The sequence below is a fragment of the Blennius ocellaris genome, assembly GCF_963422515.1.
Source record: "Blennius ocellaris genome assembly, chromosome: 14".
NCBI classification, from domain to species: domain Eukaryota; kingdom Metazoa; phylum Chordata; class Actinopteri; order Blenniiformes; family Blenniidae; genus Blennius; species Blennius ocellaris.
This window is the reverse complement of record NC_137663.1, coordinates 17,415,961-17,487,267: the sequence shown is the minus strand read 5'-3', so window position 1 is coordinate 17,487,267 and position 71,307 is coordinate 17,415,961. Positions and strand designations below refer to the sequence as shown.

The window sequence follows — 71,307 nt, the reverse complement described above, 5'->3', positions numbered from 1 at the left end:
TTTACTTTGTCCTCCATTCCCCTGCTGGGGAGATTTATCCCTGCCAGCTGCACTCACGAACATAAAGTCAGTACGGTGGCCCCATAAGTTACCAAAACATACGCAAATAGACAAAACGCAAAGAGAAAAACAAAACATGTTGCAAAGTATATATATATGTATAAACGGCACAATATGGACCATGTGATTTGTTTGTGGTGATTCAAGTACTCACCGACTGATCCAAGATACATTTCAGTGTTTCTCTATTTCAAAACATTTTTCTTTTAAAGTCAAATACATGGATTTGTTTGTCATTGTGTCTCCAGTTGCAGACAAGGCCCTCCAGGAGGCTGAGAGGAAAGGAAGCTTCTCTATTTCCCTGAAGACTTTTGTTTTCTCTCTTCAGTTGTAGAAAGGAAAACACCAAAACTCCAGTTTAAAAAAAGAAAAACCAAAAAACAGCTATATTTTTAAGAGTGGATTAATGGGTTGAATAAGACTTTTAATTGGACCTGATGTGTGGTAATGAGCAGATAATGATCTTATTGTGGCTGTCCTCTCTCATGTTTGGGTCGGCCAGCGGAGCTCCAGATGTTACACCAAGAGGCTGTGAACCACTGCAAAGTGGAAGAGTAGCGGGGGGTGCTACAGGAAGTATCCCACGGTATCCACGGTAACCTTGACATTCCATCTTGACCGAGTTCCCTGACATCTCCCACAATTCACTCTGCTCCGCTTGTTTAGCCACTGAAAGTGACGCAGTCGTCGAACATCAACGCTGCACACGGTCCAGGAACACACACATCACATGAATATGTGTCTTTGTGTGTTTGAGTATCTTTTAGGAGCCCAACACGCACGCACACACACCTTTCAGGCAAATATATAAAGGAGTTTAAACTGAGATGTCAGAGTGTGCACTGTGCACTGTATACACACACACACACACAAACCCACATGCACATATAACACACTCTCACACTTGTATTTGTTGAACTCCAAACCTATTGCATGTGGTGTCTCATATGCTACTAAATGTTGTTTTATGTTTCATTTTAATTCTCTTTGTTGCCTTTTTGGTAGTTCTCCTCCATGAGACATAACATAAAAAGAGGAAAAGGAGAACATCAGTTTCCCCAACAAGCGAAGAATGAGGCCTGGCTGAAGGTTAGACCTGAGGACGGAGTGGAAATAATAGCAGCTATATACACAACAAAAAAATACTTTGGGGGGTTAGAAGTAATAAATAATATAGTTTCTGAGGGATTTTCCCCAAAATTCGTAACCTACAGGTATAAACTGACAGCTGAAAAACAAATATTTTGATATGATTTGATTTGATTTGATTTGATTTGATTTGATTTGATTTGATTTGATTTGACAAAGAAGAAAACTGCCTCATGAATGTTGGACCCAAGGGAAGAACAAAAACAGGTGTTACACCACCTGAAACACTTGTTTTGTCCTGTGGTTTTTTGATGGAAGAAAAAACAACAACAACAACAACAACAGCAACTCTTTTGCATTCCTGGCCTCCTTGGCTGTCAAAACTGTACTACATCATTGCTTTAAGGTTAAAACATTCAACGTACCGCCAAGAATCAGCAACAGAAGAAAAAAAAAAAATGTCTGGGTGACAAGGCAGAAACACACAGGCATCTCCTTAATTTACACTGAACTCTGTGTTTATATGATTATATAGATTGATGACAGTCAATTTTGATGTTTTCCTTATAAAAAGAGGTGCCTAATGTTTTTTGGAAGTCATCTACAGGGAATCAAACTACAAAATGCTCGGAGAGTTCCTAACAAATCATCATGAATGGACAGTTTTTTTACAGTTAGTGAGGTTGGGTCTCATTTCACGCTGCTAATATTCACATAAAATCTGTTTTGTCATAATGTGGAGACAATATTCCAAAGTTCCCTCGCTGAATCACTCAACACAGCTGTGCTGAAAGGACCAACAGCTCTCAGAGGGTTAAAACAACTGCCAGGAAGAAATCAGATTAAAATGAGGTTGGATCTCATTTCAGCTTTTCTCTGTCACTTTTTTCTTTGCTCATGACCCATTTTTCTGTGCTGCTGCTGCAGGAGAGACAGAAAGACGGGTGGGGTGGGTGTTAAGGGAGGGATAACTTCAGTCCTCTACTTTCACCGACAGAAAGGAGGAAAGAGACACACAGAGGAGCAGGAAAGCGAAAGACAGCTCCTGTTAGTAAACAGATTTGTATTGAGCATTACGAAGAGAAAACACCTATCTGAGTGCTGCTTATTCACTCGCGTCTGAAGGTGCGTGCGTTTGTGAATTCGCCATGAGTGTCGGTGTCCCCTCTGTCATCGATGAGCGCATAAGAACGAAAGATGGGTGGACTATTATTTCAGGACATTTTCGCCGTCATTGATATGACCTGATGTTTTACAAGCCATTGACTCAATCCAAGCAGCAGCAGCAGCAGCAGCAGCAGCTATTTCAGGAGTGACAGCAGATCATCTAAACACACAAACATACCGTCCCACGCCGCCATTCAAATAAGTCAGCACACTTCCTCATCCAGTGTGTGTGTGTGTGTGTGTGTGTGTGTGTGTGTGTGTGTGTGTGTGTGTGTGTGTGTGTGTGTGTGTGTGTGTGTGTGTGTGTGTGTGTGTGTGTGTGTGTGTGTGTGTGAGAGAGAGAGAGAGAGAGAGAGCAAGAGAGAGGTGCAAAGTGAGAGACAGTACCTGTCGATGATAACAGGGTCTGAGGGCGTCTCATTACGGTTCCCGCAGCTCTTCTTGTCACAGCACCGACTAAGAGAAGAGGAGAACGTCAAAGAAAAAGACAGAGGGCAAAGTGAGAGAAGATTCCGACACGGAGAACATACGCTGCATGAAGCTCCAATTTAGACGTTTAAATGAGAGTGTTACCGCACATTATTGGCCGTGTCTGTACTTTAGCGGGGAACTTATAACCAAATGCACAGCTTTTGATCAAATCTGCCTCAAACAGGCCAGCAGGAGTTTTACTGAAAGTCTGTCGAGCAGATCTACGCTGAAAGCATGGATAAAAATAGACTTATATGACACGAAAAGTGAGTGCAGAGCAGGATCTGAAAGGAATACAGTATGTTTTAAGGGAACCAGCAAGCTACCGCATGATTTCTATTGAAAGCCTTTTCTATACTTGTGCAGTAGGCTGGTCGTAGGTCCAGTAACGACTGAACGGCGCTTGATTAGGTCCTCGATTGTTTGTTGCTTGAATTAGTGGCCTTACCTTGCATTACCCCGAGTGTGGCAAAAGCAGGAAGAGTCCCATAAATGTTGACACTTCCTGTTGCGCACATTTAAAATTTAAAGAACATAAAAAACCTCTTTTGTTTTGTTGACACTATAAATTCATAAGGCTACGGCAGACCTTAGCAGTTTCATAAGGTCATTGCATGATACCTTGTTGATCGTTGTGAATCACTGATTCAGTGGTGATAACTCTTACATTCTACTTCAGTATGGAAGGATAACAAAGGTATTCTATAGTTAATCTGCATACGCTAATGGTGCCTCGTGGAAATATTGTTGTTCTAGTACATGGCGAATAGTAGTAGATGGTGAATGTGGCTGCAGCCCAACATTTTACCTCCTTGGTAATTTCCCATCTATTGTTTAGATACAATGCCTCGTGTCGTCGTTTTCTACTGCATTTCTATCGGTTGGCAGAAGCTGCAGCAGTTCTGCTTGGTGTAATGAGACGGCTGCTGTGAAACTTCTGACACTGTCAGGAGACGCAAGGCTGTAACGTCAGCCGTCTGCGAAACCTTCACACTGTGTGACAGAAGACCACAGACTTCAAACCACGTTTGAATGTGTTTCGACGAATACAGCCAAAAGTTGCCCAGTGTAGAGCTGCACTCAGATTTTAACCTGTTTTCTTTCAAACAGCTGATTCATTTTAGGCAAAAGCGTAATTAACATCATCCATAACAGTTATTAAACATTCTATCATATGGTTCAGCGATGGACTACTTTAATCATTGGGCATATGATGGATAATGAGCACTTTTATCACAGGGATACATAGGAATTATGGCTAATAATTCTATAAAACTTCATTTTCATTTCATTTCATACCATTACAGATCATTTACAATTGAAATAATGTTCAAATAGTCTTCTCATAACCCCAAATTGGCTTGCTCCACCTAATGTAGCCAGTGTCTGATATAGATGATCAAATTAAGACGACGACTTAGACTCACAAATATAACCATTTTCACAGCCGTTGAAAGCAATTTATAGTCATGTTCAGTTATTGAACCGTCATTTAATCAATCCAGGTACAACTCTTGATAACAAATCTTATCATGAGCAAGTTTATTAAAAAAGAAAAGAAAAGGAAAATGCAATTCAACCACACAATGTCCTGAGAAATGTGTGCATTTGTTTTTGGATCTCCACCCGCCTCTAAAGTTTCGATTAAGTTATTCTTATTTTCAAAGACAAGGGGCAAATTTAATTTTGCGAGAAAAGTATCAAAGCACTGCACAACGACTGTGACTCCTTCCTAATTATACTGATGAGCAAGTGATATGGAGGACGAGGACAAAAGAGGCCCGAGGCTCATATGAGGAGTACGTGGGATACATACACGCTCACGCACGAGAAAGAGAGAAGAAAAAACAAAAAGCTGGCGTCCTTACCAAAATTCACACATATGTATTACAGGAGTGTCAAAGGAGCTTTCAAGCTTGCATCAATTATGAATAAAGGTGTAAGCAGCTGGGAGGAGGATGAAGTCAAGAGGGGAGCAGTGGTAAAGAGTGAGAGGGTGAGCGTGGGTGGGAAAGCTAAAACAAGGGGGGGGGGGGGGGTAGGAGAGGGAGGGAAGAGGCGGGGCTCTGGGTGGGAAGAAGAGGAAGGGGAGACGTCTCAGGTTTCCCACTGTCACAGATGGCAGAGGTGGAAAGAAAGAGACGGATCTGTTACACCTCGCTCATTGTCTCCGCTATCGGCTGCCGTGTCGCGCTGCTCTACTGTGTCTGTCAGTCGCTTTCTGCCGCTCGATGAACTGGGTCACTGCGCGGTAACTTTGGAGAGCGGCGCAGCTCCAGTGAGAGGTTAGCGAGGAAGACAAGGGGAGATAAGGGGATGCAAAGGAGGGACGAGAGGGGACGAGAGGAAAGCTAACCCCAGGATGGGATGGGAGGGGAAGGATGGGTCACAGCAGTTGGGGGAGGAGGAGGAGGAGGAGGAGGAGGAGGAGGAGGAGGCGGTGATGGGGGAGATGTTACAGAGAGATTAAGGGGGGCCAGAAGAGGAAGAGGAGACAGGAGCAGAGTGGAAGATGTTATAAAGGGAAGGGAAACGAGGGGTGGGATGGGGGTAATGCAGCACTTATTGCTCTGGATCGCAGTGATCTAATCATCCACCCCCCCCCCCCCCACATCATCCCATCACTCACCCACACACAATACTCTGACATTAAAAGCATGAATCAGAGCTACCACAATCCCTCAATATTCTGTTGGAAACACAACTTCATTTTAGTTTTTAACATCAGCTTTGAATACAGAAAAATATATTCAAGTACAGGAAGCGTCTTTACTGCCATTCATTTTCTTAAACAGGAGTTTTTGCGGATTTGTGCTGTTTTATATAATTTAAATAGCTATTCTGTCAAAAGAAGCAGTATTAAAATCTTAATAGAAGCTCTGTATTGTGTTATGACAGTTAAGAGTTCATAATTATGAATGTAATGCCAACATTTGCTGACAATGACAGAATCAATTTCTAAATATAAAAATGTTTTGTTTTTGAAATGGTATTAAAGTAGAACAACAAACCTGATCGGTCATGTTAATGAATCTATTCATATTAAATCAAAAAACACCAACGTAGGCTGTATAAGCCGTATAGGCTGTGAGTGTATTTTCTCTTGGTTTCCTCTCACAGAGTAAAAAAAAATAAATAAATGCATTTGCGCTTTATTTTGTGACCCTGAATTGCCTGAAGGTATGAATTTTAGTGTGTGTGATTCTCTGCATCTCCTTGATGGATTAGCACTTGATCCAGGGTCTTAACTGTCCATAGTCATCTATGGCACGTTCAATAAAAGATGTCCATATGTGAAGATCTTTTAATATTAGACTATATAATATAATCCCTAAGGAATATGAAGCATTTAAAGGTGAGAATAGACTTCAGCACTCAGCATTTTAGTTCGAATACAGTAGAAAAAAGTTTCAGCCTGCTTTTGAACTAAACAAACATCGAGTCGCCATTGTTGAATCTGGATCCCGGCGCTCAACACACATGTTTGTGCCAGTGCTCCAACCAGGTTTTTTTTTGCTGCAGGTTTGCTTGGTGGCAGATTGGCTGGGAGCATATGGCTAATAGCACCACCATGACAATAAGCCACACTGATTAATGGACGCCCTGAGCTCTTTGTGTGTGTGCGTGTGTGTGTGTGTGTGTGTGTGTGTGTGTGTGTGTGCGTGTGTGTGTGTGTGTGTGTGTGTGTGTGTGTGTGTGTGTGTGTGTGTGTGTGTGTGTGTGTGTGTGTGTGTGTGTGTGTGTGTGTGTGTGTGTGTGTGTGTGTGTGTGTGTGTGTGTGTGTGTGTGTGTGTTGTGTGCGAAGTCCCCGCTGCAGAATCAGCATGTGAGAACATGAGGCAACAGCCGTAACTTTGACCTCAGCGGCTGTTGGAGACAAGCGAGTGTTTACACTCGAGCCGTACTTTCTGCGCTGTTGCTCCCCCAGAGGAACGGTTTGAAAAATGCTGCAGAAGGACACTGTGGAGTTCTTTCTCCCGCAACAAGATTCATGTGCGCGCTGCATGTTATGCTAAACTGTTTATTCACATCCACAATTCATCCCCCACATGATGAACAACATTAATTTACAGTAAAATCTGTTGCCAAACACAATTTATTTATAAATTCCTTGTAAATCACATCAGAATATCAATGTTTTTTCCATGAGCCTCTACAGCTGCAACAGCCCGAGGAACATTCACTGAGCTGCAGAATAAAATATTAGTGTGCCTGATTTCACGGTTAAAATCCCTTCTTGTGCATATAGATGAACCCCAATTTATATTGTTACAGTTAAAGTTGTTCGGTGACAAGGTCGCGCAATAGGAACAACTTAATTCATGTGCTAAATTTGAATTTTCATACCGATTGGGCGTGCGAGAGTACACGTACTTCTTTGTGTGTGTGTGTGTGTGTGTGTGTGTGTGTGTGTGTGTGTGTGTGTGTGTGTGTGTGTGTGTGTGTGTGTGTGTGTGTGTGTGTGTGCGTGCGTGCGTGCGTGTGCAAGTCCCTTCCTATATTTTATAGTCAGATCCTGGAGGAAGGCCCATTTGTTAGCCATGAAACAACAGAAGGGTTCAGATTGACTAATGAGTTTCTCTGTGTCCTAATTAACCAGGCGTCACACACACACACACACACACACACACACACACACACACACACACACACACACACACACACATATATATATATAAACCACGCATGTTCTTGTACACGCACTCTCGATTGTATAGGATAGGTTGGTAAAACACCTCTATAAATAGGACTCTTTCCTCCAACCTACTTCCGAAGAAATTCATCTTGAGATTATAATTAAAGCAACAACTCTGATAGCCAAAACTCATCTTCCTCAACATATAGAGCTTTGCGCGTATGCGTGAGTGTGCGTCCCGGTTTGTACGTGTGGGGGGGTTAATGAGGGTGACAATATAAGAAATGTACAGGGAGATGATTGGTGAGAACTTTGTGCAGACGGAAGAAAAGAGAAGAGAGGAGGGGAGCAGAGAAGGGGAGACGAGAGGAAACCTTGGACCTTAATTCTAAACCTTATTGGCTCAATTCTTCTTTTCCCATTGGAAACTGAAAAGCAAAGTTTAAGCGGGCCTACATCATTCATGCACAGGTGCACATGCACCACAAAAAACAAAGAATAGTGAAATGAATGAATGGTGAACTCGGCTCATTTTTGTTTGCATTCTTTCCTTGTGGACAAATTTAAGTATTAATGGTTTCTGAGCTACACAACACATCACCCCTAAGACACATTTCTAGTTTTGTCGCTTCACTGATTCATTTAATTCCGGCTACTTACGGCAAACCTTAACTAAACGCACATCACCGCACTGCACTGTGGAGCAACTTGGGCCGAACATCGAAAACTGAAAGAGGACAGAAGAAGAGAAGAGGAGGATTTATAATTAAGTTATCATTTCTCACCTGCACATGATCTCATGTGTCAGCAGCACTCTGCACATCTCAGGGTTCTTGTCTTGGCCTTCATAAACAATTGGCTATAGAAGGAGAAAGATAAAGACAGAAGAAGAAGAAAATATTAGCTCACAAATTCAGGAGCACTCATTCATGGTGCACGCACACACACACACATATAATCAACTCCTGGACACTTTTGGTTGTTCACTGTAGCTTGTTTTATCAATATTGTTGTTTTTTAACAATACCACATTGAGTCCATAAAATAAGAATTTGAATAAAATGATGTTATACTTAAGCTCCACAGGACTTCGATTTATTCCTGTTTTGTCATGATTTGTTGTGCGCGAATGCAGAACATTCATTGGCATTATTTTCAGTACAGTACAGTGATCAGTGGAGGGGAGGAGATGAAAATGGTCGGCAGCACGACGCTGCCGGAAAACCCTCTGATGATGTTGAACTGATATAAATGAACTATTTTCTCGTACTGAGATTTTGTTGTACTTTTATTTTCCCTCGCTAGTTTACCCCATCAGCACTTTGGAAACGTGTTGTTGAGGTTTGATCTCACCTCCAAGAACTCACAGTTCATTGGTAACACCTCCGGTCTCACATACACACACTTACACCCAATCTGTCTATCACTTACACACACACACACACACACACATCGATTGTGCAAGGTTGTTTTAGAAAAGCTACAAAATAAGAGCCATATCTAATCATCTGACACAATAAGGAGGCTCAGCCTTATAAAGTACTTTTGCATTCGCCTGTTTCCAGAAATAAATGTTATTTTAGGGGATGAGACATGTTGATAGTTCACCTCAGCTGTTTTACTGCTGTTTACTTGTTGTCATTAGTTTGTAACTTATTTCAAAGACAGGTGTTTTACTTACTAGAAAATAGCGTCCCATTTTTAAAGAAGTAACAAGTAATCACTTTCAGTATCTTTTGCAACATTGATCAAGACAATGTTTAGTCCAACAAGCCAGAGTCTGAGTAAAAAAAACAACAAAAAAAAGGTTTTAGTTGAGGTTTCAACACTTGCTTGCACTTCACAATATTCCCAGGTCTGGAGAGAAAGCGCAGCAGAAAGAGATAGCAGAAGTCGCACACCACTAAGCGATCTATCAATCAATAGACTCTTTGTCTCTCTTTGTTCTATTCCAGTCTTTTTGATCTGTCGGTCCAAACTGTAGCGAGTCTCAAAGAGTGACAGGCTCACTTGTCTCTGGCAACAATGAGGAAGTTTCTCTGTCCTTTACAATAATCTTCACCCGGAGTTCAGACAACCTGCCGCCATCGAGTCAGCACAAGCTAATTTATGGCAAACCTAATGGAGGTGAAGCACACCCGTGCTTCACAAAAAAGAAAGAAAAAAAGGACTTTGGTCAAAATAAAATACCAAACCAACTTCCTCACTTCGGTAAAAGTGGAAAAAGTGCAGGTTCTGAAATGGACTCAAGTTTAAAATTAATAGATTTAACCATTCTCGTTCGACCTTGATCAATTTTAATTCATCAACTTTTGCAGCTTCAGCGTGAAGAATTGTTTCCACCATTCATCTCACTGTAACTCTGAATTCTCTTCACAGAGGTGAAACAAGTAATGAGCCCGTTTTAAGAGCGTAAAGGGGACAAAGAACAGGTATTTGTGTGCTAATGTAGGGCATGAAAGTAAAATGTCGTCAGAATAATAAATGCTTGCCACCTCTGAGGTTTAACAGCTCTCATCAGGGATTTGTTTATATTGGTGCCACGTATGGATGAGAATAAATTCATAACGAACACATGATCATCTGTGAGATTAATGAAATGTATTTCTGTCCAAACAAACCTTGTGAAATTTGTCAAACAAACTCTCTATGTCCCAAATCACGCCTCTCAACTCTTTTCTCGCTCATAAATTACTGATTTTATTTCAGGAATGGCTCATTGATTGTTATCACGCAAGCCATTTCAAGGTGTTTTGAAATAAAATAATGTTCAGAGAGAGAAGTCGAACACTGCTGGAGAGACCGTTTCGCCCTGAAATCTGTTCTACTAATGTGACAGATGAATGGTTTTCGAAGCAGCAGATGGCAACACAAAGAAAGGGCCTTTAAAGAAATTATATTCTCCAAATCTCACCTATGGCCGAGTCGTCCTTTCAGGGGGCCCCAGGGCGAGGGTGTACCTTCTGGGGGCCCAACTTAAGCAACGAATACAGACTGAGCCCCTCATTTGTCAAAACTATGGCCCTGAATGGCCTTCAGAAGGCTTGGAGCTCTGCGGCATTAATATAAAGTAGCGACAGTGGCTCTACACTGAGGACCCCTTTATTGTAGCCTAAAGCATTTCATACTAATAACTTGTCTCCCGGATCCTGTGCGTTTTCTGTATTTTTGGAGCCCCTATATGGTTCAAGGCCCAGGGCGCTTGTCAGTTACAATTTTCCATGCGTGTGCACGTATCCCCCCCACCCCCCACCCCCCTCGGCAAAATGTATCGACACATGAACTTGGAGCTCGAAAGGCCCTCGGTTGACCAGGACTCCTGGGATGTGCACGCCCAGTCAGTGCAAGTATGATGCGTAATCTGACACAAAAATAATAAGGGCTTAAAGCAGAAACTGATGCTGGCCTCGCACTTCCATGAGAGGCACGCTTTTACGCGAATGTCCCACAAGGACGATTTCAACTGTTTGTGAAGATAATTAATTTACCCAGAAAACAGAATAAGCCGTTCATCCAGACTAAAACAACTTAAATAGCCTCGGATAAAGTAAAGAAACTGATGTTAACTCACTGTACGAGACATCTGAGACTATTTCCGTATTCCCTCTACATCAACATTTGAACTGCAAAAGTCCCCTGATTGCAGTTTAATGAGAGCAAATCTGAGTATGGGAAATGTCGAAAAAAAGACGGGATTTGACAGCTTGGTTGTGAGGAGGAAATGTGCCGCATGAGCCACAGTTCTGTCTGTGATTAGTTTTACTCGCCGTGCCATGGGAAAAGAGTGGGCCAGGAAACTTCCAGTGAACTTGCTTCCTATGCTGGACAAACATGCATCACTGTCATCCCAACCTTCCCTCGTCTTCTAACTTTTTCTGCACTTTTGCTCTTCTGTTCTCTCTCCCCCACCCCCCGCACGCACGAGCACAAGCCTTCAAGCCCTGCGCCAGGTGAGTGCATTCATCTTTGTAAACAGAAATAGGACGGATGGAACCGTGCTCTCATCCAAAATCACAGATGACTGCATGTGGGTCAGTCCACATCAGTTCAGCAGACTTCCCAGAGTTGTCCTGACAAGAAGCTTCTTTTTTCTTTTTTCTTTTTAACACTTTAGGTAATTATTGTCACTTTAACCAACTTTGATAGTCTTTGGATTGCTTTGCTGTTGTCTGCATGTTCTACCTGGGCATGCCTGTACTTCTTGAATCCAGTGACATTATGCTGAATGGATTGAAGTTTTCGAGCATCATCTGCTTTGCTCAACGTCTCGCATGGTTTTGTGACAGATGAACCAAAAAAATACAAATAAAATAAGGTCAATATCGCTAATGTATTTTCACAATAAATCACATGATATTTTTTAAATTTTAAAGGTTAGCAATATCGGAGTTGTATTTTCTGAGAAACATGTATGAAATAAATCCTAATTCAACATTTTAGCCAAAACAAATTGTTTACATTTTTTTTTTTTTATTTGGCTTTTATTTTTAACATTGAACCAATATGATGAGTCGCTAAGAGGAAGGCTATTAGTAATGAGAAAATGCATTAAATAAGAGGCAGGGAAGAAAAATCATCTCGATTCGGGCATCAAACAGGGTTTTCAGGTTTTGAAAGTTAACTCTTTGACTTTGACACTTTTACCGGCACTCAAATCACCCTTTTAACACCTTTATATCACTGAAATAAAAGAAGATATTGGGGATTTTTTGGGAAAAATATAAAGCAAATCTTCCTCTATCCGGATTTCACACAAAAAATGACCTGGGTGTTATTTTTAAAACGCTCTTCCTCCTCTACTACAGCCAGATTACGACTCAACCTGCAGTTAAAAATACCAAGACAGACAAAAGTACAGCCACAAGTGCTTTGATGCGTCAGTCTCCTCACTTCTTTACTTCTGCAACGCCCCTCTGTTTGGTCTTCCCCAGGAAATCCTTCACAAACTTTAACTTTTTTCAGAATTGCTCTGCTAGCATCATCCCGATCTCCCTGTCGTATCCCACCATCCAGTCCACGACTACAAAATGTCACCTCTCACCTACAAAGCCATCCACGATCTCAACCTTTCCTGAACGCCTCCTTTTGGAAGTGCTTGTGCTCTCTCTCAAACTTTTCAGTTCACCTCTGCAACGCCGATTCACTTCCTCCCTTCAAGTTCCAGATAAAAACTCATGTGTTGAGGCTTTCATGCTCTCGGTGATGAGGGTTGCTGGTTTTGTTGTTTCATTTAAATCACTCATTCGCCCATTTATTGATGCACAGTGACGTGTAGAAAACCCACAGGGAGGACATGCAAACTCCACACAGAAAAAGGCCCATTTTAACCAAACACATCGACAAACATGTTGACAAACAGAAGTCAACAGGTCAGGACATCCAGCTCCATCTCTTTGGTTTTCTCAATGTTGACTCATCTCGCTCTGTGCCAACGTTTGCCTCCCTTGCTTTGCGCTGCTTGGAATTCAAAGAGCGAACAGTTTTGAAGGCTCAGATTTTGTGAATCATATAAAGTTGTGAATCAAAGAAAGTCGTGCTGAGCTGAGGTTTATCGTTTCAGAGAACTCTTGGCTTGTCCTGCTCAGTAACACAAGACTTCTGGAGCCCCGGGGAGGATGAACTGACAACATAAAGAATAATTTGCAAATAATACCTTATCCACCCTCTGAGAACGGCTCTTGCGTGAGTTCCTCTACCGCCGCGGCCCACGTTTGTCACGGATTCTACACCGTTGTCACTTTGCCTACTCTGCGCCTCACTTTCATCTGCTTCTTCCTCCTCCCCTCTCCCTCTCTCCTCCCTCTCACCGCCTCACCAGGCCTTTCACACACCATCTTTGCCGCTCTCTCCTCCGCCTTTGAAGTAGCGTGACATACGCGGCATGTAAACAAGGATCCGTTAAGCAGGGGAACACACTTCCTCCTGCGTTAGTGTCAGGTCGACTAGCGAGCTAGTGATCCGACGGGGGCCGCAGTGACAGACGCTTTATTCTCCGGGACAGAGTCGTGATCAACGAGCGAGCGCCGCGCTCTGCTTCTGAAGACAAGGAGGTGCTCTCCTCCTCCATTTAACACAAGCAGTGAAGGCCCTCAACACACACACACACACGCACACACACACACACACACACACACACACACACACACACACACACACACACACACACACACACACACACACACACACACACACACACACACACACACACACACACACACACACACACACACACACACACACACACACACACACTCACACACAAACAGGTAGGCAGAGACAAAAATAGAGAGGAATAAAACAAAAAGGTGCCAGCTTAGATTGTCAAAGTAAGGAGGAGGCTTTTCTTTCCTGGCAGTAGAATCACAATTATAAGAAAGAAATAAATAGAATCAAGCATGTGAGACTAATAACACCTCGCAGTCTATCTACTTTATGGAGCAGAGCAGGTACAGAAAAAAAAAACTCAACTTGGCAGGTGACCATATAGGATGCGAAATAATAGATGTAGGACACATTGACATAAATGCTACTTGCACTATTTTTGGGCCATGTTATCAAAACATTATATTTTTACTCTGAACTTGTCAAATACTGCATACAGACTGATGCATAGTGAAAATATGATCAAATATAAAAACAAAAAAATAAAGTAACACCATATTTAATAAAATAGATACTCAAGAAACAGCTGATGTTGGGTTTTTAAGACCATTGAGCATTGAGACATGCACCCAGACATGTTTTGAAGCAAAAATTAAATCCGAAAATACACTTTGACCGCACATCATTGGATAAATAAAGGGCACAGAGTGCAGCCTTTAAAAAAAATAGAATAGAAAATGTGTTTGTTCTTAACTTTTGTGACATTCTGTTATATTTTAGTTAAAACCTTTAAATTATTCTGAACAAAAGTCAATGATATCGAATCTTAGTGACCCAGAGGATAACTTTTTCATCACACTGATCAACAATTGAAGCTGCAAGCTTGCACCATCAAGAGAATGTCTCTATGAGAAGGCAACCACATCGATGAAGAATAAGGAGCTGATGCAAAAACACACAAATAGAGAAAAACCATGATTCAATCATAATCAAGACAGAACCATGACTCTTAACATCACATATAGACTGCTGTTTTACCTCTGTGATGCATTTTCACAGAGTTTCCTGTCTTCAAACTTTCTGGAAAATTATATTTTGGGAGTCTCCTGTGCAGACACAGACTGAGAGAAACATTTCTGACAGTTGCTCCTACTATTTTCATCCCTGGTGACTCATGAAGTTTATCCAGAGTCCTTGTGAGTGCAAGAGTAGCTGCAACCAAATTGCATGTTGTAAACAGTGGGAGAACAAAAACAACAACAATTTGACCGTAAACATTCATCAATTAGAATCAATTTCTACAAATGAGTTGACTTACACAACATGCTGCTGAAAGAGAACTCCAGCTTAGATTTTTGTGTGTGTCTATATGCTTGTGTATTGCTTTCCTTTTATTGAAAGGACATAAGAGAGCAGATACACTTATTGGGGCAATTTAAGTCCAGGGCACCAAAAAGCTAAAGGGTTACAGTTACAGTACGTACATTTCAGTAGTAAATTTCTCCACTGTGAGATTAATAAAGGCGATCTTATATTATCTTAAAGGTTATGGTTCAGGGAAAGGCTTAGGGAATATATTATGTTGATGAGAAGGCCTGAAGAACAAAGAGCTGTGCATGTGTGTGTGTGTGTGTGTGTGTGTGTGTGTGTGTGTGTGTGTGTGTGTGTGTGTGTGTGTGTGTGTGTGTGTGTGCATCCATGTGAGAAACTTCAGTGTGAAAGTTAGAAAGACAGTAGCCATGACATCACTGACCAGCTAAGCCAATTTCATGACTGTTTTGATTCAACCACCTGTTAATACTCCATTTATATACCATTGGGAATAACACACACACACACACACACACACACACACACACACACACACACACACACACACACACACACACACACACACACACACACACACACACACACACAGACACACACACACACACACACTCTCACACACACACACACACACACACACACACACACACACACACACACACACACACACACACACACACACACACACACACACACACACACACACACACATGCAGACACTCAGCTAAGCATGTCTTATTCCTACAATGTTGCCATGGTGCCGATACACATATGCTGCAGGCTTAAAACACCAAATACCTGCACATCTCTCCCATTTGTTTCCCTGCTCTCCTGCACACACACACACATCCACACATGCACAGCGCCGACCAACACTCACGCAGTGTGAGGCAGCTGCCCACAGGTGTGGCACGCACACCTGCCACCATCAGCACTTTGAGGAAAAATGAGTTTTCTGCCTCAAACTGAAATAATGTTAATACATAAATGCTTAGGCAGGCGAATAGAGAAACAGGTCATCCATTACAGAGGGAATTAGGCCTTTTCTTGGCTGGACTTCCAAGTGGCAGCAAGGCCTGCCTGAATATGTGGAAGTGTGTAACTGCTTGTCACCTCACCAAACTGAAGCTAAACAGTGTTATTAAGAAACAGTGTGGTCTCCTTGGCCTGCCAGACACACACACACACACACACAAACACACACACACACACACACACACAGAATGTGGTGCAGCGTGGCAGCAGTAATGTGAGACTCTGTCAGAGCCTGGAGTCACATTAGCAAGTATTCAGTGCATAGCATGGCTTTTTGGCTCCACTAATTCTCTCTCTCTCTCTCTCGCTCTCTCTCTCTCTCTCTCTCTCTCTCTCTCTCTCTCTCTCTCTCTCTGACTCTTAATTCTAAAGGCTTCAAACACTAAACGTGCCTGTCTGTCTGTTCAGTCGTCCTCCCTCCAAACTCTCGCCACTGCTCTTCCTGTCCTTCTGTCTCTCTCATACATGTGCACACCAACGAAAACAAAAACATTAGCAGAAAAATTGGATCTGATCACAATGCTTGCTTCTCGCCAAACCAAATCCCAGAGGTGCCGTTATATCTTTCCACTTCCTACTGTGTGCGGCAGAATTACGCTCCTGTTCCTCAACACCCGCTTACAAGCCTCCTCGCTCTAATCACAGCAAGAGAAGCACAGGCAAAAACGCCTGGAGCCATGCAGTGTGTGTGTGTGTGTGTGTGTGTGTGTGTGTGTGTGTGTGTGTGTGTGTGTGTGTGTGTGTGTGTGTGTGTGTGTGTGTGTGTGTGTGTGTGTGTGTGTGTGTGTGTGTGTGTGTGTGTGTGTGTGTGTCCCTACCCACACATACACACTGTAGAAACACCCACCCACAAACTCATGTGCACACAAACACCCATTTGTGTGTGTGTGTATGTGTGTGTGTGTGTGTGTGTGTGTGTGTGTGTGTGTGTGTGTGTGTGTGTGTGTGTGTGTGTGTGTGTGTGTGTGTGTGTGTGTGTGTGTGTGTGTGTGTGTGTGTGTGTGTGTGTGTGTGTGTGTGCACGCACAGTGGAGGGCGGCGGAGTACAGGCGGATCAGTGGAGCAACTCATTGTCAGCGGAGGTAACAGGAGAGGTGACAGACCGCTGTGTGAGATAGAGTGTGTGTGAGAGTGTGTGTGTGAGTGTGTGCGTGCTTACCTGTTTAGTCATGGAGTCGATGAGTCGAACATAAAAATCCTGCTCTGTTCTGATGCCTGGAAAGGAGAAGACAATCACTAAGATGTGGTTTCTAACAAACAGCAGCATATTAATCCTTTTATAAGCATAAATCAACACAAGCTTGTAGCTGTGGGAACAATTAGTCGAAGTCATCATCCCCCCCTGGCATCTGGCATTTAGCAATCGTGAGATAATATACACAAAAATAACTTCCTTCTCACACTCAAAATTAGATACATTTATTAGGATTTTTGGTTGTTGTTTCTCACAAAGAATCCATTAAGGCAAAATATGTGAATTAATAATCATCTTTTGTGCTGAAGATCAATCATTGGCTGAACTCATTCTGTCTTTTAAAGGTCAATTATATGATCAGAAATTACACATTTCCATTTAATAGTGTTGCAGTAAATGGGAAAGATCGTGTCCTTTAACCCTTGATGAGTGCATGTGAAATCCTGTGAAAAATGTTGCTCAATGCCCCCCAAAATCACATTTCCTCTTTTCTGCACCCAGCAGATGACTCCAATATGGAGAGGACTCCGCATTCTGTATCAGCACATGCAAACCACCAACTATAGTTGTGCTTTCTTCTTTTAATCCCACAGCAGGATGGAGGTTGTGATACTCACTCCCCTGGCAGACTGCAGCTCAACCTGTCAAATATCCCTCATCAGAGTGGGCTAACTAGTTTAGGGACAGTGACAGAGTGATAAAGTTACAGAACTGCAACAAATCTCCTGCAACAGCTGCCTTGATGTCCCACTAATTGAAATCGGTCGAATTACACAAGGTTGTATCTGCACTGAGATTTGTGTGACATAAAGAAGTTGTGGCAGCCTGTTGGCCCTTTGAAACACATAATTTATTTTTAAAAGGGAAAACAACAAACAGCTACCGTATGCATATTTTATTAGTGCATAATCAAGCATAAAATCTTAAAGAATTTGGTCAAACACATTTTGGGGTAACAATGCGTGCGCATGTACTCACCGTTACTGTAAAGAAGCTGCAGCCGATAATGGATCCCGTTATTTGTCTTCTCTCCGCTCGTTTCCTGTCCGCACACAATAAATATGGATCCAGTTATGGAAGCATTTCTGACTAGTTTAACGAGTACTTGCATGCATATATTCAGGTTTAATGTTGATGTATTAAAGTATAATTACCTGCTCTACAATGTGTAATCATATTGTGTGTGTGTTTTTCTTTTTTTCTTTTTTTTATTTCTCTGTAATTTTGTTTAGAGGGCCAATAAATCCCACACGGAATTCTCCTGCTACATTTCATCTAATTGAGTAGGAGAACGGCTGTGCGTTTGTTTATATAAAACAAATGTTTGTGTTGAATCGAGTTGGAAATTATAACAATTTTAAAATATTTTTTCAGAGGCACGAATATACGCGTTTAAAATGTATTTTATGCCTGGTTTTATAATCAATAATAATAATAATAATAATAATAATAATAATAATAATAATAATAATCATAATAATAATAATAATAATAATAATAATAATAATAGGCCAAATAATAATTATGACAATTCAATTAAAAATGTGGATCTATTATAAATGTTTAAATGTGACATAAAACAATTCTTTACAATATAGGCCTTCTGATAATATGTAAATCAGACAAATAAAATCCCCCTCCACGTGCCCACCTTTTCTTTCTCGATGAAGTCCACGAAGTTGGTCCGCTCGATCTCCACCGGCTGACCCTGCCGGTCGTACAGAGCCAGGACGAAGTGGAAGAAGTTGGACTTCCGCAAGTTGGAGGGCGGCTGCTTCTCAAAGTGAGCCCGGGCCAGACCCACTCCACTGCGGACACACAAGACGGTGTGAGACTGGCGCAAACAGAATAAAGTGTTTTCTTGTTGGAAATGGGTCAAAGCAAATGTGAAGAAAATGGCAAAATAAGTCCACCATGTGCTGATTTTTGTATGTCTGATCAGACAGGAAATTGTTCCATTTATATGGAGGAGAAAAAAAAAAGTCAGTTTGATTAAAAAAAAAAAAAAAAAAAGCACAATAAACATTTATCAGTAGATTTGATAAAAAATGTGATTAATTTCGTTTCGAGGTTCATGTAATGATTGAGATCATGGTTTGTCCACCATACGCCTGACTGAGGAGCTGGATCATTTTCTTCCACTTAAATATAACAATAAGAATATTTAAGGACTGAAGGTACATTTTCCTATAATTAAATTTCGCAGAACAGGCCCTATATTACTTATGGCTTATTTATTTCATATGCATTGAAACTCAAACCACAACGTGACCACTGTGCGTTTGGTCTACGTTTCTGTCTGGTCAACATAAAATAATACTAAATATACCGACATAAATTTCCCCTAAATAATTGGAACAGATAAATCCACACTTCGGTCTCCGGACAGCAGCTGCAGCCTGTTTCTCCCCATCTGGTCTCTCTCTCTCTCTCTCTGGTCCTGCCCAGGCTGAGAGGTCCTGATCGGTGAAAAAACGCGCGTACGTTCCACCTTTGACAGCGCGAAAACACGAGCCAAAGTGCCTCATTTCCCCGGACAGGGCTCACCTTTGGGCGGCCGTGTTGGCGTCCAGCACGCCGCCCCCCTGCATCCAGCTCCGGACGTTCATGCCTCCCAGCGGCTCCTCTTTCAGGCTGCTGCCGCTTCTCTGGATGCTCTCCTGGATCCCAAACATTAACAGACCTCCAAGGCTCTGCGTTGTGTCCTTCTGCTTCTCGGTCTCTCTCCCTGCCTGGAAGTGCACTTGCTCTTCCCGTAGATCCTTCACTCTGATGCGAGCGGAGCAACGTGGTGTGCGCTTTTCTGCCGCTGCTGCGCTCAAGAATTCAAGCCTTTGCGCTCTTTATTCCTCAGATTTTACTCCTAAACGAGGGAGTGGGCGACCAAACATGCCGAGAACAAAAAAAAAAACCAAACAATGTCCAAACACTTAAAACACGGGGTTGTGTCACGAAAAGGGACGACAGGACGTGCCAGGTGTGGGAAGAAAAAAAGAAAAAAGAAAAGTCACTCCTGGTGCGCTTTGAGATCCACTGACAAGAGAGATCAATTATCGCACTGATCAGATGTCATCATTATCTCACACTTTTCCCTTTTTGATTTCTCCTCCTTTGCCTCGGTATAGTGGTCCGGGGCGTCTGTTTTTGTTTTTGTTTTGTTTTTTTCCTTTGCTGGAAATAAAAAAGCAACGCTGCTTCATACGGACGCTCCCGATCTCTCTCCTCTCTCCTCTCCTCTCCTCTCCGCTCTCTCTCTCTCTCGCTTCTCTCTGCGAGGAAGTCGCTTTGTGACTCTTCCCAAAGGACCCTCTCTCTCTCTCTCTCTCTCTCTCTCTGAGAACCAAACACGGGCTTCTCCCGCCCCGGGGGGAGAGAGAGAGGCTGCTCGGATGGGAAGGGAGAGAGAGGGAGGGGACAAGACTGGAGGAGAGAAAGAGAGAGAGAGAGTGAGAGAGAGAAGAGGAGACGCCCCCAAACAAAAACGAGAGCTCGCGCGGCGACCAAGGAGGAGCAGCTCCGTCTCACCCGCTCCGGTCACCAGACGCTTTTTCACGTGGAGATGAAATCTTTCGCCGCAAAAAAAGTTTCCCCTCAACACGCTGTCGTTTGAGGCTCACCAACCAGGAATCAGACCCGCAAACTTGCTGGATGGCACTTCGAGCAGCGCGGAGACGCGCGCGTCCACCGGACGATCACAACTTCATGGTGTCAAACTTTACGCACGCCATCGAGTGGAGATATTAATTATTTAAAAAAAAAAAAAAAAAACAGCCTTGTGGCTTTCACACATTAGACGAGGACTTTAAAAGAATCGATACAATTTTCTTTTAAAGTACAAGCATTAATTAAATACGTTTATTACCTGGTCCGTTCCAAAAATAAGAGAAGCATTGTGCCGGTCCGTGCGTTAACATCTTTTTTTTTTTTTTTTTTAAACCAGCATCTTAAAGGCAATTACAGCTTTTACATTGAGGTTTTAAATTTTTATCTCCACCAGTTGGTCGGGTTTAATTACAACACACATTTATCATCGCCCCACAACACACTCCTGCTCCCCTCACTGCGCTCCGCGGGCCGCGCGCCGCAAGACACGCAAACAAAAGTGACAATAACAATAATTAGCTCAAAATAACAATGAACATAATTGAGGGTAATTGCCACCAGATTTCCCCGCTTTGTCTCTCCATCTCGCGCCATCTGCTATTTGAAACAATTTATCACGTCGCTGAGAGGGGGGTAATCCATAACAAATCCCAATATTAATAGATAATTCCTGAACCCTTTTAATAGAATAAAGCTACAGAGTATTGATCTGTGGAGGTGCAAAAGGTCAACAACTTTGGTATTATTCAGCTTGGCTGTGAAAATGATTGGCAGGGCTGAGCTGGCGCTATTCCAGGGTTTAATTCCCAAAGGTTATTGAAAAACGCTCTTGACCTTGATTATGGAGAATAAGAGTCTTTTATGCTCCAGTTTCCTGCTTATAGAGGGAGACAGTGGCTTCACAGCTGAGGGGGGGAATATGTGAATGGAGTGTGAGGGGCTCAATCCGAGTGAGATGAAACGTGAGCATCAGTTTGTTTGAAAATATTGTCAAATGATGTTCAGATTTGTCATTCAGACCTAATTCTGCAACAAAATAAAATACAATATAAACAAATCACGTTAAATGCGATTTTCTTTTCTCAAATCCTTTGCACTGAATGCCTAGTGAAATATTCAAGACGAACGATAAACACAAATCATTATAATGATTCAATTCAACTCCTACCTTAAAAAAAACGTAATAATAGGTGAGACATCAAACATAAGACCCAGCGGTGGATTTCAACATGAAATGCACAAATAATTCACCTTTTACATCAAATAATAAAGTATTGATTTCTGAAGTTTGATTGCCCCTTGATCAATGATATTAGCAAACAAATATGTACTAATTTTGGTGCATTATAATGCAGAAACATCTGAAAGCAGCACATGAGCCCTTTGAAGAACAGAAACACGAGGCAGATGAAATAAACCACACGACGTCTTGTCAAATGTAAAAACAAACAAAAAAAACACATAGTGTGTGTGTGTGTGTGTGTGTGTGTGTGTGTGTGTGTGTGTGTGTGTGTGTGTGTGTGTGTGTGTGTGTGTGTGTCCAGCGGAGGTTTGTCCTCTGGCTCGCAGCCCAAACTTCTATTTAAAAAACAGCCCAACGGCGCCCTCGCGTGTCTGAAATATGCAATCACACTCGTCTCGATAGATAGATAGATAGATAGATAGATATTTGGTCTTGTTTTAAGTGGAGAAAAATAGGGTCAGTCTGTCATACAAATATGGGACAAAAACACGATGTGCAAATTTTGTGTTTATATTAAACCAAGAATTGTTTAAAATATTTGTGGAAGTTGTCCAAAAATCGTTACTCGCCCAGTGAATTATGAAATCTGTGTCATTCTAACCACAACCCTTGAAACAGAATATGTAATGACGCCACACCCAAAAAATGTAATCAAAGAATATTGTGATGCTTCGAAGTCAGTATGAGTCATCCTTATGTCATTTACTGACGATGGCTCATGATTCTTTTTTGTCGCAATCACAAAACTAGAAGAGAAAAAAAACCGCAATCAACTAACCGTCTTCCAATTAAAATGAATGTTTTTCTTTCCCAAAATAAATAAATAAATAAAAAGCCTTCACAGCGTCCAGAGTGGATGGTTCATTTTATTTGACATTCAATCTTTGTAAAATAACCAAGGCAATGCCGGGCATGAAGTCCAAAAAACCCAACCATAGAGCATTGTAACACATCACAGCCCGTATTCAGAGCCAGGCTTTACAGAGCAGATCTTAAATTTGTCCGTGGAGAGCCTAATCCGACCAAATCATTGATCCGAGACCAAAGAGGTTTCAGCAGGGCTCCTTGGCAAGAGCAGCCCCGAACATGATCCGTCATTGTGAGGTAAATCTGAACAAACCCGTCAGTCAGAGGCAGCTGTAATTTGACCGCAGTGCTGGACATCAATCCAACAAATTCATCTTTAAAACGTTTTGTGGCAGCTGTAGATTCCATTCACATATTTGCTTGAAACTTTCTGACAAAGTTATAATAAACGTAGAAATATGCTTAAAACTTAAGATGACATCAAGGATTTACTCACTTTCAAAGTACAAACCTTTAGCTTTGGTTAAAAAAAAAAGCTTTAATATTAATGCAAAAAAACAAAATCTGTTGTCCTTTCTTTTAACTTATTACTCGGGAGTAACAATTGCAGTTTGATTTGAACCGATATGTACTGCACAACGATGAGAGAATAGCTGAAAACTCAGGAAACTAAGCGGCGGCGATTCACATTCATCTGCACACCAGCTCAAATCTCAACACATGATCTGGAAATTATACCAAAAAAAAAAAGAAAAGAAAAAAGAAAGGACAAATAGAGAAAAATGTCATTTTCAGCCTGAAGCGACGACGACCTCCCCCCAACGAGAAGTAAACCCTGAGTAAACACGTGTGGAATCAACAGCTGACATTTAATAACGCGATGGAAAACGGACACTACAGCTGCCAGTGAATGCGTTGGCCTTGTGGAGCACGTCACATCTTATCCTGCAGGTGAGCTCTCTGCAACACACCGTTCAAATGTGCATGAAGTCAATCAAATTCTCTCAAACCGGGGTTTTGTTTTTTTTTTGTTTCTTCTTCTTTTTCTCTCAAGTGTTTCATTTTAAATCAAAAGTCCAAAGGAATTGAGTTGATAATAAAATGATAAAAGTCCTATACACAAAGTCCTTATGTTCACTTTTCGGAGGAACGTGTGCAAAATACATCAAACTCTACAATTCCTCTCTTTAAAAAAAAAACAAACAAAAAAAAAACAGAAAGTTACGGAGCGCCGGCCAGGTTTTGATCCTACACCGATCATGTATTCATTCGCAGCCCTGCAGCCGGCGCTCCCGCGTGTCAACAACAAAAGTCATTCATAGTAATAAGACCTTTAGTAATAGTGGTAGTAAATAACACTGTTAACAAGGGCGTCTCCTGTCAAGTCTGCGCCACGCTGCTCCCACTCCTAACAGTAGAGGGCACCGGAGTGATCACAGCAGCTTGAAGGCGCGTCATGCAGACGGAGGAGACGCAGTAACACTGGCTGGTCTCACAGAGCACAGAGCTTGAATTCCTCTCCAGCTTCTCGGCCAAAAGTTTCTCTAATTTGTTTTCTACCCCCCCCCCTGTTCCTTTACATGTGTGAACAAAGATTAGTCAAAACTACTGGGAAGCTTTTGGAGAACCCGAGCTCTGATCTCACCGACATATCAACACTCCTCCGGTTTTAATATAGATGCCATACAGAGCAACACTTATATACATCACTCACTCACTCACTCTCGCGCACACACACAAACAGGTCAGGCTGTTTCCTCGTACACAAACAAACATCGGAGGGTATTTGGTTGCCGACAGCCACAGAACAGCTTTGGAGCGTTGCTAGTATAAATGACTTTAGTGCAAATACAACTCAAAAACAAAGAGAAATGGTAGAAAAAACCGTCGGTAGCGAGGTTAGAGCACACTGGGGAGCACAAACAAACTGTGTGGTAAGAATGGCAGCGTGCAAGCTCTACATATAAGCGTGCGTCAGGACTCGGGCATTCTTAAGTTTTCAGTCTTTCGACGAGACGCTTCTTCCACGTCATGCCCCGATTGCGTGTAAAGGAGCCGGCGGAGCGCCAGGATGTGCGTGTGCAGGAGGGGTGGAAAGGTATCAAATGGCTCAATTTGCTGGTAACAATTCGTGGAGTGAAGTGAGTGAGCAGTAACGACACTCTTATAAAACACAGGGGGACGTGATTGAGAGGGGGGGGTCTCAGCAATCGCGGGGATCGGTTGTTGTGACCGAATCAGCCGAGTACCATGAATGAAGCCAACGGCGGCAACGTCCCCGACACGCCCACATTCTCCCCAATACTGAAAGGTCGTGAATGCGTTCAATCCTCCGTCCCATCTGCACTGTGCGGCCTCCACAAAGCGTTAATGTAAAACTGACCTTTAAAAATAACATTAATATAAAAGTTTGGCGATGAGGAAAAGCACTGTTTCTGCTGGGACCAGCCAAACAGCATTAGGCCGAAGCTTGACACGTGAAATGAACTGCGAGTTCATTTTCCCGCGTCGGACCCAGGCGACTTGTTCAAACTGCAAAACGCTCGATGCCGGGCCGCGGCACGTCTCCTCTGCTGAGCACCAGGCAGCAGGCCGTGCCGTGGCCTCGAGGAACAACATTCAGTCTCTGGTTTACACTTTGCTTTCACCGCTACAGTCATCCAGCAGTACATTTGATCACACTGAGGAATTTGCAGACTTCCACGAAGCGATACGACTTTCGCCACGGTTTCAAACGTCATCGTCAGTCCTCTAAAGTCTACCGCTGCCGTCTGTACCTCTGACGCCTCCCCAGATACATCATGGCACATACAGGACCACAAGGATATCTAAATGCTTGGAAACATACAACCACGGGCATTTCCAGTAAATAAACGAGAAGAACAGAAAAGCAGATTTTCTCTACTATCCATTTAAAAAAAATTGAAGAAACGAGAAAAAAAAAAAAAGAGTGAGCTGTAATCATTTCTGAGATGAGGTCTCTGCATCTCCTTTCTCCGTTTTCTTTGTTGAATCTTTCATAAAAAAACAAATCAGAAAAAAAACAAACCCAAAACATTCTTAATGGAGAAAGTTGTACCTGTGATGAACCCAACACTGTTGAGTGTTCGACCAATCAGAGGGCATATTGAAACGAACTACCTACAAACTGGAAACATTCCGTGAAGTTGCAATAATTGTTTTCGTCAATAGAGGGAGAGGTGACCCTCCAATCAGAGCTCATTTTGGATTCTCTCTCAAAAACAGATATAAAACAAATGAACTTTGACATCGTGGGACGAAGGCTGATTAGAGTATAATCACATGAATTCACTCAGATTGTGTTTATATGTGCATGCATGTGGGTTTTCTATTACTGTGGAGTTCAGAGGCAGCGAGGAGGAAGAGGAGGAGGAGGAGGAGGAGGATGTTCCCCAGAATGAGATGATGAAGCAGCAGCGGAGGACTCCTGGCTCTCCACTGGAGAGATGGACTGGAGCTGAGGGGTGGGCGTCGGTTCAGCGGGGGTCGTGTCTGTTTGGGGTGTCAGTGAGGAAGGCTGGAGAAGGACTGGGGGGGCGACGGCATGGCAGAGGGGGGGAGGGGTGTCAAGCATGTTCGACGCATGAGGGGTCGTGGAAGGTGAAGATGGATGATCAGTGATTGACTGGTTCCGCTGCGAATCAATCACAAGGGGAGGAGAACAAGAGGACGATGATAATGGAGATTTGAGAATGTTGAGGGGAGCAGAGGCCAGGGAGGGGGAGGGGGAGGGGGAGGGGGATGAAGAGGAGGAGGATTCCCCATCGGACACAGCAGGTCCATTATCTCTCTCCTGCTCTATCGATTCCTCCTCTTTCCCATCATGTGAACCAGTGTCCTCCTCTTCCATCGCGGCAGCTGGAGCGTCTTCCTGTCCTGCAGGGCTCCGATTGGCTGCGGGCGTCTCTTGGTTGGAGACGCCAGTGGCTGGCGATTGGCTCTTGAGTTGCGAGTGGCAGAGGGGGCATGTTTCCTGGACGTACAGCCATTTCTTCAGACAGCCGGCGTGGAAGAAATGGCTGCACGGAGTGATGACAGCGCTGTTCATGTCCTGGGAGAAAAAAAAAAACAGAACAGCTCATATTAACCTGGGTTTTCTGCGTCTTGATCGCGCTGCGTCAATTGGACGTCCAGACAGCGGCTCATACCTGATAGCAGATGGCGCAGATGTCATTGTACTGCTCCAGCTGTGTGTTGCTGGCCGTGGGAAGGCTTTTGATCTTGTTTACGGCGTCTCTCCTGAGCAGGAAGCTCTGCCAGCCCAGCTGGGCTCTGAGCCACACGTTATAGTAGGAGTGGACCAAGATGATGGTGCTGCCCATCACACTCCACTCCCCAAACACAGTCTCCGACACACCGTAGCACACCACACACACGGCGACCTGCGAGGAGAAGGAATCGGTGACAGTGATGCTCTGGCCCCCCCTCCCCCCCGAGACTGCTCATTTGAGTTTCAAGTGCTGTGGGAATGCGACAGAGCACACGTGAGACTTACCAGAAACTCCAGCAATCTGTAAGTTCCATTGACACAGTAGATAACCTCGTCCATGTTTTCTACTGGAGCTTTACGGAACTCCTCCACCATGAACAGAACATAGATCAGCAGAGTGCCAAGAACCTGGAGATGACAGGAGAGAGCATTTGTTTCAATCCACTCGTGTGATGAATTACGAAACAAAAAAGACAAAAAGAAGGAGGAAAAAAAAAGTGTGACGGTGGATTACCTGCAGCGAGGTGAGGATTGAAGAGGAGATGATGATGAGAAGCCAGAAGTCCATGTGGAAGAACTGACAGATCATATAAGCCATGTACGCTGGGAAGATTAGCAGGAAAAGACACAAAGACACCGCTCGGAAGTGCTTCCACAAACTCCTGTAGGTCGGACAGAGACAGGCAAAGCTGGTATTTAGCATTTTTCTCAATAATTAAAAAAACCCAAAACAAAACATAACCAAAACAGTAATAGGAATGCATCTTACTTGTCCCTCGATGCTCCCAGAGCAAGGACTATGGGGTCAGCTATCTCCAGCATGGACTGAAGAATGGAGGCAACAACAATGAAGAGGATGATGGAGAGGAGGAAGGCTCGGTGGATGACCTGCAGCTCGATGAGGCCCGTCTGAACAGCGAGGATCAGTAGCGTGATGCCTTCTGTCATCCCTCTGCTCCAACAGAAGACAACCAACACATGAGATTGAAGACAGAAACGGATATCAGCCACACACACACACACACACACACACACACACACACACACACACACACACACACACACACACACACACACACACACACACACACACACACACACACACACACACACACACACACACACACACACACACACACACACACACACACACACACACACCTGTGCATGGTGTTGTCGTTCATGAAGGCTCTGTAGCCTTGCAGGTAGAACTTGCACAGTGTGAGAACTCCCAGCGCGATGAAGGAGACGGTGAAAACCAGGCCCAGCAGAGAGTAAGGAGTGCTGCAACATTCCGCAATACTGTGGGGATAAGTGGAGGGGCAACAAGGGCGAGAGTTAAGATTAGAATGACGGTCGACAAACACTAAGCATTTGAGACGAAACCGCTTGAATGAATCCCTAAACCATTGGCACACGGAGGTCCAGGGAGTATTATCCTCGATTCTCTCTTTAGGATAGAATTATCATCCTGATCGACAGAATGCCGACGTGAAATCACGTTTGATCCAGCTCAGAGGAGAGAAGTCCATAAACCATCCGAAACAAACACAATTGAATCCTCAGGATGTAATGGGTTAAAAAATACCTTTGGGTGCAATATCCATTATGCAACAGGCAACACCTGCTGGGATTTATTCCTGCCCACAAACACAATCCAGCAGTTGTTCACACTGTCCCACACTATCAAATCCTTTGGGCCGCTTGTAGCTCATGTGGGATTGCTGTGAGCCACTTCTCACTTTCTTCCTCAAGGGACTGATTGTCTTCCGTGTTCATCAAGTGTTGAGGTATGAAACAATGAGATTCAGCGATGCGTAGCAAATTTGGTAGGCTCGTGGTTGGTCTTTAGTGTCCCCGTTTGAATTATTTGTTTGTGGCTTTCACTTGTCTTTGAAGGAAGCTGTTTTCTCAAAATGTAATTATACAGTTTATGTGCAAAATGTGCATTACTATAATCCATCACACAGATTAGAGATATAATAAGTAATATTTTAGTCATAGAAGCACTGTACAGAACCATAATCTTAAGTAATCGGTACAATGATCTTAAGCTCTTACCTGGTAAGAAATAAGAAGAGGAGCCTCTCCCGTGAGGTAGGCTGGTCTCTGGTGCTAAAGTAAGAATAGATCTGCAGAGCGAACAGCAGCAGCCAGAAACACATGAAGAGAACCGGAAGTACCAGCTGGTTCCACAGAGACATGCCCAAAGCAAGCAGGCCATACACCTCCACCACCTGGGGACACAAATGCTTAGATTTGTATTCACGCGAAATATATTCATTTATGTTGATTTATAAAGAGATATATGTAACACAACGCTGTATACAAGATAAGAGCGTGAAGCGTATTACCTGAGCCAGCTCTCTGTACGCAGTCTTGGCCAGGTTATATGGTACCAGCAGGTTTGAGGCCAAAAAGTAAATGACCTCAAGTCCTGTGAAGATCATGGAAAACTTATTGATGAAGACGATGGTCTCCAGGGGAACCAGACACAGTCGGGCCACCAGAGGGAGTAAATGAGCAGAGAAAAGCCAAATCCTCTTGGTCTGCATCACACAGGAACACAGAGTACACACCACCAGCTGACCTGAAAGCAGAAACAAGTCAAACGTTAGGATCACATCAATGCACAAGAAGCAGCGATTCACTGCAAGTGAATCCGTAAATAAATATAGAGAATCAAATACCTTCATCCTTCAAGCTTTTCTTTTTTTTTTTAACTTGTGAATGAGTACTATTCCAACCTTTAAATACATCAAAGGGTATCTACATATCTACAATCTCTGTAAAAGAATATAGAATCTGTTTACTAGCGTTTGTAAAGAGGTTAACTACCTCAAAAGGAACAAGAAACACTGAATATATGTTTGAAAACCGATGGTGCCACTTCCTCTACTTTGATGTGCATAAAGCATGTGTGCGTCATTCTGATACATCGACGGAACAACTCCAAACCGCTATTAGAAGTGCAAACAAATGCAAGGAAGAGATGATGAAGAGGGAAAAAGTTACAGAATACGGTCACTTTTCCAACAAAGGGTTAAATTTGAGCCAAAATACAAAGCTGGTACGTCTATTAGAGACAGAAAGAGCCTTTAATACGTTCGACATTGTTGTCAGGAAGATAAACGAAGGCTATTAGATGTGAAAATACTCCAATAATGATTTGAGTGGTACATTTTCTGGCACATTTCAAGTGATAACTGAACATTTAACCAATAGACGAGACAAAAACTGTGAAAATGGATTTCTCTGTTCACGGAGCCTCGAGCCCCCCATGCTTTGCTTCTCCTACAACGGTTTATTTTAGTCACTATGACTCTGTTTCTGCTTTCTCAGGCTCTGGCTGTGCAGTGAAACCAGCATGCGGTGTGGACTATTTATAGCTCCGGAGACTCCTTCTTTACTCTCTAACAGGACGATAACAGGCCCTCGATGCAGGACCGTTTTCAGAATCAGTTTTCATCACTCTCGGGGGGGGCGGTTGTCGGTGTCGAGTGAGATTTATGCTCTATGGGTCACGTGCAATGGAAAAAAGGGTTTCAGTATTTTTTTTTTCTTCAAATTATTATTATTAACTACAAAATGCAGCTGAGTTTTCCAAGAGATTCAAAGCTGCAATTCCGAGTTGGCAGGATGTTGGGGCCTTCTTCACAGAGGGTGGATTGTTCCCTCCATACAAAGCTAGAGTTGCGATTTAACTACATACACTGCAGCGCTGAATGCAACAGAAAGCACGGGCAATTTAAATATCCATGGTGTAGATTTTATTGACTCGTGTGTAGCCATAAAAGAAGGGAAAGCAGCTGGATTGAGGACGCACCCATGAGCTCATAAACAAGCGACTTCATTAAATGGATCCTCCAGTCTTCGTCTATACAATGCAATCATACTCCAAGCATTCGAGTGCAATACTGTACCTATTAGCGCAGTGGTGAATCTGTTCATGGAGAGCGGTTCCAGGTAGACGGGTCCCTCGTAGCCAGACTCCAGTTCACTGCGAACATAATCCCTGGAGAAAAAAAAAAAAAAAGGGAGGCTGAAATGTTTGACATGTAGAAAAACCTATAGTGGGATGTAACATAACACTGATATTCAGTTAGAACGTGGCCTTATATAAACACTGACACGCGGAAAAACTACCAAGTATCGATTCGCATAATTTCAAAATAAAACATGTTCTTTTGTAAAGCCGCTGCTCACTCATCCAAATCTTTCACCATGGTGATCTCACAAATTGAACAGAACCAGAAAAACATATTCGAGGAAATCGTCTTATTTCTTTATCCATCCATCTATACTATCTTAGGTTTGCAAGGAGCTGGAGCTGAGACAGATGACGGATCCACCACAGCTCAAACTCAAAAGTGTGAGAGTGGTCGATGGTGGCCGAAGGGATTAATGGCGCGGATTGGCAGCCTCGCTTCCGTCAGTCTGCCCCAGGGCAGCTGTGGCTGCGTGCGTAGGTCACCACCATCCAGTATGGAGTGAATGAATAATGCAACGTAAGGCATCTTTGAATGTCGAGAAAAGCGTTATATATATAAAACCTATGCATTATTATTCAATCACATTGAAATCTTTCCATTCAGGTCAGATTCTCAGATTGAAGATAGATTCATCAACTCGACTAATCTTGCTTGTGTTCCTTTTGAAACTGCAACAACAATCACAGAGTAGTGTTTTGTGTGACGTGGCAGCATTTCTCCTGCATTAACCAGTTGTGGTTAACTGGTGAGGTTGACATGAGCACAAATTTAAGGCGGTATGAAGCAATCGGATGTGTCTGATCAGATTTTAAAGAAGGGTGCACCGGCTCCTCGTACTGAAGGAACAGGAGTTTTATCTTTTATCCATTATATTACGAACACAGAAACTTGGCAAGAGAGGTCATTCAATCGTCGTTCTATAAAGTATGAGATAAATGCACGAAACCATGTGAAACAGATCATTTTCAGCAAGCGTACCTTGAGACTTGATGACCAGCAAACAGCAGCAGGGCCGTGAGAACATACAGGTAAAGCTTGACGAGATGTTGACGAGGCAGAGTCAGGAGCACTAAACTCAGGATGTAACCTGTGAGGCAAACACAAGCATACACCAAAATAAAAAAAAAATCATAAGACAAGCTGAAACCACAGGCATTTTAAAACCAACTCTACTGCTTCCTGCATGCAGAGCTTTTAAATACTAAAGCAAATATGCATGTAAGTGCAGGGTGGATTATTTTTCAGCTTGGAAACCATCGTACCCTACAACAGTTGACTGTTTAATAAACTCGGTCGAAAAACTCCTCAGCACATAGCAAGGGCTACTTTGGTTTTACCGTCTCCCTCGCTCTTTATTCTCTGTCCACCCACAATGCTCATCAGCACATACCAAGCCTATTGGCTCATTAACCAACTGCTGCCAAGTCTGAGAGCACATTCAGCCACATGAGAACACTGACAAAGAAAACTCGACACAGTGCTCTGGCTTTAGAGGGCTTTTTTTTTTTTTTCTCTTTCAGAGACCTTGAATCCATTTCTGACTAGGAGGATTTTCTGTGTCATCACAGCGGCATTGCTTTGTAATCTCTGCAGCAAAGGGTTTCTTTAATGTTTTCACTCCTTGCGCTACAGCAGTGTGAATGGATCGCCTATCAGAGCTCATAAATTCTAGTTGTGGTTTGTTAAAAAGAAAGTTGTTGGTATTTTGAAAGTGAATATATGAACAAATCATCACTATCTTGATAACAGTTAAAAGACACTGTCATGGAAAGAGAACTAAAAATCCACAATATTAAAAACATTAACTAATCAATAGATAAGAAGAAACTGTTTCATCACAGAGTCAAAGCTGGAAAGATTTTAAAGACGGCACGTGGTGACACATACCTACTTAATTATGGGTAGTAACAACTGGTGTGAAGCACAATACATGTAATTAAGACAAGAGGAAGGACTATGTTGGTGATCTAAAGGGATTGTATTTTGCCCATTACCTTTACTGTGCTCTTAATAAAAAATATGCTAAATAATTTAATAACTTTATGTATATAGCACTTTTAAGAACAATTAATTCACAAATCCTATCTTCCTATCAGATACATTGTGCACGGCCCTGGTATACAGTCCTAGACTGCTGTGCCTCTGCACTGGACTAATGTTCTGGCCAAACATTGTGAGGATATACAAACAAGTTAGTGACACATTATGTAATTTTTCATTTGCAATAGAAACTGAATGTCCTGTGAAGTCTGACACACTGTTGTCTTGTGAATTTGTTCACTGGCATGTGAAAGTAAACAACTGTGCAAAGAGGCTTATGAGAAAAAAAACAAGAAAACTGAACAGAGTCTCACACCTAACAACGCCTTAAGCTCTCCGATGGCATGTTTTTTTCCTCTGCGTTTTCTTGTTCAAACTAAATCCTTTACTCGTGTTCGACTGAGCTACCTACACACTTGACACCGGTATCACATAAATCGGAACATGCACAGCTGTGAAAGTTTTAGTGGGGTGTGAACAATTCAGCTGGAGGAGGAAAATTCAATTTAGGCTGCATCCGACCATCCACTTTTGTATTTTACCACTGGGTATATCAGGCGGTTTTGGTCACACTCCACTTGTCCTTACACCAAATAACCCCTCTTCACCGCTTTGAAATTACTTCAAAGCCCAGCGTCATGCCTTGGTGCCCACATGTGAGCTTTGTGAAAAGCTATCAAGTCAAGTACTGAGGGCTGGATGGCAAAATTGAAATCTGGCCATTTGAAATCAAAAGTGCTTGATTTGTGACTATAGAGAACAAATGGCATATAAGTAAGTGACTATTAGAAACCTGACAGGACCCTTAGCAGCAATTGGGTAAAATGCAACTTCGATTGGCAATGCGAAACATCAAGGTGCATCTTTTCCACATATCTGAAGGGTGTTGATGAGGGATTAATGTGGACTTGTATTGAGAAAAGAACCTGTGTGCATGTGGATGTGAGATACCATCACTGACCTACGTAGTGCAGGTAGAGAGCCAGGTATTTATACTGAAACAAGGGGTTGTTGGACAGACTGGAGCGCTGGATCTTCTGGAAGAAGGAGCTGACGTCCCAGCGGTACAGGACATCCAGCAGCATGATGCTGGGAACTCGCAGACCCACATTGAGCACGGCCTCCACACGGTCCTTCACTGCCATGGCTTCAGGTTACCTCTGATCAGCAGGCAGAACTGACCACTGGGATTGGATCTTTAATAGTGGGTGCTCTGCGGGGGGGGGGGGTGACAAGGAAAACGAGAGATCGAGAGTCAATAGGCTGCAGTGACAAACAATGAGAGCGAGCAACGAGAGGAGGAGAGAAAAAAAAAATGACGAGAGCCAACTTGCAGTACAGGAGGGGATTAATGAAGGTCACAGAGAAGCAGCGAGACGCAGAGGAAGAGCAGAAGGAAAGAAGGAGGTGAGACAAACTCAAGGTGAAGAAACATAATTTCACATGAAGCATTACTGCAATAAACAAACATTATTTTTTCCATCTGCTGCCCCACATTAAAATCACCAACACACGAGATCTGCAATTTCTTTCTTTTTTTAAATACAGTAGTAAAAATGTATGGTGGCTGGGAGAAGAGATAAACTACCCTGCAACAGCAAATGCCCAGTGATTAGCATGTGGCTGGTGGTAAATTTCCACCTTTACAAGAGTTATTACACAATAAACCTATTGACGGCCGTTAACATGCTGATGTTGACCAAACACGTACAATAAGGCTGCAGGAATACACGCTTATTGTGGGCAGATTCAAGGAATGGCAATATTGGCAGAGACGAATAATAGAGCCCGATTCAGTCACAGAAATTATTAACATTTATATTAAACACTGTTAGCAGAGAGCGTACTTGTTCAAACTTAATTTCATTATATTTATTTGACAGGGACAGTGCTCACCAATCGACAGGGGAAGGAAAAAAAAAAAAAAGAGCGTAAATGAATCTGAGACATCTTAAACAGGCTAATGATCCTCGGTTCTACCTGACCCCTTTTTAAAAATGGCAAGCTGAAAGAGAAGTGGAGCAAAATGCAAAAATAAATATGCTTAACATTTATGCTCAAAACACCTTAGGTCAATACACAGATCAATGGAAACAACACAAATAAATGTAGTTCAGCAAAAAGTCAGACAAAAATACCTGAAGCAACATTTTTGTAATGTTTAACATATTTGATTGTTAATTAGCTAAGTCAGTCTGTTTCAGTGAAACTTTGTTGAAAGCAAATTTCTTGTATTTTTACAGGAATTGAATTCGAACTCTAACCACTAGCTTGAAACAGGAAAGGAAGCACTCAAGTGCTGTTGGTGACCCTACACAGATACATGGTTCTAGTGATAATGATGGTGGCATAATGACAGAATCTAATGTAATACAGGACTGTGCAACACACAGCTGTTACATCAGCAGTTACACAGAAACTAAAATCACAGATGTTGCATAAACGGCGTTCACGGTTTAGTGCTATTTATTTTGGGTACAGAATTAGTTGCTAATGACACAAACATTATTTTAATTATGCTGTTGAAATAATTACCGGCCCAATGTTTCTGAGAATTGGAGCAGTAAACAAAACCAAACACCACTGCCAGATTCTGTTTTGTGACTGTCCAATGCTCACACAGAAAACCATGGGACGCGACTCTGGGAAAAACCAGCTGACCGACAACAGATGTTAGCAACTGGGCATCCAAAGAAATACTGAACAGTGGTTCTTGCAAAGCAAAGCTCAACCAGAACTATGATTTGAAGAGTAAAATGACCAATCTACTCAAGTACTGATCAAAAGTGTTTTTGTCTACCTCCACTAATGAACAAACACAAACAAACTTATAGAAGTAATACGCGAGCCAGGAGAAAAATACACATTGCGTAAACGATTTCAGGTGTTTTTAATGCAGGTACAATTCAGATCAGCCTTGACAAATAAGGCCTGCAAAATCTGCTTATTCACATCCTCTTTTTTTTTTTTTTCCCCCACAGACTGTCCTGCTATACAATGGCTACATTCCACATGGAAACATTACGGAGGTTTATTTACTTTTGCAGTGGTTTCTTGAGTTAAATATTTGTAAATCCAATCATCTCCAATACTGCCTTATCGAACCTTAGGGTCATGGCGGGGAATGAGCCAATTCTCACCATGAAGGCAGGGCACATCATGGACAGGTAACCAGTCCATCACCAGGCAAACATGAGAGTTAGAGTGAGAAAGAGAGAGAGAGAGAGAGTCCACCACACAATAACATGCATGCCTACTGATCATATTACAGTCACAGGTTAACCTCTAAGTTGTGTTTTTGAGCGTGGGAGGAAACTGGCGCAACCAGAAAAAAATCCCAAGCGCCCACAGGGAGAACACCCAAAGTCCACACTGAAAGACCCCAAGATTGGACTCGTACTGTTGATGTTTTGCTGCGAGACCAGAGCCAACCACTACGTCAACATGCAGACCATTTCTGAAACAAAGTTTCAAAAACTGAGTTGTTCTATTATAATAAACATGATGCAAAAAAATATATAATATGATGTGAAGTATCTGTATCATGTTCCTGCAATATGTTTGAAAATCTCATATCCTCATAAAACTACTGTGGTGGTCATTGATTTGTCCTACTGTCAGATGGCCATAGCCCAGTGCACTGGAGACCCATATCCCTACAAGAATAAAGTATGACATTTTTCACATTTCAGTAGTCTTGGTGTATAGTTTCGATGTCACCAGTTGAAGACTTTCCATACATGCATTCAGAGCGCAATCCCAATATACGAATCTTCAGGAGGTCTGTGTGGAAATGCGACAACTCATATTCATATGTGTTGAGACTTGCTGGAGATATAAAGGAAGATAAACACAAAACAGACCAGCTATTGTGAATCTCAATCCTGCACCAGTACAAAGACTCATTTAAAGTATCAAAATATCTTAGATAACATTGATTGACTGGAATGATTGTGTGAAAGAAATGTGCTTGATCTAATCTAATAAAACTCTCCTGGTGATTGTTTCAAGGTGCTGTTAGTGAAGGTTGAATGGCTCAGCAGAAGCTTTCATGCAAAAAAAAAAAAAAAAAAAAAGTTCACTGACAAAGGAGCTTTTTTTCTTGTTTGTTGTAAGACCTAAGACCTCCAACAAATCAGTCATTGTTAATCGGGAGCTTGAGTATATTCAAAGCAGCACAAGAGAGAAATTCCGGGAAGCAACACGTTGCAGAGGTGAACATTAGAAAAGCTCCTGCAGTCTTTGCTGTAATGCTTAAGTTTCTAAGCTCCTGTGGACCCACTGATGAGCCAACTGCAGCACCACTTTCCACCCCGTACAGCTGGAGGTTTCCTACAAGTTGCTAATGGAGGAGTTTCCATCCCCTTAACATCCCTGCAGCCAGGGAAAGGATCCTGATTACTTATATAACTCAATTCACCTCGACTATCACCGGCCAGACAGAAAATCCGAATTTATATAACCAGAGCCGCCCACCACTGTATTCTTATCACACGTAATCCAGTCAAAGTAACATCTTATGAGGAAGTTATTATAATTTCAGTGCATATCTGAGGCAGCGGAGCAGCAAAACGTTCTGGACGAGTGGAGTGGTGCATCGCCAGTGGTACGCCATGAACTCTAGTAACCCCGTCGTCTCGACTGGCAAAACCTCTAAGCTCCGCCGCAAAACACTCGAGACTCAACCGCTTGTTGCAGAGTTAAGTGTGGAGCGCAGACGGAGCTGAAAGGCCGTGTTTGGTGTCCGCGAGCACGGTAGTTAGGCTGGAGATGTGAAGAGAGAGCGAGAGAGCGAGAGAGAGAGAGAGAGAGAGAGAGAGATAGCCGTGACCGTGTACGTGAGGAGATGATGGGCTGCATCGAGCAGGAAGCAGCGCCGAGCTAGCACAGGCGGCTAGCAACAACACAAGCCCACTTCAGCACAAATAGGAATTTAAAAAAAACACACAAAAGAAGATCCCATCACAACATTAGTGCATACTACAAGTGTGTCACATAAATCTTATGACCAGGGGTGAATTTCTTAAAGTGTTCCCATCTGTAGCCAACAACTTTACCAGCAGCGTTACAGCCAAAAGCTCGCGCTAACGACGGCGCGTACGCTCAAAGAAGAAATACAAGAGACGCAAAACTACACACTTACATTTCAGGGCGGATGTTCGCACTCTGTACAACGGTGTCGGGATGCTTTTCGGGTCGGATATCGACCATTTTAACTGGGCACCGCCCGAGTTAACGGTCCTCTCGACGGGAGCGTTTCACAGCGAAAGGACGCGGCCCATCCGCTCATCTTACCTAGCAGCCATTACCCGGAGTACCGAGGAGGATGAGCTGCGCGTGCGCAGTGCGGGGCGTCCCGCTCACTTCGAACGGTGGAGATCATTATCGCCAGAAGACTCTTTACTTTAGGCAGGATTGTATAATAATCATAATAATAATAACAATAATAATAATAATAATAATAATAATAATAATAATAATAATAATAATAATAATAATAATAATAATAATAATAATAATAATAATAATAATAATAATAATAATAATAATGGCCCCTGAGTTACCCCAGTGAGTTATTCAGGACTTTAGACTACCAGCTCGCAATAAAGATGCTATGTGAATAAAGCTAAACTAAATGTTCCCTGGACACAGACTAGGTCCCACATGTTTTTAAAAGAAATCTGACTTTATTGTTTTGGTGGCTGTTTTATGGCAATTCAATTCATACAGAAAGCCTTTATTATCATACCGTGGACAATGAAATTGGAGGGCTGCTCCTCTCACAGTGCAAATGAGCAAATGCAACAAACATTTTTTTTACACTAAATAGTGTAATGCAACAAAGACGTTGGAGTAGGTGTTTGAGTTTTTGCTGATGTGCAGAATATGTGTGAATCAATGAATGTGTGGTTATGGCTTTGGCAAAGACTGTTTTTGAGTCTGTTACACGTGTAGTACCTGCTAGGGGCTACGGGGTCAAATAGGTGGAAACCAGAATGTGAGTTGTCCTTGATGATGTTTTGTGCTCTGCTGAGGCACCGGTAGGTGTAAATGTCCATCAAGCAGGGGAGAGGGCAGCCAACCATTTTCTGTGCTGCTGTGATTATCCTCTGTAGCCTCCTCCTATCTGCCTCAGTGCTACTACCACATCATACTATAATGTAGTTTGTCAGCAGGCTCTGGCTGGATGAGCATTCGAAGGTCAGCAGCAGTTTAGTGGTCAGGTTGTTCTCCCTCATGACCCTCAGGAAATGTAGGATGTCTCCTTGTGCTAATATTCTGTGTTGTTGTTTTGTTAGTTTTTTTAAATCTCGCTATGGTATTTTTTTTAATCTATATATTTCAATACACAATTAGAATTTCTACAGAAATAATATTTTTTACTACTAATAATTTTGACTTCAATTCATCTCAATAAATGTCTACATTAACTTATAAACAGCCATTTTGAAATCATACCAAAAATAGCCATGTATTGTGTAGGAAAGGAATATGAGGAACTTAATACCACTTTAGAATAAAACATGATTTGGTTATTTCATGCTGTGCATTTAAAACATGGTAGCCAGTGACGAATGATGCCAGGTACTTCTACTGTAACTATTGAAGTAAAGGAGTATTTAAATCAGATAATCTTTCTATTTTTTCTATAAAATGTCTTTTTCTTGTTTTGTTGTTTTTATATTAAAATATACCTAAATCAAATTGCAGCTTATGTGTTCTTATTTTCATAATAATCGGTATTCCTGTTTTTGTTGGCTTTGCTTTGGTTTTATCGTCTTGGGCACAATTCATTTTGAATTTAACTTTTCAGGGTTGCATGAATCAGCTAGAATTTGAAATTAGAAATGTTACATGACAATGAAGAGCTTTATGACTCTGAGATGATTTTTGATTTTATTGATTCTCAATAACTCCATGCAGGTTTTCCATTTTAAAATAGTAATGGATAATTCCATGTTAGTTCATGCAGAATGCTTCTGGTTGGATTGCAATTTATGGAAACTGGAGATATTCCTCTTATTGTTCAAATCTGATTCCCACATCGATTTGGTTCAATAGAATACTTCTTTTGTTTTGTTTTCTTTGTTTCCTTTACTATTGACGATCCGTCACCATGGCAACAAAGCTTCGTCATACGTAACTTCCGGTAGGATTCAGGACGCCCGGAAGCACGCAGCGTGCCTCTCTGATGAATGAAACACAACGGGAAACTTCATTCATTCATTCAACTTTCTGGCAACGATTACCAGTATTTGTCAGTGGTTGTCTGTTAGCCTGTCAAACAAGGTAAGCCTACTGAAACCGCGGACTTTCTCCAGCTATTTGAATTGCTGGTACGCCGATAACCGGCCGTGTTTACAATGCTGCTAGTCACTGTTAGCAGTCTCATGCTAAAAATATGAACACCCGGGACAGCCAGACTGTCTGCACAGATTAGACTGCATTTTGCCACTGCGTCTTTCAATAGATTACAAAACCAACACACGTTTCACAATACTGATGTCACTGTTGGTTCACCGTGTTTCGCCATGAGCTGCCTTCTGTGTCTTACTTCACAACGTCCTGACTCGTCTCCTACTTTGTCTGTTTCCCCTCCTCTCTTTGCAAGGTGCATGTGTGCGACTGCTGCTGAAAAGGTGTGTGCACTTGTGACTGTGACTTCGGCTACAACTGCATGTGTGTGAGAGAGACAGTGTGTGTGTGTGTGCGTGCGTATGAGTGAGAGAAGCCTGTGTGAGCCATGTCGGTGTCAGTGATCATAAAGTGGGGAGGTCAAGAGTATTCCATCAGTTCTCTGTCAGAGGAGGACACAGTGATGGACCTCAAGCAGTCCATCAAGACCTTGACTGGGGTGCTGCCTGAAAGACAGAAGCTGCTGGGGCTCAAGGTCAAAGGTGAGAGGGCTTCACCGAAACATGCATACATCCAAAGTACAAAATTGTCTAAATAAGGGATATGTTAAACGCAAGACACATGCCGGCTTTGTCTTCTTTCACGCTGTGATAGAATTGTACCTCTTTTTCCACCAACAAAATCTATCTCCAAAAATTGGCTGCACTCATAGTCACCCGGTGTTTGATACCAATGTGTTTACATCAATTTTTTTGCTTGTCTTACACGTTAAAACACTTCTGCTTTGTCAGATTCTGCTATATGAGTGATACTGCATGTGCCTTTAATCTGCATTTTGAACTTTAATAGATTAGAAATGCCTTATTGATCCTACAGGGAAATTATTTTCAGATTAATATTCTTTCCTCCGCTTTCCTCAAGGTAAACCTGCAGAGGATGAAGTGAAGCTGGGCTCCCTCAAGCTGAAACCTAACACCAAGATCATGATGATGGGTACCCGAGAGGAGAGCCTGGTAGGTGAACCTGTAATGGAGAAGTTAAATATATTATATTGAGATATAGCTTTTTTTTATGTAACCAATTTGTGTGGTTACGAGATAATTATTGTGATAGTAATACAATACATATGGTTTCTGGTTGGTCACTGACTATCCGATAGGAGATTCTCCTGCCAGATAGTTATCAATATCTTATCATTAAATTTCAATCACACGTCGTGTAATATCCATTTATTATTTGCTGTCCCAAAATCTTAAATCTCAATAAAGTATTGTCCTGCCTGATGTGATGCTCCCTTCACGTTTTTGTTCCGTGAAGGAAGAGGTGTTGGCTCCTCCCCCGGAGAACGACGACGTTGTCAACGATTTTGACATCGAGGAGGAGGTTGTCGAGGTGGAAAACAGGTCAGGCATTTTACATGTGCTTACTTGAGAAAGTGATCAAGAAAAAATATGTGTAGATGTGGGAAACGTTTGTTGTTCTTTGTCTTCAGAGAGGAGAATCTGGCTAAAATAGCCCGCAGAGTGAAAGACTACAAGGTTGAAGAAATGAACCCTCCCAGAGAAGGCAAGAGGCTCCTAGTACTGGATGTCGATTACACGCTGTTTGGTGAGTCGTGCTGATAACTAATACTTGGACGTTTTATGATCTATTTTTGTAGTTTCATACGCTGTAAAAAAAAAAAAGAAGGGAATCGATTGAGTAGCGGTTAGCACTTTCACCTCAGAGAGAGAAGGTCTTTGGTTCCGGGAGTGTGTCTGTCTGTCTCTTTGTATTTGTCCTGTGATCCACAATCGTTGGTTTGCTAAAGCGGCTAAAAAGATGGCCGGATGGTTACTTGTTTGACTACAACATGCATTGTTTTTGTGCGTTTAGATCACAAGTCGTGTGCAGAAACCGGACAGGAGCTGATGAGACCATACCTTCACGAATTTCTGACGTCAGCCTACGAGGACTACGACATTGTCATCTGGTGTACGCCTTCTCTTCTCTTTCTCGCCAGGAAGTTGACCGTCTTTGAACTCTTCAAAGACGGTCTTCTGATCAGTTCAGAGGCTTCGTCTATAGAGCTGAATTTCACATATTCTAGAATTCTGTCTGATAAAAACAAAAAATATCATGTCTTTGAATTTCAGTATTTTCAGTCCACTTGTTATGAGTTTTTGACAAAAGGAAAAAGAAAAAGAAACTGTTGATGCTCTGACAGGCGAGACGCATATAGAAGTTGAGAAACATTTTGCCTTCAGTTTCAGTAACGCAAGTTTAATCTGAGTAAATTCAAGTTTGCTTTCTTTCTTTAGCTGCCACAAGTATGAAGTGGATTGACGCCAAGATGAAAGCAAGTATTCTGTTTGTTTAGTTTTTAAATGTTGACCTCAATTGCGTTGCAGTACCCTGCTCTTGTTTTTACCAAAAGATGGCAGTGTTCATCAATTTATCCGTGTGTGTGTGTGTGCACGGGTGCCTATCTTTGTGTAGGAGCTGGGAGTGACGGACAACCCCAACTACAAGATTACATTCATGCTGGACAGTGCCGCCATGATCACAGTTCACACTCCCAAAAGAGGCGTGGTGGAGGTTTGTTCACTCACTGCAAATTTCTATTCTAAAAATAGAATAGAAATACATTACTTACACATCTGAAACTTGTTATGGCGTACACTTCCCCAGGTGAAGCCATTAGGTGTGATTTGGGGAAAGTACGGAGACTTTTACAACAGGAAGAACACCATCATGTTTGACGACATCGGACGCAACTTCCTCATGAACCCACAAAATGGACTAAAGGTAGGCTGCTGGGATAATTCCGTCGTCTTGTCTTCCGCCTTTTCATCGACGTCTGTACAATTGTCTGAAGCTTATTTTGTATGCATGTGAATATTTTCAGATCCGACCTTTCATGAAGGCCCATCTCAACCGAGAGAAAGACAGGGAGCTGTATAAACTGGCTCAGTACCTGAAAGAAATCGCCAAGCTTGAAGACTTCAGCCCACTCAACCATAAACACTGGGAGAAGTAGGTGCACATGTGTGAAACGGCACAAACATCACTCTTGCTCTTGGCACACCATTAAACAAAAGGATGAAGATGCACAGGAAACGCAATATGCTTGAGATTCTCAACAACAAAGGCTTGGCCAGTCTTGGTAATGAATCTAGATTTTGGAACCACGAAAGATGATTTTCGGGAGTGAAGACATTTATAAGGAGTCAACATGTTCTGTAATTGAGGAGCTTTAGTTGTTTTAGGATTATAAACAAAGATTTATTTTATTTTTTTTATCTTAACACTCGACACCAGTGGAGCACAGCTGATTTGATGAGTTCTTCCGGTGGCAGCATTTTGGTTTAGCTGTGGTCTTTATATGTTTTTTTTTTTTTAAACTTCAATGAACATGTCTGTATTATGTACTAAATGTATATTTATGTTTGTGTAGGTACCTTTTTAAGAGGCAGCATCACTGAAGAGGAAATGTATCATCAACAAAAACCTGGACTGGATGAAAAGGACCCGTAATCCAGTTCTTGTGTACCGGATACACACATACTTACTAAGTCTCACATTAACCCTGCAGTTACCAACACTCAAAAGCTCAGGACTTAGATGAGCTTCCCAATTTATATATTAGCATGTTTTTTGCCATTCCTTTGTCTGGAACCTTGTCCCCCCCCCCCCCCCCCCCCCCCCCCCCCACACACTTTCAACTAGTTTTTGGCATTTACTACAGTAAATGACGAGTACTGCCACCCAAGGAACATTGTAACGGATTACACTGATTTAAAGCCACAAACTCCGGCTCACGTGGCCAGTCAAGTGTTTAGCATCCATGCTGAAGTCCACAGTTATCTCAATGCTGCCTCAAGAGGTTTGAGATCTTTATTTTTGCTTGTTTTTCCTCAATAGAAAAAAAAAAAGAGGCATCACTGGCTTTCACTGTCAAGTAACGCTATACAGGCGACAACCCCGAGAAATGCAAATTTATCACGTTAAAGGTTAGTGACGTCTTCCAGTCTTTCAAGGAAGCTGAATTTTGACACACTGTTGTATGCAGAAAAGGCTGCGATCAACCATCGCAATGCTGATAGGATATAACCTAATTTAGTTACTAGTGTTTTCTTAACCTTTGTTGGGCAAGCAGCCGTATATGGGTACGTCCCCATTTCTTTCTGGAGTTCTAAAACCAATGTTAATCAGTTGCTGGATATTGAGATAGGTTAAACTTGTGCAGGGTTTTTAGAAGTCGTGAGAAATATGAAAATGGATGACACGTCTGCTGCACACTTCATTTGCACAAACGTCACTGTGTGCAAATGTAACTAATGCAAACAAATGCACGTGAAGTCGCATTTAGGCTTCCTTTTTGCAAACAACATAAAATACTGTAAGACATCTGTACTCGGTAGGCAAATATAGAAAAATAAACATATAGCCTTTTACAGATCAGCAGGATTATTTATTTGTTTTAATTTTGAAACATTTCCCAAATCAAAGACTTGAAACATGTTGGATTTTTATCAACGAAATCAATACAGATGGGCTATTATTATGTTGTTTCCCCCCTGATGTTAAAAAGCCACTTAAGTTAAAGATATCTTGGATTATTCTACAAAACAAGTTTTTTTTTGAGGGGGGCAAAGCCAAATTTTTGTGTAGTGATGACTTGCACTAAGATCAGAAAAGTGTTTTGAGAGCATTGATAGAAATGCACTGATTGTTCAATCCAGACGATGTGTACAGTTTGATGTGCAACTACCAGTGCGCAATAATTCTCAGCTTAACATCGACTGATCCTGCCACTTGTTAGAGGTGGACAGCTTTCAACAATTAATTTTTAGATGAAGCAGATGTTTTGAGAGGAAAACATAACTTGTACTAGGAAGCAGATGACACTTGACGCAGGACTTTTGGCTGCTGGTTGATTTATTTTCATCCGTACACTTGATGGTTCATTTTTTCAAGGCAGATGGGCGGTCTGTGTGCATTTGCTGAAAAGTGTGTGTGTGTGTGTGTGTGTGTGTGTGTGTGTGTGTGTGTGTGTGTGTGTGTGTGTGTGTGTGTGTGTGTGTGTGTGTGTGTGTGTGTGTGTGTGTGTGTGTGTGTGTGTGTGTGTGTGTGTGTGTGTGTGTGTGTGTGTTTGTGCATGTAAATGTTACATGCCGACTGTGTTTGTCATTTTTTTGAGACATATCGTTGGGAATTAACAATGCATGTAATGAATCAGCTCTATATATTTTTTTTTTATGCAGAAAACCTGAAATTCTGTGTTTGCTTTGGAGCTGGATGGGCTTTGGTCAACCCACATAATTAAGAGGGAGGATACCAAGGATGCAAAAAAAAATTAACAAGCAACATGCATTTTATACTTTTTCATAAAAAAAAAAAAAAGAACATTTATTGTCTCCATTTTTTTTAAGTTATGGATGAAGGAGATAAATCTCCATCGGTGTTAAGCCCACGGCCAACCTACTGAGTAATATTACCTGAAGCTCTTGGGAACATCAGAGTTGTCATTTTTCAGATTTTGTCACGTTACTAGCGTCATTATTTGGGATCATATGTTTTTGGGTTGGACTTTTTGTGTTTTCCTCGTCACATCCTTGACATCTTGGCTGTAAATATGACAATAAACCCTTCTTTTGTACCATATTGTCTGTGTTGTCCTTTTTATCCCCCGTGAGGACTTTTAAAACCAGTTCAAAAACCACGCAGCACATCATTTACCTATGATCACGCGTTAATATGGACGTTCATTAGACACAAGACTGCGGCAAGAACAACATGATACAACTTAATATGCTCTTCATTTTATTTTCAAATATCGGGTAACATTTTGGCTCCGCAGAAAGAGATATAGTCAGAAATAAGTTACAAAATTCATCAAGGATACCGTAGCTTCATTTAAAGACTTAAATCTAATGAATAAATACTGTACATTAGCTTTACTTTTTAAAACATGAGAACTCAAAACGTGAAATTTATGAGAAATTTTTTTTTTTTTCACTCTTTTCCTGCTTCGTGTCTTCAGTCCTACGAGCAGTCCACATCACCTTTGCTCAATCTGGACCAAGGAAAAAAAAGGAACAAAGTGCCATGGGCTTGTGTTATTTAGAAGTGTGTGTATAGGTTTAAAATGAAGAACTCGCATCTTCAAAGTCTGTGTGAAGCACTTACGTGCATTGACTCCAGTGGCTCCATTGCCCTTTGGTGAATTCGTCCTGAGCTCGTACGCAAAAGACAAACCTCCTGGTTTTGACATTGACCTCATACTTGGTTTCATTGGTGATCGCTTGCTGCAAGAGAGCAGAGGAAACGCATTATAGAGGAAGAAACTGAACTGTGAGTCGACGAATTATTCTCAAGTTGCCGAAAAGAGCGCCCGACTCACAATTATGTGCTCGTCGCTGGTGCACGAGTCTTTATTGGGAACCACCTTGACCTGGAACTGCAGGGGGTAGAAGGTGCAGGGCTTAGACCAGGAGGGAGGGTACTCCCAGCTGAACACATTCCCCTGACCCATTTGCAGGTTGGGGAGCTTTTCTGGTTTTACTGAGGAGAGAACGATGGTAAGGATGGAGGGAAAACATGCAAACACCCCACCCCCAGTCTTCATACAGGCTCCTGCAATGGCCACAACTTACTAATCTCTCTCAGATAGAAAGGCCTTGTGTAGGCCTCAAGGCGAGCGACGCTGTGGATGTAAACGGTGAGGGTGATACGATGCTGCTCCTCATTGTGTGAGCAGTTGGTATCCTGGCAGCGAACCCCTGACCCATCGGCGTCCAGCTCGCAGGGGATCTTCTCGTTAAACCTGGAAATACGTCAAACCGGTTGGTACGACTTTATTTTTCCTCACCGCCCTCATCCCTTTGTCTCTGTCGCTGGGCAACTGCAGCTCGGTAGGCTGAGCCAATCATGTTTCAATCTGAGGTTTGGTGGATCAATTCAGCCGAGCACCTTGTATAGCAACCATCGCCAGCGCATGTGTCGTAAATAAAAAACATTGTATTGATGACAATCCTTGTCATTGTACCACATTTTTCAATGGCTGAATGAATTCTTCTTGAGTTTAGCCATTTCCACTCATTTCTTTGTGATTTTAATGATGCAGCTGTGAGGGGGAAAAAAATTAATCTTGTCCTGTTCTCACCGTTCTGCCTTCACCAGAAGCACGGGGGCCCTGGATCGCAACTGACTTCTGGTCCAAGTGCAGTGAAACGAGCCTTCATAGTTGAGTGCTGAGCAATGGATGTGACCTACAACAAAAAGTCACTGTTTAGTTCTCGTGTGGACAGTTTGATTCGAAGGTCTTATCAATGAAACACCATAAATCCACTTTAGTTATGAACCAAATGTCCTCCATAGCTTTCCTCTTATTTCAATTATTCAGTGACATCTACTTTTTCTTCAAGAGTAAACTTCTGCCACGTACAATTAAAAGGAGATTTGATCCCACAACCTTCTTGTCATTCTCAGATTATTATTATTATTATTATTATTGATATTTTTACACTTGCCTTTGTGGCTCTCTTTTCAACCCCCCCCCCCCCTCATGTTGATGTTGTCATTGTGGTCCTACCTTCTGGGGATTTTTTTTCCAGTATGACAGTCTTGTTGTCTGGTTCCAGCTGGACCAGGATCACAGTGTGGTTCAGGTATTCTCCATCAGGGCCGAGGTGACACGTGTAGTTTCCTCCGTCCATTTGTTCCACCAAAACCTCCACCCGGTTCCCCTGAAGAGGTTGCTCAAGGTCCCTGCCTGAGAAAAGAACATGTTCAGTGTACCGGAAATAAAAAATAAAACCCATTATCTCTTAAGGCCTTCTCTACAGGCTTATTATTTGTAATATGTATTCCAGCACACCATGCTTACCATTTTTCTTCCAGAACACTTGTTGGGCTTTGTAAGCGTCTCCACAGGTCAGAGGAACATGAACCTTGGAGCCATCAATGGCAGGCACCCGCAGGACCAAAACTAAAGTCGCATGTCAGTGTTAGACAACACTCTGAGAGGAATAAACAACTAAGAAAACAGAGTTGTTATAACAGCTTACCATTATCCATCAGAGTGTCGATGTTTTCTGGCAGGCTGTCAGAGCTGGCAGAGCACAAGGTGGCACACAGGAGCGCAAGGAATAAAGAACGCATCTGTAAAAAAAAAAAAATGACAAAACGTTATTGCAATACAAAACCCAGAGGAAAATTGTTTTAATCAGTCAACAAATGTGAATTAATTCCACATAAACAAAGGAAGGGATTTCTGCTCCCCCCGCTATAAAAATAGAGATACTCAGTAAAGCAATTTGGAAAAGTAACTATATTTTGTAACTGGTGCCTCTCATTACTGTTTATATGATGTAATGTAAAAAATAACAGGCGACTTGTCATTGACTCCAGTTGGTGCACTTATCCTAATACAATAGTGTGCTTTATTAAGAAGTTAAACTATACTTTATACAAATATTTGCAAGATAAAATATTAGAAAAAATTGTTTTTCTTTCATTTTAAGGATCTTTTCTATCTTCCGGTCCATGTTGAGATTCAACAACCATAATAAGGAAACTTTTATAGTAAATCATCCTCTCAGCAGTACATTTACAATGCATAAAAAAACTGTGATCAAGCTGCGAGAAAATGGCTTAATTTTGAAAAAGTTTACATTTTCTTTCCACTACTTGTTGACTTTATTCGGATCCGCCTGATTGTTTTAAATCAAAAGCTCTACATTTATTTCACTAACGCCTGGAATCAAAATCAAATATACATTAAATTAAATAAATAAATAAATAAATAAATAAGTCCTTCAGTTCAGTAATTCAGTCTCTTTATTATATATATACATATAGGGACTGAATTAATAAGGTCTTACCTTGAATACTGGATCTGGCAGAAAAGATTTCCCTCTGAAAGCTGATCTGATCAGTGTGTGAACTCAGCATGTTGTCTCTGTATTTATGTTGGACAGAAGCAGAAGACGGAAAAATCCCTTCAAGAAGAGGAAGTGCACTGTCTGTGTGCGTAAAACACTGGTTGCATGTGTGTGTGTGTGGGATTACCTGAGAGGGAAACAGTGCTGATGACATGCCACTGTGGGCTGGTGAAATCAGCTGGAATGAAATCATGCCCATTCACTCAATCTGAAGTAAGTTGGCACACCGAGGACAGAAGAAGTGTTCATATTGGACTGTGTTCCATGTGAAATTGGGTGTGTGACTGTACCGTCACCAGCAAAGGAGACTGAAACCTCTGGGGAAAGGAACTGGACCAACACGCGACAATGTGCGATTGTGTACCACAGAAAGCTGACCAGGTATCCTGGAAAATTATCACAAGTATTCTCAAGAACAGGAACAAGAAAGCAAAAGAATGAAATAATAATTAAAAAACAAAAAAACCCCCAACAACTTCAGTTTAACTGAACCATCAAACAAAGGCTGTCCTTTGACCAAGTTTTGTTGATTTCCACCCACTGTCAAAAAAGTATATTCATGAAAACAATTACGTTTCTTTACCCTTCAAACTGAAATACAGAACTTTGTTTCAATCCACTGAATACATTTTAAATGAGAGCCTAAAATGTTATCCCATTTTTGTTTGGGTTTCGCACATCAAACATAAATTCATCCCTTTTCTCCACCTGTGTCAATTGAATACCACCAGCTAATGTGACAAAACTAAACTAAACAAAAGAAAACAAAACAAAACAAAAAAGATGAAGCTACATTTCACATGATGACAAATCGCACACCTGAAAATCAGCATTGTCCCCTCTTCGAATTGTTCGCATGAGTCAAAAAAAACAAACAAAGAAAAATACTCCAAAACTTTTGACGTGAACCTCGTTCAGGTACTGCATTCAGAAGGATTTCCCCATCGAAAACCCTCAATTCTCTTTCATCATCTAGTGAGTGCAGGTAATGAAATACCACGCTGACCTTACACTTGGAGACCACATCCACATGGAACTGATGCAAAGCGTGACCTTTTATGTTCTGTGGCGTCCATGTCGGTCAGCAACAGTTTTACTTCCTCCAGAGAGCCGACCTGTAGTTTGTTACAAGAGACGTTTGATCATTTGATGCTGAGATTTTCCGTATGGCACACACTTTTCTTGAACCTCAGAGCTCACAGTGGCATCGTGGTGCTTTTCCAAGGTTTTTTTTTTTTTTTTTTAATGTCCATTGTCAGCTTGAAAGAGCTGATTTAAAGGAAGGAAGTTGCACTAGACTGTGTCTATTATCTGAGTATTGTGAAAGATAAAGTCTTTCTGGAAGGCCTTCAGATAAGACTTATGAGTGCTGTACTGTATTTTAGTTGAGCGCATCAACTGGAAAAGGTGTGTCTCGGGTTTAAAGCAATTTGTCCACCAGCAGCATTAACAAGAAGGCTTTTTATTGGACACATTTCCCTCTCACTCCCAGACACTTTGTTACCGGTTACTATTCCCAGGAAGTATGTTTAACACCAAACAGCCAATTGATAAAAACCCAAACATGTTGGTGTTTGTATATAAATCAAGCTAATGAAACACGTGAATTATATAGTTTTAGATAAGCTCATAAGCCCACAGTTAATGTACTTGTACATCAGAATTAATTTGAAATTAAACTGTCCATAAAACGTCTTGAATTTCAGTCAACTGCAATCTTTCATTCAAATCTCACGTCAAGCCTCCGTCCACCTGGAAAACAAAGCTCAACACATATCCCAAGTTTCCCCTCTACAACTCATCATCCAAAGATCTTTGTGAGATTTTACAGATCTAATCTGTGTGTTTGGTTTCAATATACTTTAATATTTTCACTGTGAAGCTTTTTTGCTTCATGAAAAGTAACTCTACAAACCTAAAATAGTGACTCTTTGAAGTTATTACGGGTGAGCTATGTATTGTGTCGATACACTTATTATTCAAATCCTTTTTGTAATTTACTTTTGATGGACGATAGCCACACAAATCTATTATGTATTGTACATAAATCTGCCAATCACATTGATGCTTAGTTGTAAGAGGTCTTGAATAAATTCCTATTGTATTCGATAGGTGGAAGGTGTAGTTTTGTAATTGTAGATGTTGTTTTAATCTGTATTCATCATAATTGAAGAAAGATTATACAAATTATGTCCAGCATAACACACATTTTGTTCCAAATTTCATTCAAAACATGAAAGTATTGAAAGCAAGCAATCGGAGAACAAGGCATATAAACAATGACCAAGTTTAATTAAAAACATTCTATTTTTAATCAAAATATGCAACTGTGTTTCTGATGTCCATTCTTTTGCCACATGAATGAATAAGTATGGTTGTGCCATGATCATAGATCAACATCTACACACACACACACACACACACACACACACACACACACACACACACACACACACACACACACACACACACACACACACACACACACACACACACACACACACACACACGTACATAAACGGACTACATACTGTTTAATACATGACTAATCTGATTGTTGCGTGAAGCAGAGTGAAATAAAGAATCTAACCGAGCAGCAGCTTGATCAAACATACAGCCACATCTGTTTGCTTGGTTCCAAACCACATGTTTACTGACTCAAATGCTTAATTTGATTCACATGTAGTCACAAAAATGCGTGAACGTGATGAACTGTCATGATTGTTAAACTGCCTGACGTGAAACCCGAGTGCCATGGAAATGTATATATAGATATATTATATATAACCCTGTAGCCTCGTGAACAGAATTCCTACTGTTGAGCTTCGCCAGAGGGCAGAACTTGAATGGAAGCTGAAACACAGACACATTCAAACATCAGTGTTGCTAAGAAAATCCTTTAAACCATCTGACAAAGTCTCATCATGTTGTTTGGTTTCCATAGGAACAGTTAAAAAGACTTCAAAAAGGTCACATTTTTCCAACGTGTAAAACCAAAAAGGACGAGTCTTTCTCGAGTCAAGAGTCCTTACGCTCCGGCAGACGGTCAACTGCTCTCCAAACGAAGGAAAGCCTTTTCTCAGCAAGGAGAGGAGAGGAGAGGAGAGGAGAGGAGAGGAGAGGAGAGGAGAGAGGAGAGAGGAGAGAGGAGAGGAGAGAGGAGAGAGGAGAGGAGCTTTTTCTTTTTTTTCTCCTTGTTATCCTTGTTTTCTCCGGGTTGCCAGATTGGGGGAGTTAATTGTCCACAGGTGTGGGCTCCTGTGGGAGTGCAGCCACCCCCTCCTGCGCCCCGGGCGCCTCCGGTGTGTGTCCCGGCGTCACCGGGGGCTCCGGCGGCGGGCGCTGGCTGAGGATGACCTGCACGACATAGTCCCTGGAGATGTTGAGTTGGTCCAAGCGCAGCCGGTCCGTCAGCGGCCGACCTGAGAAAAACCAGCGTTGGGTGGCGGAGGGCACGCCTTCCTGACTCTGCAGGCGGCGCTTCATCATGCCCACCGTGTCCGTGGAGCGCACCGCCAGCCGGAGGTCGCGGCCCGTGGATAGCCGGAGGCGGAGCTGGCACTCTCCTCCTGAGCTGGGGTCGCCGGCGCTGCCCGTGGACGGGTCGGCGGCCGCGGAGTCCGGATCCGAGCCGTCGGGCTCATCGGACCGCTCCTCGATCATGTTGACCGGAGGAGAGAGGCAGTAGACTGGCAGCTGGTATCGATTCCCCAGTTCGTCGTAACATTCCGTCAAAGCTCCTGGAAGACACGGAAGTTGGGAGAAGTCAGCGCGTTTTGTCCTGTGAGACTGAAGAAACTCCACAAAGCCAAGAGCCGTTGCACTTTTTGCTTTTCCAGTTCATTCAATAAGTACTTCTCAAGTGTTATGCTTAATACCGTATTTATATGTAATCTTATACATCAACAATAAACCCCTACAGATAAATTTTTTATGGAATTTTATTGCGTCAATAATTAATCTTTTATAACCTTCTTTCAAACTCAGCTTTGAAGTCTTTTTATTTTAAATACTTTTGAAATGTATAAAAGAAATTATTGTTCCTCTGGTCTCCTAGTTTTTAAGACTTATTTTAATGAGTTGTTGTGGTGAAACGGAGGACTTTCAATAAGCTGTTTGGACTCTCTCCCTCTCCTCCACACAAGATATTCTTAATGACGGCAGGGTTTATGTTTTAAAATATTTTAATATAATGTAATAAGACAATAATACACCTTTTTTTAATTTGTTTATGGCTATGTAGGTCTTTCTGACATTGGTCATTCTGTTTCTTTGATATTTGCCATTTGCTTTTAATTTTCAATCGAAAAAGACTATTTGAGATAAAGCAGCAGAATATATAAGTTGAATCTTCTTTCTGCTCCCTTTTATTCTGGAATTTGAAAACCCTTTGTTCTGTATTGTATTGAATATTTATTCATTTCATTCATTGTAAAAACTAATTGGTAAAATGCCACTACATTTGCTCAGTTTATGTTTTTCATTCCACTATTGTTGCCTTTCTTACATTTAAAATACCAAAAGCGATGTGATTGGCCTTGGTTACTCCAAATACATAATAATAGCGACTTCAGGAGTACTTACATAATGATCCACTGTAATTACTGTGACTATTATAAACTTTTAATGTTATGTGGTATCATAAAGCTCATGCACACATACTGGAAGCTATAAACCTTCGATTTCAGCTGACGACTTACAGTAACCCGCACACCAATAAAAGACTAATTGTACGCAGCGTTGTGTAGTGTACACTGGATAAATCATTAGCTGGGCACTTCCAAATGAAAGCGAGCAACAACTAAAGACAAAATGTGCAACCTCTCATCTTTCCTTGTTTTACTGATCCCACAACGCTGCCACATTTACATAAACTTGGCTTTTGCCCCCCCCAGCAGTCATGATGAAGTGAAAGTTTGACACATTGTTTCCAGTGACTCTTTATTCGCGTTTCGCTCTTCTGGCATGAAATGGAGAAATGAGAATCCGACTGAGAACTAAAGAAAGACAGTGGGAGAGAGATCGTAGCGTGAAAGTGGGAGAAAAGGGAATGTGGCGCCGAAGAAAAAAAAAAAGGGGGGGGGGACAACACCATGAACAGAATGTGATTCAGACAGTGAGAGTAAAGCGCTGCAGGACACGGCGGGGGCGGGTGAGTGTGTAGAAAGGTCACAAACAGAAATTTGACACATTATTATTTTAAGGGGACCCCCCCCCCCCCCCCCTCCTCCCTCCTCCACCCCTCAGGGGTCCTTGGAGGGTTTTCAGACAGAGTCACCTTCGCTGCACTGTAAAGTAATTCCACCACTCTTTCTCGCACCTGAAACAAAAAGTCCATCTCTCCCTTATTCTTTTTCACTGCTGATGTTTGGAAAGGTCACCTTGCTGCTCTAGTGTCTGTTGTTTTTTTTCCTTTTTTCTATGACTTAAACTGAAGTCACTTGAGAAGCGAGCAGCAACTCTTGAGGTAACAGAGATGAGTCAGCAGGAGCTCACAGGAGGCGGGGCGCTGCCGCGGTCCAGGTGAAGACATTTAAACGCGACGCTGGGACCCGGGAATCGGTTACCGAACTCAATGGAATGAGAAAGCGTCAAATGGATGGAAGATTGTGGGATGGACGTTTCAACCGAGGGGTGTCAAGACACACGGCCCCAATCCAGATGTTCCCATCGGCCTTTGGGACGACGTCACAAAGAGTGCTCATCACAAAGAAGAGATCGACTTTCAGATTGGTGCTGCAGTCGGATAAACAAGCTGCTCTGTGAGGGTCAGTGCGTGAAAACAGGAAGGTTGAAGGCTACAGAAGTATCTTAAACAACGTTGGGGAGGAATCGTGGGATAGACTCTGTAGATCTTTCAGGAGATTTTGACAGCGAAATGTTTTTAGCACACATCTGGAAACTCGTGACGTTGAAATCTCACTTGATGTTTTTTTAATATGACACTTTATAACAAATGTACTTGTATGTAAACATGTGGAGTTTTATCATTTAAAGGTTAATATGGCATCCTTTTACTAACTCAGCCCCGCTCAAGTTTAAAACGGACTTCTCAACAAGGCTTGACACTGTTCCTCTAACTTCCTCGGAAGAGATTGAATAACTTTAACAGAGAGTGGAAGTGGTCAGTTTCACAAAAGGTCAAGGAAAATACAAGATAAATGTCAAACAGAGAGGTTTTCCTCTTAATTTGTGGACTGTCCTTCAACTGTGAGCTGTATATCTCCCTCGCTTGTTCCTCTCCAGCCGGCTCCACCTCGGTGTTGATCTTTCAGCTGCAGAATGCTAATGGTTTCCAGGTGGCGCTAATGTTTTTGGTCGGAAAATAATAAGAAAAAATAACCCAAAACAACAAGAGCTCCGTTTTGGAAATCACCCTCGCAAGCAGAGCTGGGCCTCGCGCCAAAGAGACTAATTTCTACCATGAATGCTATTGTTTTCTTGAAAGACTTACTGCTGCAGACCTGTGATGGCTGACTTGACAAAGACATCGGATCCAAATGGATCCTATTTTAGGCTTCCCAAACCGATACTTAATGACTATGACTTTCATCTGGAGACATTGAAAATGAGCTCATTTGATGCATGAACGACACCAGAAAGGACTCCACTGGTAAAGCGGGACACATAATGACTTTGTCTGAGTGACTTGACACTTCATCACACTGGGGCCGACTGATGTCCGTCTCTGTTTTCACCGCAAACTGAAATACAAACACATTCTTATAAGTACAGAAAGGCCCACAACAATAACCGCTGTCTGGATGTCTGGAGCACGTCGTTTAAACTCTCCTCGTCATACGACAACATAACAATCAATGATTCTTTTGCTGCTTCTATTCTGCACCATTATAACAATTAGAAATATTTGTGGTTGTTCTCCATATTTTTCCCATCGCTTGAGTGTAAAAAGGAACAGCCCACTATTGTCTTATAGTTAAATAAATAACAATCACAGTGTTTTCAGTAAAATTGCCAAAATGTAAGATGCTATGAAGTCTGAAATGCCAATATATCAATATCTGATATCCAACTTTAAGGTCCTTCATTGGTCTCATGATAATAACACAAGAACAATAACATTTATGACTGACTTGTCTGAGTTAACTCAGAAAGTGCTAGAACAGTGTTAATTACTGTAGATTCACTTCAGGGATGCATTCATTTTATCAGTGCCTTGGTATCTATGAGCTTTCATTGACTCAGTAAACAGAGATATCAATCAATGTGGATTAACTCTGTTCAGTAACATTAGCTTTACCACTGCGAACACATGAGATTCCCATTATGTCTGAATGAACTCTTACAAAGTCACAACTCGGACTGTCCAATCCTGTTGAAGTGGGAGAGTTGAGGAGGTTTTTTTTCTTTTTCTGTTTGATGTTGTACAGGCTGACATCGATAGCAGGGTGTTCTCGATAAGCACTCACAGGAATTTCATCTCATGTCCTCCAAAGTGACTAAACAGACCTGACAGTCAACCACACACACACACACACACATACACACAGAGGGAGCTCGGTGCTGTGAGGTGGCGTGGGGAAAAGGCTGGAGCGATCTGGTTGCTCTGTGGGCTGCACACTGCTGGATGAATGAAACTGTGATGTCAGGTTTGGGGAATCCACAGCTGCAGCCCGGCGGGGTCTGACCTTGCCAAATATGCGGCAGGACAAGACACTGACGAAGCCGAAAGGGCTGTTAATGGTGAAAACCCGTCCGAGCGTAGCTCTTACGTAGGATTAGGAACATTAGACTTAGTCCCGTTGATTCATGAATGTAAATTCATTCTGTCCACTTCTGCAGGGGGGGGGGGGGGTCCCTATATGTTTGAGAAATGCGATTAACAGCAAATGCGCTTCCTATTACATTGTTCGGCAGTTTTAAAACATATCGAAGCAGTGCTTCGCGAGCGGATTTCAAGATAGTAGGCTTTTTTGGATGTAATTATTATTCAGGTGATGAGATTGGGCTTTTGCACAGTAAAACAGGAAGTCGAGGGAAGTCGGAACGGCAGAAACTGCGACCAGCTATCGAGAAAAAAATCCCACCACCGTCCAGCGCACACAACGAAAACACCGAACAAAGGGGAAAAAAAAGGACGTTTCCTTTCCTCAGTTGAGGTAATACGAGTCTCTCGTGTTATAAGAAATAGGAATAATAATGAATGACGCACATCCTGAGTTGACGAGCCTGCTCCAGCCGCTGATAATTACCGTGTGGAGCCGTCCTTCCTTCCCGAACCACGTCAATTTTAGAGATTTGTTCGACGTGAACACTCTCATGTGTGATTTTGAAATATTATGCTAGTGATTACTTCATTAAGTCCTCCTGTCAGTCGATTAAAAACGCGCCGCCTTCCATCTATTATCCATCGATCCGTTCTCCAAGCGTACACGTCTGGTCTGAAATCTGACATGAGCTCATTGAGATTCACTGAGAGCTCCTTTAAGTCCCGTCAACTGAGGACTGAATTATACACAAGCTTGAAACCAGATCCATATCCACTCAAACGTCAATTACAGCAGGAGACAGAAAAAAAAAAAACAAAAAAAAAAAACACAGAAGTCACTCAACAGACTACAATTAATTGCAATGTGGTGCAAACTTGGCTTCCTGTTTATGAAGCCTCTGTATCAGATGACACTTGAAACTAAAAGACACTTCCTGAAGAAGCCTCACTGCATCATGTCGCCTCTCAGTTCCAGCCGTGTAAATGTAAGCCCATAATACTTGATAGTGAGGGGGCCGTGTGGTAGAGGCCGCTGTCTGATGGCAGGAAAGTAGGCCATGACATGTGAAAGGCATCTATCCATGTTTGCTTTTCTTATTGTGGCTGGATGAGCTCTTTATCTCTGGATCAGCTGCTTCCTCAAGGGTTTAGGAACTATAGGGTTATTCTCAAACTTCCACAGAAATCCGCTTGTAAGCAAATTCCAAGTGAAAATGAAAATATTTACAGGTTATTACAAAATCTCCCCCCCACACACACACACACACACACACACACAAAATCAAGATTCCCCCCCGGGCTTTGTTCAGTCATTAATCTTCTTTTCATGCTTTGTTAATGAAATCCACCAACTGCAGTTTAAAGGATTTTGCAGGTTTTTTTTTTTTTTTAGTCATAGCAATTTTTCATCCGGTATTTTTTAAGTGACAAACATCCATTCATCTTCTATTCGACTTCATCCAATTCGGCATGGCATCAGAGCGGAGCATGGATGAGTGAGTGGACATCCTGAACGGGTCGCTTTAAAATCACTTGGCCTGTTTCTTCAAGGTGTTCTGCTTCACTCCAAACTCGAAAGGCATGTTTATTTGGTTATTTGGTAACTAATAACTGCACATAGACTTAGTTGTGTGAATTGTATGTGCCTGTGTGTCTGTCCCGTGATGGACCGTTCAACCGTCGCTAAACCCAAATATCACACCAACGCGCTGACAACGACGGAACTTTCCCTCCCCTGATCTGCGGCTACGACTGTGGAAATGTGTCCTACCATGTGGCAGTGTGATGCTGGCCCCGTCGAGGATGGCCTGAGCCAGCAGGTGGTCACTGCTCTCAAAGGCGCTGGCCGCAGCCCGCAGCGCATCCCAGATCTCCTTCCGGCCCTCGAAGGCTGGCGCCGTGTCCCAAAACTCATCTCTCTTGCTGCGCAGCTGGCCTTCAGTCATCGGGTAGTCACTTTTCCATTTAGGCCTCTCTCTTTTCAGGGGCTGGTTACGCCCCAGGGCCACTGTGAGGGAGGGAGGGAGGGAAGGAGGGATGGGGAGAGATAAGAAAGAGGTAGGTGAGAACGGAGAAGCAGAGAGGAAAGATATGTCATAAAAAAAAGAAGAGTGGGAAGAGTGGGAAGGGATATAAAGAGGGAAGAATGATACAGAGGAATTACAGAGAAAAGGGAAATCAAAGTTAAATGAAGATGTGAGGAAAATAGAAATTGTTGGACGTAAGATCAAAGATGACAAAGACAGAAAATGAGAAGCACGTACTGCGGGGGCGGAAAGGTAACCCGGTATATTAATAGTTAGAACTTAGCAAATACAAACTCAGTAACGTTTACACAACTAAGCTCAGGTGGCAGGTTGAACATGGGGACAAAAAAAATTATAATAATAATATCACGACACACAGAACTGGGGCTGGAAGTGTAACGTTGCTAAACTTAGTTAAAATGTTAGGGTCCCAGCATCTAACAGAGCTCCATCTGCAGCAGAACGGCTGATGAATAACACCATCTGGAGCACCACCGAAGGGGACGGCAGGTACAGGACAGAGAGTACACGTGCATGTACGCGACTCAGACAAGAAGAGAGCGAGACAGAGAGAGAGAGAGAGAGACAGAGACAGAGAGACAGAGATGACTGATCAAGGTGTTGAGTTACACCTGCTGCTGGTGCACACGTACGCTGTTGATCACATGTCACAGTCAGATCACGCTGCCCCGCAAAAAAAAGAAGCTGTTTGTAGTAAATAAGAGAGATGACGGTCAAAGTCTTAAAACGCTTGCTTTGGCTTTTTAATAACTGGGTATAAACATGTCACATGATGTGTCAGTATACCAAGAGACTTCTCTTAATGGGAATACGTGTGTTATCTCCCAAGAAATCAGGGCAGAAATTGAGTTGAGCTCACTTGAGGCAAGTGATGGAAAATTAGAGGATGTATTGAAAAAAAAAAGAGGCACAATCTTCTGTGGGAAACACCTGCTTGAAAACCTGTGTGTCTTAATGCATTATGGCCACCACGTCTGCTTGACTGTGCAAACACACTTCTACAATAGCTTACTTTTGGAGCACATGGATGTGCCTACAACTCACTGACATATCTTTAAATCCTTGCCTATCCTTCAGTAATACTAAGAATTCCCGCTGGATTTGATGTGGGGCAGTAAGTGTAACAATTCTCCACTACGCTTCTGTAAAAACAAATGAATTCAGACAATGTGTCAAGTGATGCATGTTTGTTTGCACAACAACATATCATATTTATAATAATTTGAATTTTTAATCTATTTTAACATTTGTTTTTTTTTTTTTTTTTACCAATTCCGTGTGATCTACTCAGGTGGGATGTCTGTGAGATAATCCAAGTCACCTGGGCAGATGTAAAAATAAACCATGGGGCCATAAAGGGACATTATCATCCTTAAGTGCACAGTCTCCCCTCCTTTGCTTGTCTCCATCTCCAGGTCTGTAATGAAAGTAACTCGCCCGAATCTTGGTCCAAATAAATCCAGGCAATTCCGACTGGTCTGATGAAATGCTGAAGTGATCGGGTGAAATAAGAGCTGATGTCAAAACAATCTAGTGCTTTGAGGCCCCATTTGATTCACGTATAGCACCTCAGCCATTCGTTAGCAACATGATGCCAAACTTAAATATACCATGCGGACTGGCTTCAACCTGTCAAACAGGTTCCTATATCACTAAAAAAACATTTGTATTTAATCATCATGCACAAAGTCGCAGTGAGTGAACTCTGCTCCTGCTATCTTGGCCTTTGTCACTGCATGCTCTTCTGTTTATTGCTCAATAAATACAGTGAAGATAATCCCTGCACTGTTTACACTGTTGTGATTATCCCCCCACCCCCAGGCCTTGCTCTCCAAAAACAAAATCAAAGCTACACTTTTTCTTAAATGTGTGAGGGAGCAAATAAATTAAATAAAAAAAAATACAACCCCCAAAAAAATCAAGAAAAGCACATTTGCTTTACCACAAACCAACAGCAAGCCCTGTCACGTCCTCCCTTTACTCTCGTCTCCTGCACTTTTCCAAACACCCCAGGAAACGTGTCAATAACAACAAAAGGCTGAAACAATCGCCCCGGGCTCAGCATGCACGGAGGGGAAGGAGTCACGTCAAAGCAGAGGGTATCATTTAAAAGCCCAGAGTGTCTCGGAAGTGTCCCTCCTGCATGTCACCGCTGTGTCTCTGACCCATATGTGCTCTGCAGAGAGCTAGCAGGCTAACTAGCCACCTTCTAGCTGGTTAGCTCAGTCAACGGCACAGAACAAAGGGAGGCTCGGGAAACATCTCCCACTTTGCAAAAGTGTCGCGGCGGGAGAGGACGTCGTCTCCCGGCATTGGGGCCGCGCCGGTGCGGCAGGGGAGGCGGGCGGGGAGGCGCTGAGGAGCCCGTCTGAAGGCTCCGTCTGGCTCGGGTATAAAGGGAAGGGAAGCGGAGGACCTCCAGCCAGGACAACATGCAAGAAGCCTCCCCCCCCACCACACACACACACACTCTCTCTCTCTAAAGCCGAGACGTGTGGATGTCGACCGGTGAGTTACCTCCGGTGCCGTCCGAGTTCTCGTTCAAGCTGCCCGAGGAGTCGTGGTGGCTCCCGACACAGCCACCCATGGATGTTTCGGCGGAGCAGCCCGGGCTAGGTAGCTCACCCCCCGGCCCGCAGCTAGAGCAGCTAGAGCTACATCCACTACCTCTCTCTCTCTCTCTCTCTCTCTCTCTCTCTCTCTCTCTCTCTCTCTCTCTCTCTCTCTCTCTCTCTCTCTCTCCCCTCCCCCCTCGCAGCCCCCCTCTCTCTCTCAGCGTTGAAGGGGCTCAGCAGGAATAATCTTCATCTCCAGAAGCAGGGAGACGCACACGGAGGTTCCACACATCATCGGCACAAGGTGACCCAAAGAGGAGAGACAACAAAGACAAGTTAAAAGAGAGAAAGAAAAAAGATGATTATAATGATGATGATGATGATGTATTTTGACACGTGTGCTGTCATGTTTGGTGGGAAGCTGTTTGCTGTCCTGATGAAGACGCGTCAGAAACCACCGTGTCCTTGAACGCCTCACTGTCACTGACTCGTGTCATCTGTCCTCGTGTCTCGCGCACTGCGATCAAAGTTACTGTCCACTGATGTGACAACAAAATACACCATTTCTAATGCACCTGAAAACAAGTCTGTTCTATTCTGTCCTGTGCATTCATTTTTTTAAACATTAAACTTTGTGCCACAATAACCTTTAAATTTAAACTTTAAAAATCTTCCTTTTGTCGTAGTGGTGCAGAGTATATGTGATGAAAATGTCAATATTTGTGCAAAACTACACAATTACTTAGGAAAATGATCACAATTCCAACATAGAGCCAGTTTTAATGAAACCTGGTGCTAAATACAGTGAAATGTCCAAAGAACGTCACATATAGCTGTGGCATTATACATCTTTTTACAAAGTCATGCCGACAGCACGGCTTTGAGGCTAGTTTGAAAGCAACGAGTTATCTTTCATGGCAGCATCTCCGATATCTCATCTCTTGTGTCTGCTACTCTTAAGAAATTTGATAACAAACAAAATGTTTTCTTTGAGATTCATGATTATTCTTTGAAAGCGAGCCAGCTTGGAGCCTCTTGTGGGCTGATTTCGGCTCATGGGCCTTATGTTTTATTACCCTGGATTATACCTTGAAGCTGTTGCTGGCTGATTACCGTATTAATCAAAATACTGTATATACTGCAATGCCCTAAGACGTTTCATTCAACCTGTTGAAGCAAGAATGATGTTTTGGATCCATATGGAAGAGAAGTGAAAGTAAGGTATTTACACATTCTATTCTATTCTATTCTGTTCTTTTCTGTTCTATTCTATTTTCAAAGTCTTCCATTCAGCCATCCTGAATTTGCTGCCTACTTTGGTCTAAATAAGTAATGTTGGTGTATTCGCTATGGTTTTGTGAAGGTAACCATTGGCAAAACATGATTCATTCTCCTAATTTAAAGTTTGAATTGAAAACATGATGCTGTACTATTATGGTTCTAACCATGATGGGTCCACTTCAAACCCGCCATCGCTGATACAGATAATAAGAACGGATAATATATTGTCCCCTGTAGCTGAATAGACTGTAGATGGAATTGTTGGGTTTTCTCTGTAAAAGTGGTTTGAAATGACTGTGTTTAGAATTTGATGCCATATAATTAAATGTGAATGCCTGAAAAAGACAATATTTCTGCTTTATAAGCCATTCCATTAAACACACATCATGGCAGTTTCACCTTTTGAATAAATACCAAACTCTACTATAAACACACTCACACTGCTTGAGAAACAACGGTTTTATGTTTGGATCAGAGAAATGTGACATTGGTGCCTCTTGCAAATATGTCATATAAATCCTGCAACTGACAGAAGAAAAAAACAAAAACCTTTTCCTCAAAACATGAATCACCTGTGGCCCAGCCTCTTCTCTTCGCCGCGAGAATAAAGTTCTGCATGGATTCTATCTTTAGGACTGTCCTAAAGAGACTTGGGTGTAATTTGGCACGCACGCACGCACGCACGCAATAGGATAGTGTGGGTAATTTTACAACAATGCTGTCTGGAATTACAGATATTTCTCTTCACTGGAAACTGAAAGGAGACGTCCATGCAGGAGAATGCTTACACGGAAACTCTCCTTTGAATATCTGTCTGAAATGAATGATGTAACGGATGTAAGAAGTTACTGAAAATATGCTTGACATGCAGCTGCACACTCTGTGATCAAGGTCACAGCAGGAAATCCAGCCCCACCGCACTGCTTGCTACATGTTAGACCTCCCTCTATGATCCAGTGAGAGACTTATCTCCTTCAATACTGACGGATTTCATTATAAAAGTGATGCGGGGTGTTGAGCAGATGTTGTTACTAACCAGCGAGTGAGTTTAGATTTGAAATCACTCAACAATCTTATACTGTTCTCAACAGCTAGAAGAAGGGCAAACACAAACTCGAACCATAAAAAAGAAAAAAAAAAACCTGCAGATGGTTCCACTTTAAAGCTCAGGGTTAGAGCTGTAGCGCTGTTGGAAGCTTCAGTAAGCTGAGAAATATTACCCACTCTCATGGCTCAAGGCGAGAGTAGCCAAACATGAAATGAAAGCACGATAAGGATGCTTTCAAGAGTCACAGTGACCTCTAGTGACTTTGCTTCGTGCAACAACTTCATTAAGTGGCTTATAATACACATGTTTCTGTACAATAGGACTTGTAGTTTGTCAGCAGGAAGACTTCAGACATTTGTTGCCAGCTGAAAGGCTCTCGGGGTTATATATGGATTATTGGTTCACTGAGACAACAGCATTACGATGCTCAGAGTTGTCAGAGCTGGTATAAAACACATAAGTGGTATTGCTTTTGATTAGACATACATTAGAAATACTGGCAGCTTGATATGTTAGTTTTGTTTTTGTTTACATGCAACCTGCTTCAGCAAATATTTCCATGTGACGCAGGTTCTGACGTGGCGGGACACTGAGCTCGTTCACATGATTGTCGTTCGTAGAGGTGATCTAATATCTTGTGTATGTGTGGTTAGCGCTCCTGCTTGGTAATGAGAAGGCTTCAGGTTGTGTGGGGTCAAGTTGTGTCTTTAAATTGTCCATTAGTTTCTGATGGACAAGTGATCTTCATCTTAACAAGGATAAAGCAGTAGAGAAGATGGATGGACTTGTATAGTCATTCAAATTATTGAATTGATGTGCATATTTGTCATGCTGTGACTGATACTGCCCCTTCTCATCTGAGTCTCTGCCTGCGTGATCGGAGCTCAGTCAGTAGATGGCGCTGGAGAGATTGAAGTGCACATTGCTCCCCTTCTTACAGAGGTAAACACTGTTAATGTACCTGTGCACATCTCATATGTGTGCGTGTGTGTGTGTGTGTGTGTGTGTGTGTGTGTGTGTGTGTGTGTGTGTGTGTGTGTGTGTGTGTGTGTGTGTGTGAGCGAGAGAGACCCACACTACAACACGGTTTTTGTTTTAGTGCCTCAGTGCATGGTGAAGGTTGCTGGGTCAGGAGCTTCCAGGGTTCTCAAGGGATTGAGGGACTTTCTTTTCCATTTGCTGACACACAGGTGTACAAGGGCATTCAAATCATGGGAAAGATTTCTGAGGCCAGCCAAGAATGCATCCAAAGACTGCAAGAGATAAAGAATATAAGATACACATAATAAGAAGGAACCAAAATGTAGGCCCTGCTATTGTAATATTTACAATGAGCATATTGCTGCCTTTCTGCCGGAGGTTTCTCATCAGCCGGGGGATTAGGTGGAAGCTATGTGGGGAAGTCAAGAGTTGGGGGTGAAGGGCAGGCAAACGAGTTCAATGGATGGGTTGTGTGTGGAGGAGGGGAGCGAGATTATGGGGAAACGGGAGCTGAATGGAAAAAGAGCATGTTTCTTGGGTCTGTGGCACTGGGGATGGGGGTTTATGTGAAGGTTCTGTGTTAAGAATGTATATATTTATATATATGTCTCTGTGTGTGTGTATGTGTGTGTGTGGGGGGGGGTGCTGTCAGTCTGTTATCACAGTGTCAGTGGAGTTTTGATTGGGCGGGGGGTTGCAGGGTTATTCAATCCAGGCTGGATATCTTTGTGAAGCAGCCGGGGAGCCGCTATGAACCAAGTGTGGTGGTGGAACAGCTTCTTTTTTGTTGTAGAGACGCTCTCTGTGGAGCTCAGATCCATCGCAAAGATTTTAAAGATTTTGTTTTAATGAAAGTCTTACAATCACATTAAACAGTGAAGATTTTCTTTTCCTTTTTAAGTAAGGAAGGCTTTGAGCATAACCAGCTCCTATTTATTTCATTTTTTTGTTTGTTTTTTCTGTCATTTTGTCTCCTATGGCTCAAATATGCAATTTTACATAAAAAAAAAAACCAACCTTCTAATTGTAAAAACGGCAATGCTCTTACACAAAGCAGTTACAAATTAGTCAAATATTGACCAGCAGTCCCTGTTTCTGAAAAGGTCTCAGTAAGCATTATCATTGTCGCTTCTTTCATCACCCGAAATCTTTTCTCCTGGCTTGATTTTCTTCGGGATTGTTTCTTCTTTCTTCTCCTCTCCTTCAGGAGCAGAAGAGCTTACGCAGTGTTTAATAGCCTTGTCACCGATTGATCGGTTTATTCTGAACTGCTCAGCTCTTTCGCCGCTCAAAGGGCCCTATTAACTCTCCGATGCTGCTTTTTCCAATTGTCTGGCCATTCAAATATGTTCTACTGGACCATCTGTGCCCTACATCACTCTGCTACAGGACTCCTTGATTTACAGCTATTTATCAAACCCCAACATCCCCCCTCTGTATCCCTGGCCTCGCCACGCTGTATTTGATGACGACGGGACAGACAGGGAAGCTTGAAGCTTTCAAGCTCATTCAGATCCAGCTGTGTGTGAAGAAGGCTGGCAGACAGCGCACAGTTGATTGTCCCTTCATTGATTTACGATTACCTGCTTTGTCTGAACCAACTGCATCCACCATGCTGCCGCTGAAGCGCGGCAGTGTCACACTTCTCTGAAAGTGAGAGAGAGAGGAGAGAGGATGAAGCAGCATAGGGACTAAAAAAGATGAAAAAGATTGAGGACTGGAGATCAGCAGGAACAATAGCCGAGCAGGTAATAGACTGTCAGTCTGTGAGAGGTCCAGGCCAAGTTGACCCTGAGGAGAAAAGAGGTGATCAGCATGAAATGCTCAAGGTGAACCTGTACAGAGCTCTTGGTCATTTATTGATTCATTCATTTATTATTTCTCATCGCAGCTGTACTTTTCTGAAATCAAATAACATTATACTTGCTGTAACGGAACTCCAAATTGAGTATTTGAAAAGTTGAGCCGATGATCAAATAGTAAACAAAACATTTTGTTACTCTTCACCTCAACCAAATAGACTTGTCATTACTATATATGGACCCCCCCCCACCACCACCACCACCACCACCACCACGACATAGCCTACAGCTGCATTGTGAGGATTTGCTCCTCAATCATAAAACTGCAGCCACTTATTGTAATATTTATTATTTTATACATGATCAGACTTAATATCTTTCCTTGGGGACGATTTGATGTTCTCAATGTGAAAAGCATCTGTGTGTGTATGTGTTTGTTTGTTTATTTATCTCTCTGTTTGTCCTGCAATAGACTGGAGACCTGTCAAGGGTATATCATGTCTTAACCCATAATGAGCTGAGGTCAGCTCCTGCTCTGTACAACCTTGAATTGACCACAAAAAAAAAACAGTCTAGAATATAAATGGATGGATGGATGTCAAGACCCTAAATGGGATAAAGTAGTATAGGAGAGGAATGGATTTACATGCTCCCATTTGCTAAAAGGTTCTCAACTTGACAAGTAAGCATACGTTGTGTCACTGGTCTCATAAACAAAATACATTTATTTAATAATGTACTGAAGTGTGAAGGAGGTAAAGATGAAAGCAGCACCCAATCTTACTTGTTTGGGCTCCAGGACACTAAAACACCAGAGAAGGATCTCCAATCATCTTTTCTGCATTGAACCCATTTATCCAATTCTCTGCACGGATTCATTAAGTCCTTCATTTTATTTTCTGGCACACATTGTGTTCTTGGGAAATATCATTTTGAACTGCTTGGAGCACAGATGGCATTAGAAGATTAAAAAAAATATGGAAATATCAGGATTTAACGGCGGTTCGGGCAAAAACCAATTAATGGCTTTTGCCAAAAAATAAAATAATAAGAAATCTCACAAACTTCTAGAATGACTGCAGCGTGAAATGTGTTGACGTTCAGACAATTAACAAGACAGGATTTGAGAGATGAAAAATTGAGACATTGACTGTGCGCAATAGTAAGAGGATTGTGTGAGGTAACCTTTTTGATTGACAGATAGAATAACTTTCCTCCAATCTCTGCATATATTTAATTAAATTCACCTTTGCTGCCAGTATTATTCACAAGGAGGCCTCTTCACATCATCAGCCTTCTCAGTGATCTTCTTCTAAAGTTAACCTTACATTAACGTTTGGGGGAGATAGTGGAGTCTGGGGTTTGCTTGATGTCATTTGATGCCCTTTGCCCCTGGGGTCTGGCCTTCTGAGTGGGCGGGGTGGGCTATTTTACCCTCCTGGTTGATATGAGTGGATTGGAGTTCTGGCTAATGGTGATTCTTTCCTTGCTTGTCTTGTTAATGAACACCGATATGCAAGAACCACCATCACTCTGTTATTATACTGGAAAGTACCAGAGCATCGATTGGAACCGTGTCACTCAACTGGTGGCTTCCTGTTTAGCTTGTGAGAAATGCTTATGCTCCACATTAAGACAGACATGCACAGCAATATCATTATTATTATATTTTGTCCATTAAATTTTGTATTGATTTATCTGTTTTTTTTTTTTTACTTTTCATGTGCCTTAATTTTCTTTATTTTTATTAATGTTGTCATATAGTGTGCTATTTTCACTATTGTGTGTTCTGGATTTTTATTTTTATCTTTCCCTCCTATAAAAAAATGTTTGTTAAAAGCAATTCACTGCACATTATTATTATTATGAAACTGAGGTGTCGACAAAAAAACTAAAGCCTACATTAATATTGTACAAAACCAAACAACATGAGCTGTGACTTGGGTGGTGGAGAAACCTCACCCTCCTGTCCCGACTGTGGTCTGATCCCCATTTCCACCGGTTCATGTGTTAAAGTGATCATGTAGAAGAAAATGAACCCCCGGCTGCACTCTGTGGTTTGTCGGTATCTTGCATGGCAGCTCCATCACCGATGGATTAGGTGTGAATGGATGAATGTGGTTGATCTTGTAGAATACTTAAAGACGGCTGATATAACAAAAGGTTTTAATGTGAAATGCATTTATTATTTACTTTACAGTAATTCCCATAACTATGTGAAAATAAAACTCACTTTTAATTTGGGGGGGGGGGGGGGGGGCACAAGAAAGAAAAACTGTGGGGTCAAGTTGGTGAAGTCAGTAACTGCAAAGGAGTCAAAGACCTTTCCCTCCTGTAAAAATATATGTTTTACTGGGCCAATGACCTCAGGCATGCAACTATTTCAACACTTGTTTTCACTGTTTGACGTGTGAGTCCGACTTCGGGGCTCCTGAAACATTTTGGAAAATCTCGGAAAATAGCTATGCTGACACACCAAAAGCATTTGATGTGTTTCTGTATTTTCAGTTAATAGAAGTATCATGTATTACCATCTTAATCCGTCAATGTGAAAAGTGTCCATGTGCAGGACGTCAAATCTTAAGTGGGTCCCCACTGGTGTGTGAGCCTCAGATGGGAAAATGTACCTCATCATGTGAGGCACCTTGAGAGATCTGAAGCAGTGAAATATACTAACAAAGGAATAGGTCAGCGTATAGAAAACTATAGGCGGCGATCAAACCACTAACTTCGGCATTGGGAAGATTACTCACTTTACTATCTGATCCATAGGTAACAAATAGGTCACCGACTAAACTCAGTCTGAACTCACACCGGTCCCATTTTCTTGAATTCAAAATCATAGAAGGCGTTGAACGTGATTTAATTCAAGGTCATTGTGGTCAAAGGTCAAGGTCACAATGACCTCATTCGATTCAATTTTTGTGAAAGCAACCTCTTCTAAAAGCCAGCATTAATACCCTCCATCACTTTTTCATAACAATCATCACCACATCTATGCCTATTCTCATTCCGAACCCAATTCAATCTCATAGGAATTGAATTGCGCTCGTACTGATGTCATGTGTAACTTTATGAGTTAGTGAGGGTAGAAAACCACAAAGTGCTAATTCTAACTTTTATACAAATTGCTGTTCGAGCTCAAGGATTGACTATATTCAGTTTTGTCGGGGCCGTAATGTAATAGACGCTTTGTTTGGCCCCTCTGCTACATGTCATCAGTATTAATATCAACGGGGGCAGGAGTTCTAAGTCACAAGACCATAACAGAGGTCTACATCAGACGTTCCTCGGTGTTGATATATCAACACAACCATAATTAAGCTTTAAATCGCTGTAATTATAGTTGAAAGACTGCGTCTGGTTCAGTTTGGAGACAAAAGAGAAGAGGTGGGTGGGTGGGGGATAGTTGGGAGGATCTCTTCTTACTAATTTTGGGCATTACGGCGGCGGGTTCTGGTGGCCTCATATATCTTATCATTCCATAGTCATACCGAACTCGTGCTCGCTTTTGTTTGCATGTGTGTGTGTGTGTGTGTGTGTGTGTGTGTGTGTGTGTTTGCGCACGCACACGTCACGGACAACGCAAAGCCCAAACACAGACCTGACTTGTTATGGTAAAGTCAGTCTTATTGAGGTTTGTCTGTCTTCTGCACATGTTTTCAGTTTCTCTCACCCTGTACATTCTCCTCTCGCTCCATAAACACATTGCAGAGCTGAAATTGTAACCTCGTGGCCGGCATCTCATTGATATTCGAGATGAACATAGTTACTTGACATGTCTTGTCTGGCTTGTGAATTACGAAGCGGGGGTATTCCACGCTAGAAAATCACTGATTTAAGATGCAATAAATTACCATCTCGTTATCACCCTAATGATTTGTGGTTAAAAAAAATAAGAAAGAAAAAAAAAAAAGGACCCAAACATCTGATCGCATTGAAACACACAGACAACATTGTAATTAAATCACTGCTATAATAGGAAACAAAACTTTTCTTTTCTTGTGGTCGATGTGGGAATGCCACTGATGGTTTCCGTGTCATTAATTTGTTCCGGACTGAAATTGTTTAACAACTACAAAGACTGAATGTCCTTAAACTGGTAACAGCATCCATGTGTTTGAGAGGAAGCACGCTCACATCTCGTCTTCTTCTCACACACACATAAAAGGAAAAGTTTTTTTTAATAGTTTTATTTTTGGGGTATAAGTAAAAAAAAAAAAAAGTTAATAAAGAAAAGAAAACGTAGTCCAGACGGGGGGTACTGCTGTATTTTGAGCCACTGTTTGTCCTCCAATTGAGATTAATTGGGCCATTCTGATGTTCTTTTAGTTTTTCCCCCAAGCGAAGTTACTCTGTGATAAACCTCAGCTACAGCAGCAGTATAAACAGCAGTCCTTGCAGCAGCGACTGAAATGTTCTTGTTGGTAAGGCCGGTTTTTACAAGGCCACAGCAGTGATGATCTTTTCACAGCCATAAGAAGGTATTTTCTTCGCTTGGTTTGTGTATAATTGACTGGCTCCAGCAGCAGTTACCCACACGACCGGCAGAGAGTCGATCACGACGAGCGCAGCTTCAG

At 42.1% G+C, this 71,307-nt stretch overlaps 5 protein-coding genes across 12 annotated transcripts in view; 1 reads left to right on the top strand and 4 right to left on the bottom strand.

Annotated features, from left to right (window-relative positions):
• The window catches only part of LOC308139703 (transcription factor COE1), a gene marked incomplete at its 5' end in the record, with an annotated part of 90,191 nt that extends 70,432 nt beyond the window's left edge, over positions 1–19,759 (bottom strand). For 6 of the 7 annotated variants that reach the window (XM_080509198.1, XM_080509195.1, XM_080509196.1 and 3 more), the window contains 6 exons: positions 2,704–2,772; positions 8,209–8,282; positions 17,049–17,104; positions 18,063–18,126; positions 18,736–18,892; positions 19,632–19,759. In XM_080509198.1, coding sequence (XP_080365324.1) covers positions 2,704–2,772; positions 8,209–8,282; positions 17,049–17,104; positions 18,063–18,126; positions 18,736–18,892; positions 19,632–19,759 — 548 coding nt within the window. The remainder of the gene's footprint in view (positions 1–2,703; positions 2,773–8,208; positions 8,283–17,048; positions 17,105–18,062; positions 18,127–18,735; positions 18,893–19,631) is intronic. The other variant, XM_080509200.1, reaches the window with a different exon arrangement.
• Positions 19,760–22,788: 3,029 nt separating this feature from the next.
• On the bottom strand, positions 22,789–38,285 carry LOC308139946 (RING finger protein 145-like). Of its 2 annotated transcripts, XM_080509558.1 has the most exons (12): positions 38,144–38,285; positions 33,962–34,213; positions 31,939–32,047; positions 30,892–30,983; positions 29,323–29,558; positions 29,030–29,205; positions 28,130–28,270; positions 27,738–27,920; positions 27,483–27,630; positions 27,254–27,376; positions 26,907–27,140; positions 22,789–26,809 (listed from the first exon to the last, which is right to left on the bottom strand). In XM_080509558.1, the coding sequence occupies exons 2-12, from the start codon at positions 34,143–34,145 to the stop codon at positions 26,102–26,104; spliced, it is 2,334 nt and encodes a 777-aa protein (XP_080365684.1). In that variant the 5' UTR covers positions 34,146–34,213; positions 38,144–38,285; the 3' UTR covers positions 22,789–26,101. The 2 variants fall into 2 exon arrangements, with proteins under 2 accessions (XP_080365684.1, XP_080365685.1); XM_080509559.1 differs by lacking the exon at positions 38,144–38,285 and having other exon boundaries at positions 33,966–34,013.
• Positions 38,286–40,161: 1,876 nt separating this feature from the next.
• On the top strand, positions 40,162–44,002 carry ublcp1 (ubiquitin-like domain containing CTD phosphatase 1). Its single transcript, XM_080508277.1, has 11 exons — positions 40,162–40,290; positions 40,613–40,898; positions 41,278–41,369; positions 41,674–41,759; positions 41,849–41,964; positions 42,232–42,330; positions 42,657–42,694; positions 42,835–42,933; positions 43,027–43,143; positions 43,244–43,371; positions 43,793–44,002. The coding sequence occupies exons 2-11, from the start codon at positions 40,745–40,747 to the stop codon at positions 43,818–43,820; spliced, it is 957 nt and encodes a 318-aa protein (XP_080364403.1). The 5' UTR covers positions 40,162–40,290; positions 40,613–40,744; the 3' UTR covers positions 43,821–44,002.
• Positions 44,003–46,383: 2,381 nt separating this feature from the next.
• Positions 46,384–48,501, bottom strand: il12bb (interleukin 12B, b; the record flags this gene model as incomplete). Its single annotated transcript, XM_080508998.1, has 8 exons — positions 46,384–46,414; positions 46,528–46,646; positions 46,742–46,902; positions 46,995–47,164; positions 47,504–47,609; positions 47,933–48,112; positions 48,227–48,328; positions 48,408–48,501. 8 exons carry the CDS (start codon positions 48,499–48,501, stop codon positions 46,384–46,386), a joined length of 963 nt encoding a protein of 320 aa, XP_080365124.1.
• Positions 48,502–51,612: 3,111 nt separating this feature from the next.
• ubtd2 (ubiquitin domain containing 2) lies at positions 51,613–61,728 on the bottom strand. Its single transcript, XM_080508778.1, has 3 exons — positions 61,578–61,728; positions 58,784–59,020; positions 51,613–53,023 (listed from the first exon to the last, which is right to left on the bottom strand). The coding sequence occupies exons 1-3, from the start codon at positions 61,645–61,647 to the stop codon at positions 52,518–52,520; spliced, it is 813 nt and encodes a 270-aa protein (XP_080364904.1). The 5' UTR covers positions 61,648–61,728; the 3' UTR covers positions 51,613–52,517.
• Between the last annotated feature and the right edge of the window lie 9,579 nt (positions 61,729–71,307).

Bases quoted from the DNA above. Each gene is read 5' to 3' on its own strand.
- LOC308139946 (XM_080509558.1), bottom strand. From the start codon at position 34,145: ATGGCAGTGAAGGACCGTGTGGAGGCCGTGCTCAATGTGGGTCTGCGA. The intron at 32,048-33,961 runs GTCAGTGATGGT...TTTGCCTCACAG, and splicing joins TCTCTACCTGCACTACGTAG to GTTACATCCTGAGTTTAGTG. The intron at 29,559-30,891 runs GTACAGTATTGC...TTCTGCTTTCAG, and splicing joins ATTCACCACTGCGCTAATAG to GTCAGCTGGTGGTGTGTACT.
- ubtd2 (XM_080508778.1), bottom strand. From the start codon at position 61,647: ATGGGTGGCTGTGTCGGGAGCCACCACGACTCCTCGGGCAGCTTGAAC. The intron at 59,021-61,577 runs GTAACTCACCGG...CCTCCCTCACAG, and splicing joins GAACTCGGACGGCACCGGAG to TGGCCCTGGGGCGTAACCAG. The intron at 53,024-58,783 runs GTAGGACACATT...CGTGTCTTCCAG, and splicing joins CAGCATCACACTGCCACATG to GAGCTTTGACGGAATGTTAC.
- ublcp1 (XM_080508277.1), top strand. From the start codon at position 40,745: ATGTCGGTGTCAGTGATCATAAAGTGGGGAGGTCAAGAGTATTCCATC. The intron at 41,965-42,231 runs GTGAGTCGTGCT...TTGTGCGTTTAG, and splicing joins TGTCGATTACACGCTGTTTG to ATCACAAGTCGTGTGCAGAA. The intron at 43,372-43,792 runs GTAGGTGCACAT...ATGTTTGTGTAG, and splicing joins AACCATAAACACTGGGAGAA to GTACCTTTTTAAGAGGCAGC.